The 72089-nt window shown below is 42.9% G+C and overlaps 2 protein-coding genes across 3 annotated transcripts; both read left to right on the top strand.

Moving 5' to 3' along the window:
* The first annotated feature begins 17102 nt into the window (after window positions 1–17102).
* Window positions 17103–43808, top strand: mtrf1l (mitochondrial translational release factor 1-like). The gene is made up of 7 exons (XM_060925380.1): window positions 17103–17631; window positions 17717–17796; window positions 34266–34449; window positions 34537–34700; window positions 35036–35153; window positions 35262–35398; window positions 43120–43808. Exons 1-7 carry the CDS (start codon window positions 17193–17195, stop codon window positions 43315–43317), a joined length of 1320 nt encoding a protein of 439 aa, XP_060781363.1. The 5' UTR covers window positions 17103–17192; the 3' UTR covers window positions 43318–43808.
* Window positions 43809–54673: 10865 nt separating this feature from the next.
* fbxo5 (F-box protein 5) lies at window positions 54674–57464 on the top strand. Of its 2 annotated transcripts, none has more exons than XM_060925381.1 (5): window positions 54674–54827; window positions 55559–56181; window positions 56281–56371; window positions 56470–56649; window positions 56875–57464. In XM_060925381.1, exons 2-5 carry the CDS (start codon window positions 55568–55570, stop codon window positions 57127–57129), a joined length of 1140 nt encoding a protein of 379 aa, XP_060781364.1. In that variant the 5' UTR covers window positions 54674–54827; window positions 55559–55567; the 3' UTR covers window positions 57130–57464. The 2 variants fall into 2 exon arrangements, with proteins under 2 accessions (XP_060781364.1, XP_060781365.1); XM_060925382.1 differs by having other exon boundaries at window positions 54688–54780.
* Window positions 57465–72089: the final 14625 nt, after the last annotated feature.

Below are 72089 nucleotides of genomic sequence, written 5' to 3'. Positions count from 1 at the left end.
ATAGTCCACTAGAACTAATATAAAGCGGTACCCTCGTGTTGACCGATCTAATGGCCCGACGAGATCCATCCCAATACTTTTGAACGGGGTCTCGATTAATGGGAGAGGGCGCAAAGGCACTTTTGGAATGGCCGCTGGATTTACTAACTGGCATTCGTGGCACGCCGTACACCACCTACGGACATCGCCGCGAATCCCTGGCCAATAGAACCGGGCCATTATTTGGACTAAGTGTCCAGCCATGGGATTAAAGTGAACCGCCTGGAATACCAATTCCCGGCGGCTTTTTGGAATCAAGAGCTGCGGGATTTATTCTTTAGTCTGAGTGTCCTGCATCACTCGGTATAATCTATCCTTCATAATAGAAAAATAGGGGAAGGACGGGGTGGTGTTTGTCTGGAGCATTTGACCATCGATTACTCTCACTTGGTCAAACGCATGCCGCAGAGTCTCATCTCGCGACTGCTCTAACGGAAAATCCGCGAGGGATTCCCTGAGAGAGTGAAGAGGAGCTGGCGGCTCCTCAAGCTGGCGGCTCCTCACTCTGACGCGGTGATGACATAGACGGCTCTGTGACAGCTGCTCCCGCCAATGCGACACCAGGACCTCCCCCTGCTGAACTACGGCAGGACCCACTCTTTACTAAATGATTCATTAACTCCCCGAATCCCGGCCAATCAGTCCCCAAAATTATCGAGTGGGTGAGGCGAGGATTAACCACCGCCTTTACTCTAAATTTTTCTCCTCTAAAAAAAATGTGGACCGACACTAAAGGGTAGCTGTGAACATCCCTGTGCACACACAACACCTTCACCCCCTGTGCTCCCCCCAATGCCTCGTCTTGCACAAGGCTTTGGTGAATTGAGGTCTGATTACAGCCAGCGTCCACCAACGCCTGATATGTATCCCCTTGGATACTCACCAGTATGCGATACGCTCCGGCCCGATTGAGGGCGGCTCCTGGCGCATCGGGGATCTGGACCACCGCACCCACCTCCTTTGCCGAGCATTGATGCTGGAGGTGCCCCGGCTCCCCGCAGTGCCAGCAAACTGGCCCGGGCTTTCTCTCTGCACTGGTACGCTGGGGCTCACTCACCTGAGGGGGGGGGGAGAGACAGACACGGAAGCAGGAAACGGGAGGACACCGCGGGTGCGGCGGACCGGCTGTGAGGGAGCCGGCCCCCACCTCCGCGGTGGGGGAACAGGGCGAAGACAAGACACATACCGGTAAGGGGAGGGGAAGAGAGAGAGGAGAGAAACGATCTGTGATCCTGCCGTGGGAACAGCCGCCAAATGACCCTCCGCCAACTCGATGGCCTGATCCAACGACGCTGGGTGATGGCACTGGACCCACTCCGCCGTTTCTTTGGGAAGTTGTGCGATGAACTGCTCCAGTGCCACCAGGTCAACGACTCCCTTGGCGTCACGGTTGTCAGCCCTCAGCCACCGCCTGCAGGCGTCCCGGAGTTGCTGGCCAAACGCGAATGGGCGGCTGACCTCCTCTAGGCGCAGAGCGCGGAAGCGCTGACAATGTTGTTCGGGGGTGCGCCCCACACGCTGGAGGACGGCCTGGCACAGGTCCGCATAGACCAGCCGGCTGTCGGCGGGGAGCTGTAGCGTGGCCAGCTGCGCCTCGCCCGTTAGCAGGGGGAGGAGGTGCGCCGCACGCTGTTCCACCTGCCACCCCGAGGCCTCTGCTGCTTGTTCAAATAGTGTGAGGAAGGCCTCAGGGTCGTCGTGCTGGCCCATCTTCGTTAGGGTGAGGTGGAGTGGGCCCACAGTGGTGGAGATGGTGGACCCCGCCGATGCGAGGAGGTGCCAGAACGTCTGACGAGCTTCCTGTTGTGCCAGCAACAGGGCCTCGAACCGTTGTTCTTGCTCCTTTCGGAGGGCGAGCAGCACCTGGTGCTGGCTCTGTTGGGCCGTGGTAAGGGCATGGATCAGGTCTGCGAAGGGGAAGGACTCCATGGGGCTGTTCTCCTCTGTGCTCGGCTCCTGGGTTTCAGCACCACTGTAGAGGTCAGAGCGGGTGGGTGGAGCACAGAAGTACGGCAGGCCAGAACTGAGTTCCAAAAACTCTTTTTATTTGCACTTTACAGTCGCAAACATACACTCTCCCAGCCACACGCATATACACACACATCAGTCATCTGGTTCGGGAGAGAGCTCACTTCCTCTGCTCTCTCTCTCCTTATATAGGGCGTGGTTGCTGGGAAGACACACAAACACAGGTTAATTCACATCCGGTGTAGTGATTCTGCCACTTACCTTCCCTGACTCCGCCCTCCGGTCACAGACCGACGCTTGACCACGCCCCCACTGCCACAGTCACAATTCACTTTCACAATATTCCTGCAACTTGTGACCAATAAATACTGTTAAGACATGACTGTGAGAATGAAGTGAAAATGGCAAAAAGTATGAGAAAATAATCCTGTTTCAACAACTGTCCTAAACAGAAAGGAAGTATTCTTGGGTTTCGTGTGTCGTCACATCCGCCTCATTTGAAAAGGCGAAAAACTCTGTTGAAATAATTTTATTATTAAAAGAGCTGTTCAAAAAACAGAGACTGGACTAGAAAAGGGAAAAAACAATAACAGTGAAGGGGAGCACTATAAAGATATGTAAAGAATGGGGGTAAAGTTGAGAAAATCAAGGGAGTAACTTTGATTTTGACATTGGTGGGGACACAAAAGTGATCCAAGGCAGAGCTTCCGAAAGGTGTTTTATTTTCCATTAGCAATCATAATTTCATGTCATGCAGATCTCGTAGGTTAATGAGGGCAGCCGTGGCCTAATGGTTAGGGAGTTGGTTTTTGGATCCCAGGGTTGCAGGTTCAAATCCTACCCTTACATCTCCATCCATGGCTGAAGTGCCCTTGAGCAAGGCACCTAACACCTTTACACCCCACAATTCCTAATTTGTGTTTAAGCAGTCGTTCTGTCTCTTCCACAGAAATACATGAAAATAAGAATTAAAAACTTTAAGCATTTTTAGCATTAAATATTGTTTTTTTTAAATTCAATATCTGTATTGTTTGACATGGGGGGGGGGGGTCTCAAAATTCACTGACTGCCTTATTGAGACACTCATAAATAGGTGCTACTGGTGGCATTTTCTATTCTGTAATTAAGCTCAAATTTAGTTAAAATGATATTTGGATATATAATTTAGTGATTGCCTATTATAGCATGATTATGATTACATTAGTATTGCATTTATAGTATACCCCCCATTTTTTGTCTTTTTGTTGCCCCTCCATTTTCCATATTTTGTCTTTTTGTTGCCTGTTTCTGTGTTCGTAACGTGTGTTATGATGTTCACTGCAGATGTACTTGTGACTTCTTTTATGTTCATGCTGCAGTTACCAATATTCGTCTGTAGGTGGCAGTAAAGGACCATGGATTTGTTGTATCTAGCCTAGCCTAGTAGTAGTAGAAAGAGGTCTCTGTAAAACGGTGAACGCAGCAGACTCAACGGCTGTCACGCTGTTGATTCTGAAATGCAAGTCGCACATCTGCATGGCCATGCAGTAGCCTACATCTGACTATAAATTTAACATTCATTCATCGAGGATATTATCTAACACCAAGTTACATTGCTCCAGCATTCCTTTTCTCTGCAGCTATGCAGTAGCCTAGCTCTGATGCGTCCTGTCACGTTGCTAAACCTGCCTAAGAAGCCGCAGCAATACTTTTATGAAGGGTTTCCATACATCAAAAGGATTTTGTTGAGTTTTTAAAGCTCGACGGAAATCCTGCACTTACATTCTTGACTTTGAAGAAGAATGAACGAATGTCTCGTTTCTTGGGAGGGGGGGCCGTCATCCATGATACTCAAGTCAGCATGCGAGTCGTAGGGCAAGCATGCATGGACATCGAAGTCCAGCTCAATTTGTAGGCTGACGGAGAGTGGGGTGTGTGTGGGGTAGGTCAGGTGTGTACGTGTGAGATACGGGGGGTTGATGGGCAGGTAGTCACGGCTGCTGTGGGAAGTGTGCTGCTTTTACAGCAGATGGAGTGACAGCTGGGATAGCCAACCATGTAAGTTAGCAAGAAACAGGTAGCTAATCAGAGAATGTATATCTACGTTAGAGGGGGGATTATTAGCAGTGTCATACATTTAACCCTTTGTGCGCCATATAATCAATGCTCAGGTTAGGACATCGGTTTTATTGATAGTGATTACACAGTAGCGGCTGAATATTGGTAGGGACATGTCCCTAGCGTCCCTACCCAAAATTACGCCCTAGGAGAAAATAAGGAGGTAATGAAAGGGAAAAACAAAGTCAGGAGATACTTTTCTTGGAGCAAATTTGATCAGATACCACGGTTTAAAGGAGAACTGAAGTCATTTTTAAACTTGCTTTATTTTGTAATTAACGTGTTATTCAATTACGTTTTCGGTTTTAGTAACCTTGTATCGTGACTTGTATTGGCAACTAATTGCAATTAAATATTATACTTATCGGCCGATTCGGTTTTTAGCCATGTTGAATTTAGTTCGTTTGGTCCACAGCAGGTGTCGCTTATCCGCGCGATCTTCATGAGACTTGTGCGAGACTTCGAAACGTGAAGTGTCAGCCAGGTGTCAGTGCCGCCATTTTGAAAACTGTTTTCCAAACGAAATATTGCACAAAAACGAGTTTAAATGACGATTACTGCCTACTTTTTTCAAACTTTCCAGATCGCTATCAAAACCAACAAAACTTCCGGCTTGATTACGTCAGCATTCGAAAGAGGGCGCGCGCATCTTTTGACAACGTTGGCAGATGTTGGTCACTTTGATTTCCGCTGTATGTTTTATTTCCATCCTACAATGTCTTGCACAGGTCTCAACGCATCTCATTTACAGCCATTGCTTTGACATATGGACTGATATATTACAGAGCATATTTCAAACACTCATAACTTGCTATCAAAATAAAAGTCCTTCCCACGCCATGTGGTGGCGCCGATCTCCGTTTCCATGGCCCTCGGCCTCTCGCCTATTACATAGAGTGCTGAGCGTAAATGAGTACACCCCCTTTGAAAAGTAACATTTTAAACAATATCTCAATGAACACAAGCAATTTCCAAAATGTTGACAAGACAAAGTTTAATATAACATCTGTGTAACTTATAATGTGAAAGTAAGGTTCATAATATAAACTTAGATTACACATTTTTCAGTTTTACTCAAATTAGGGTGGTGCAAAAATGAGTACACCCCACAACAAAAACTACTATATCTAGTACTTTGTATGGCCTCAATGATTTTTAATGACAGCACCAAGTCTTCTAGGCATGGAATGAACAAGTTGGCAACATTTTGCAACATCAATCTTTTTCCATTCTTCAACAATGACCTCTTTTAGTGACTGGATGCTGGATGGAGAGTGATGCTCAACTTGTCTCTTCAGAACTCCCCATAGATGTTCGATTGGGTTCAGATCAGGAGACGTACTTGGCCACTGAATCACTTTCACCCTGTTCTTCTTCAGAAATCAGTGGCCTTAGATGTGTGTTTAGTCATGTTGGAAAAGTGCACGACGACCAAAGGCACGGAGTGATGGTAGCATCTTCTCTTTCAGTATAGAGCAATACATCTGTGAATTCATGATGCCATCAATGAAATGCAGCTCCCCGACACCAGCAGCACTCATGCAGCCCCACATAAGGACACTGCCACCACCACGTTTCACTGTAGGCACCATGCATTTTTCTTTGTATTCCTCACCTTTGCGACGCCATACAGTTTTGAAGCCATCAGTTCCAAAAACATTTATCTTGATCTCACCACTCCAGAGTATAGAGTCCCAGTAGTCTTCATCTTTGTCAGCATGGGCCCTGGCAAACTCTAGGCGGGCTTTTTTGTGGCATCCATGCATGCCGTTCCTCTGCAGTGTACGCCGTATTGTGTCATGGGAAATAGTCACCCCAGTTTGGCTTTCTACTTCTTTAGATAACTGCAGTGAACTTGCATGCCAATTTTCTTCAACCCTTCTCATCAGAAGACGTTCCTGTCAAGGTGTTAACTTCCGTGGACGACCTGGACGTCTCTGTGAGATGGTTGCAGTTCCATCTTTCTTAAATTTTTGTCCCACTTTTGCTACAGTATTCTGACTGATAAGTAAAGCTTTGCTGATCTTCTTGTAGCCTTCACCTTTGTGGTGGAAAGAAATTATTTTCTTTGGGGAATTCTGAAGAGACAAGTTGAGCCATCCAGTCACTAAAAGAGGTCATTGTTGAAGAATGGAAAAAGATTGATGTTGCAAAATGTCGCCAACTTGTTCATTCCATGCCTAGAAGACTTGGTGCTGTCATTAAAAATCATGGAGGCCATACAAAAGTACTAGATGTAGTAGTTTTTGTTGTGGGGTGTACTCATTTTTGCACCACCCTAATTTGAGTAAAACTGAAAAATGTGTAATCTAAGTTTATATTATTAACCTTACTTTCACGTTGTAAGTTAAACAGATGTTATATTAAACTGTCTTTTTGGAAATTGTTTGTGTTCATTGCGATATTGTTTAAAATGTTACAGGCCAACTCACTGTCATAACTTGCTATAGCAGTGACAAAATAGATATCAAAAATGCATTCATATATTTAATAAAATGAGTTTTGATAATAATTAAAAAATGTTTGCCCTCAGTTCTCTTTTAACACACAAGCCAAATACACGCGATGGGAGTAGTAAGATGGCGGCCAGATGGCGTCACTTTTTTTAGACAATACAACAAGAAAACAGTAAGAACAAGTGAAAGACAAAGTGACAGACATTCCAAGACATGACAAAGGCATAAATAAAAAAAAGTAATATAGAAAAAAATTGGGGGTGATAAGATAAGTGAATAAAATAACAAAATAATAAATAAGTTTAAAGAAAGAAAAGGAGATATAAAACAGGGCAAATTGAAATGACAGACAATTTAACTTAATGTAATTTGAATAAAATTGAATAGCTGATGAACACTTTTTGTTGGATTCGATATGTGACAGAGACTCAAAATACATTTTTAATTCAATTAATAATGGGTATGGGGGGTTGCCTTGGACATTTTGACTTTATGTATATGGAATTTACCTAGTAATATAAGGAGATTAATTATGTTACATTTATTATTGTATGAGAAAGTGCCAAAAATAATGATTTTGTCATCAAAGTGATACTTGACTGTAGTTTTAGCGAAAAAAAATTTCCCAAATCTTTCCAAAAGGTGATACAAATTGGGCATTTATAAAATAAATGGATGATACTTTATCTTTTTTTTACAAAAGGTACAGCTGTCATCGATATCGGAAAATCTGGAGATGTATGCATTAGTAGGATAGATGTTATGTAATAGTTTAAGATGTAATTCTCTGATTTTATTAGAAATTAAAATTTTAAATGGGACAAGCCAAGCTCTACTCCAGTTTATGTCTTTGAAGAGGGAGTTCCAATAAGTCTTTCCATGAGGAGTTATTTTTCTTTTGCTATAAAGGCATCTTCTAATATGTTTATTTGTACATTTATCACTAATAAACTAGATTCCATCTAAATAAAGTAAGTATCTGTTGAAGGTTAATAGCCTTGTGTAGATTACTACAGCCTTTCATTAGCTCTTTCAAACCGCTGGGAATAGAGCTAACTATAAATCTATATTCCTTGGGTTTGATGGGAAATCCTTTTTCGCAGAAACATCTCATGACAATATATGACCTGTTAGGGTTTTGCTGGGATACGAACCTGGTTCGTTGGTGTGATAATCCAGCAAACCCCCACTAGGCCACCAGGGGGATGACTCAAATGCAGAGGCGTGAGGCAGAAGTAGAAAAAAGTATCAAAAGATTTATTTACAATATATACACAAAAAATCCAAAAAGTAACAATCCAAAAACACTCAGAAGATATAAGGGAAAAAATAAAAAATCCAAAAGTACAAAACAAAAGCCAAAAAACCAGAAAAGAAAAGGCAAAAATACCAAAGCTCAGAAGATCCAAAAACACAGTAACTACTAGGTCCAAAAGAAAATCAAAGTGCAAAACAAAGAACACGGTACAGAGGAAACTGGAGATAAGCATAACAGCACAAAGACTCCGTGACAAGAGGACTGAACTCAGGGGGTATAAATACACAAACTAAATTGAACACAGGTGAAGATAATCAGGACTAAACAGGCAATTAACACAAACACAAAACACAGGAACAGTGGCGGCCTCTAGAGGCCAAAATAAACATGACACGAAAAGGAAATAACAGCGGCCTCTAGAGGCCAAAACAGTCCTAGTCCTAACAGGACACCCCCCCCCCCAGGAGCGTCTCCTGACGTTCCCAGGGCGATCCGGATGGGCCGAATGGAAGTCCCGACACAGTTCTTTATCTAGGACATCCCGAGCAGGAACCCAGCAGCGCTCCTCAGGACCATAGCCCTCCCAGTCCACCAGATATTGCAACCCGCCGCGGACCCGGCGGGAGTCAAGCAGGTGATGCACAGTGAACACAGTCTGACCCTGGAAGATGCGGGGGGGGTTTCCTAGGGGCAGGGGCATACGTAGACGTCAGTACGGGCCGCAACAGGGAAACATGGAAAGTGGGGTTGATCCTCAGAGTCCGGGGCAACTGGAGCCGGTAGGAGACAGGGTTCACCCTGCGCACCACCTTGAAGGGGCCAATGTAGTGAGGAGCAAGCTTGCGGTTCTCCACCCGCAGCGGAAGGTCCTTAGTGGACAGCCAAACCCGCTGCCCAGGGCGGAAAGCGTGTGCAGGTCTTCTATGGTGGTTGGCCTGAGTCTGGTTGGTTCTGGAGGTCTGTATGAGGGTCTTCCTGACCTTGCTCCAGGTCTTGCGACACCGTCTCACATATTGGTTGACCGAGGGCACCCCCGCGTCCTCCTCCTGGTCCGGGAACAGAGGTGGCTGGAACCCGAATTGGCACTGGAATGGCGACAGCTTGGTGGCCGATGACTGCAGGGTGTTGTGGGCGTACTCTGCCCATGGCAGCCAGGTGCTCCACGATGTCGGGTTATCCATAGCCAGGCCTCGCAGGGTGGTTTCCAGGTCCTGGTTGAGCCTCTCCGTCTGACCATTGGACTGTGGGTGAAACCCAGAGGAGAGGCTGGCAGTGGCTCCAATGACCTTGCAGAACCCGTGCCACACTCGGGAGGAGAACTGGGGCCCTCGGTCTGAGACGATGTCCTGTGGAAGACCAAAGACTTGGAAGACATGATTAAACATAAGTTTCGCTGTTTCAAGAGCAGAGGGGAGTTTGCACAGTGGTATGAAGCGGCAGGCCTTGGAGAATCTGTCAACTATGACCAAAATGACCGTGTTACCTTGTGACTCAGGGAGACCCGTGATGAAGTCGACTGCCACGTGGGACCAGGGACGCCGGGGAATGGTCAGAGGATGCAGGAGACCCTGGGGACGCTGTCGTGGGTTCTTGGTTCTGGTGCAAACCTCACAGGACAGGACAAATGACCTTACTTCCTTCTCCATGTTAGGCCACCAGAAGCGTCTTTTCAGGAAGTCCATGGTCCTCCGAGCTCCCGGGTGGGCAGTGAGAGGGGAAGAGTGACCCCACTGGAGAACCTTGGCCCGGGCTTGATGTGGGACGTACAAGAGGCCCGGTGGCCCCGTCCCAGGACCGGGGTCCTGGCGTTGGGCTCGTCGGACAGCCTCCTCAATACCCCAGCGGACAGGGGCCACAATCCGGGACACAGGGATAATCGGCCCGACTTCATTCTCCCTGTTAGTGGCAGAGAACAGCCTGGACAGTGCGTCAGGTTTGGTGTTCTTGGAGCCGGGGTGGTACGAGAGGGTGAAGTCAAACCGACTGAAAAACAGGGCCCACCTAGCCTGTCGAGGGTTCAGTCTCTTGGCTTGCTGGAGGTACTCCAGGTTCTTGTGGTCAGTCCAAACCAGGAATGGATGTTGCGCTCCCTCCAGCCAGTGCCTCCACTCCTCAAGGGCCAGTTTGACCGCTAGCAGTTCTCGATCCCCCACATCGTACCGGGACTCCGCAGGACTCAGGCGGTGGGAGAAGTAAGCGCAGGGGTGCAGCTTTCCTTCCGAACGTTGAGAGAGCACCGCGCCGACACCACTGTCCGAGGCGTCCACCTCCACGATGAATGGTTGGGAGGTGTCCGGGAGGACCAGAATGGGTGCCGTGCAGAAGCGGTCCTTGAGGTCTTTGAACGCCTTTTCTGCCTGAGGAGACCAGACATAAGATCCACCTGTCCCTTTGGTGAGGTCCGACATGGGTGCTGCTACAGAACTGAAGTTCCTGATGAACTTGCGGTAGAAGTTAGCGAATCCTAAGAACCGCTGAACCTCCTTAACGGACTTGGGAGTAGGCCAGTCCCGGACGGCCAGGGTCTTGGCAGGGTCCATTTGGAGTTGGCCTGTCCGTACAATATATCCCAGAAAGGAGACCTCGGGAACATGAAATTCGCATTTCTGGGCCTTGGCGAACAGATTGTTCTGTAGCAGCCTCTGGAGAACCTGGCGGACATGGTGGCGGTGCTCCTGCATGGTCTTGGAAAAGATAAGGATGTCGTCGAGGTAGACAAAAATGTACAGGTTAATCATGTCCCTTAAGACGTCGTTGATTAGGGCCTGAAAAACAGCTGGTGCGTTGGTGAGTCCGAAGGGCATCACCTGGTATTCGTAGTGCCCAGACGGGGTGTTAAAGGCAGTCTTCCACTCGTCTCCCTGTCGGATACGGATGAGGTGGTATGCGTTCCGTAGGTCCAACTTGGTGAAGACGGTGGCGCCTTGGAGCAGGTCGAAAGCAGTGGACATCAGCGGAAGGGGATATCGGTTGCGCACAGTGATCTTGTTCAGGCCCCTGTAGTCAATACATGGTCGAAGCCCCCCATCCTTCTTGCCGACAAAGAAGAAGCCGGCACCAGCAGGTGAGGTGGAGGGTCGAATGAACCCAGAGACCAGGGCGTCTTTGAGGGATTCCTCCATGGCCTTGCGTTCTGGCTGAGAGAGGGAAAACAGTCTGCCACAAGGAGGGGTAGTCCCAGGGAGCAAGTCGATGGCACAGTCGTAGGCACAGTGCGGAGGAAGAACGGCGGCCCTGCTCTTGCTGAATACCTCCTTGAGATCCCAGTACTCTGTGGGAACTTGAGATAACTCTGTGAGATCAGGGGGCTTGGCAGGAGACACAGGAGAGCTAGAGAGCAGACAAGAGGCATAGCAAGCAGGACCCCACTCCACAACCTGGCTAGTGACCCAGTCTATACGAGGGTTGTGGCGGGTAAGCCAAGGGAGACCTAGAATAACTGGGAACTCAGGTGAAGGAATCAGGTGCAGGGATATTTCTTCCTTGTGACCATGAGACTGGAGGAAGACTGGAGAAGTTACTTGGGTGACTCTTCCATCACCTAACGCTTGGCCATCGAGGGCAGACACAGACAGTGAGACTTCAAGAGGCGCAGTTGGAATATTGATGCTTTGGGCGAAGTGAATATCCATAAAGTTCCCAGCCGCCCCTGAGTCTAACAAAGCTTGACAAGAGTGGACAGACTCACCCCAGTCTGGAGACCGGGATGTAGATTCCTTGGCCAGGGAGTCCGGGAGAAAGGGTAGGCCCCGTCACAACCCTCCCTCGGCTGGACGGGGCGGTCCTTTTCCCAAGAGTTCGGGACATGATGCTCGGAAGTGACCAGGCTTGCCACAGTAGATGCAGCACTTGTCCCTCCTTCTGCGCTCCCTCTCAGATGCGGAGAGGCGAGTACGACCCACTTGCATGGGTTCTGGACAGTCACTGAAGGAGGTAGACGGTATCCAGGTAGAGGTAGGGAGGCTGGGGGGGCTCAAGGCTTGGTGGCGTTCTCTCATCCTGTTGTCCAGACGAATAGCATGTGAGATGAGGGTTTCGAGGTCACTTGGGCATCCAATAGAGGCCAGACCGTCCTTGATGGGGTCAGACAGACCATGGTGGAAGGCTGACACCAGGGCAGTCTCGTTCCATCCACTTACTGCTGCAAGCGTCCGGAACAAGATGGCGTAATCTGCGACGCTTCCTCCTTGCCGGATGGACATGAGCTTTCGGGCTGCGTCGGTACTGATGTCTGCCTGATCGAAGACCCGAAGCATCTCTTCAGAAAACAGCTAGAAATCAAGGCACTCAGGTCCCTGTCTCTGCCAGATAGCAGTAGCCCAGGCTCGCGCCTTACCAGCTAATAAAGTTATCACAAAGGCAATCTTGTGGCGATCCGTAATGTAGGTGGTAGGCTGAAGCTCAAAGGTGAGTTGACACTGGGTAAGGAACTCTCGGCACTCACTGTGCTTGCCATCATACCTCTGTGGTGCAGGAAGGCTGGGTTCGTGAGGTGAAGAAGGCAGCATGGCAGGAGGCACTGGAGCAGGAGCGGGAGCTGGATCAGGATGAGGAGATGCAGGCAGAGATGTCAGCTGTGCCAGGGTTTTCCCAATTTGCTGAAGCAGTTCCTCGTGGCGAGCAAGGGCCTCACGTTGGCTGGTGAGCGTACGTCCATGAGCGTCCATGGTCACTCTGAAGCGTGTCAAAGCTGCCATAATTCCCTGAAGGTTGGCCGGGTAGACAGTTGAAGCAGCCTCTGCTGAGTCGGTCATGACGGAGTCTTTCTGTTAGGGTTTTGCTGGGATACGAACCTGGTTCGTTGGTGTGATAATCCAGCAAACCCCCACTAGGCTACCAGGGGGATGACTCAAATGCAGAGGCGTGAGGCAGAAGTAGAAAAAAGTATCAAAAGGTTTATTTACAATATATACACAAAAAATCCAAAAAGTAATAATCCAAAAACGCTCAGAAGATATAAGGGAAAAAATAAAAAATCCAAAAGTACAAAACAAAAGCCAAAAAACCAGAAAAGAAAAGGCAAAAATACCAACGCTCAGAAGATCCAAAAACACAGTAACTACTAGGTCCAAAAGCAAAGCAAAGTGCAAAACAAAGAACACGGTACAGAGGAAACTGGAGATAAGCATAACAGCACAAAGACTCCGTGACAAGAGGACTGAACTCAGGGGGTATAAATACACAAACTAAATTGAACACAGGTGAAGATAATCAGGGCTAAACAGGCAATTAACACAAACACAAAACACAGGAACAGTGGCGGCCTCTAGAGGCCAAAATAAACATGACACGAAAAGGAAATAACAGCGGCCTCTAGAGGCCAAAACAGTCCTAGTCCTAACATGACCGTTATTAAAAAGATCCTTTAAAAATATTATGGTTTTTTCGACCCAGTTTTGACAATAGAGGGACTTGCGTCCTTTAGTAATATTCTCATTATTCCAAATTAGAATAGGCGATATAGAGCTCAGTGGTTTTGGGACATTCCATCAAATGGGTGCCATTTGCTTGTTGTACCACTCCCAAATTAAACTTAATTTGTTATATCTTTTCAACACTGATTATAATAACACATATTTAACTATTCAAAATGTGTATTGGTCAACCTCAGGCTACGTTATTTATTTTTTTACAAGGTTTGGAAGTCAAAGATGGCTGCTTTTTTTTCATTTGTTACTCTTTATATGAGTAACAGGACTGAAAGTAACAGGACTGAGTTTTTAGCCTAGGATTAGCTAATACATGGAATTAAGCCACATGGTGTCATTGCTAATAACATGACCACACTTAGCACATTCTAGTGATTTACCAAAAATCTGTATTTTTAAAATAAACAAATATCATGTAAGAAATAATTTAAGTAACAGGACAGTATGTTGACATTGACCTTATCAGTCAAAGTTAAAAAATCATCAAATATACAGAAAAGTAAATGAGAGACACAACTGATGTAACTTCCTGTTGAGCGTGTGATTTATGGAATGTTCCAAATTTGTCAGATGGGGTAATATGTTTGGGTAACAGGACTGAGTGAAAACCCAGGGACACGACTAAAATGTGTATTTTAACTAAGATATTGTGGATTTCTTATGAAAAAATATATTTAAACCATGGATAGAATATGGAGTCACACAACAGTGCAAAAGAAATACTGTTTCTGAAGGATTTTAATCATAATATTTCATAGTTAAGTATAAAGTTAGAGTGCGGGGACAGGTAGCACATGCTATTTTTCAGTGTTTTAGGTAGTTTTTATTAATCCTTACAATTGTATATCTTAAATTTGAAATCAGATCAATGTGCAGGACATTCTGCGTAATAAGGAAATGTAGTTTAAAGTACATTTTTATGTACATTTATACATATAATTTTCTAGGGACGGAAATGACACTGATTCGGTGGAATGGCTCATTTACATTAACCAGTCCCCCCAGGATTTCGCGGGCCTTTTTTGTGATTGTTGCGGGCTAAAATGTCTGATGTTGCGGGGGATTTTCCAAAAAATTGCGATGAAAGTTGCGGTGTTTTTTAGGTTTTTGTTGTGATTACATTGCAGGAGGAAGTGAAAGTTGCGAGAAATTGTTGCGATTTTCTCTTTTTGTGATTAAAATTGAGTGATATGTTAAATATTAAGTTATTACTGAAAAACTATTGATTTAAAAAAAAAACAAAGGACACTGAGAAATGGTCCTATAAACAACTTTACCAATATAAAAGATTACCAGGACTACAAAAATGCAGAAAAATAGGCTTTACTTATCCAAATGCACCTGTTGGTTCAAAAGTTAAAGTGCATAGAACCTCACAGCACAACATGAAGTCACCTTAAAATATAATATAAATGCCTCAGCTTTCATGTAAGAAAAAAAACTATTAATACTAGTACTGTGTGCAGGCAGTCTCTCCTGAAGAGTAAATTAAACAATAATTATAAACTAATAAAATAAATGGCTCAGGCTTCATAGAAGAAAAAAAACAATTTGAACAGAATCTCACAGTATGATGCTGAAGCTGCCTAAACAATGGAAAATAAAATACCATTTTGGCAAAAATGTTGGCATCCATTAATTTTTTGTATTAAGTAAAAAAATAATGTAAAGTGCACACAGTCCTTCACTGTAAACATAACACACTTTCAGTAACAGAATTTAAGCCTATATAAACACTGACTCGCACATGCTGCTTCTCTTGAACGTATATATAAGGTAGTTTGTCAACGTCACCTCAAGACGACACCAACGATTGGTCAAATTTGCGGGAACGTTGCGGTGATTGGATATAATTGCAACACCGCCCTGAATTCGCGGGGATTGGTTGAATTTGCAAATCACAACATCCTGGAGGGGGCGGCACGGTGGTGTAGTGGTTAGCACCATAGACATATAAACATAGACGCTGCCTTCTGCGTAAAATCATACGTCATCCTCGCCGCCATATTGGATGTGGCAAAGTGGAGATTCTTCAACCGTCTCTGGTATAGCGTCTAGACAGTAGCCGAGAATAAAGATGCCTCATTCATGTGCTGCGTTTAACTGTACCAACAGGTTTACCGTCCGAACGAGATCACATGGGATTACCTTTCAAAGGTGAGACTGGAAAAATACTTTTCATTGTATTTGGTCATTATAACGTAGTTTTATGAACAGATTTTTCTGACTTTGTGGCTAATATGAAGTCTCGCGCATAATAGCCGCTCGGTGAAACCTGTCTCCAAACAACGAAGTATTTCCTTCGTAACTACGCTGATTGTTGTTAGTTGCTTAGCTAACATTTCACATACTATGTAGGTTTCCCAAAAATAAAGACATGAAAAAGCAGTGGGAGACAGCTGTGCGACAGGAAGGGTTTTCTGCTACTCCGTCATCCATGCTCTGCAGTGAACACTTCAGAACGGAGGATTTTGACAGAACAGGTCAGACAGTCAGGATCAGAAAGGGAGCTGTTCCTTCAGTCTTCAGTTTCCCAGCTCATCTCCACTGGGTAGGTGTATCGTTATAAGCAGTGAGAATTAGATAATACAGTGCCACACTATGATGAACGTTTTTGAACGTATGATGAATGTTTTTAACCTTTCTGAATGTGAAGGAATCAGTGATGTATTTTGTTTTGGTATGACGCACACTATTTATAACCATCACATTAAGTTATATATGTTGTTTTGATGCCTGTTTGTTTCCCAAATATATACGTGTGTGTCTTAATGGGTGAATAAAAGGCATCGAGTTAAATATTATTGTAGAAAGGGGCTTTATGAAGTGCAGTCCATTTACTTGCATTGGTTTACGGGGAAGATTTGCCACATCCAACATGGCGGACACTCTGACGTATCCCAGCAACGGGGCCACCAGCTCAATGTGGCGTCTATATTTATATGTCTATGGTTAGCACTGTCGCCTCACAGCAAGAAGGTTCTGGGTTCGAGTCCAGCGGCCGGCGAGGGCCTTTCTGTGCGGAGTTTGCATGTTCTCCCCGTGTCTGCGTGGGTGTCCTCCGGTTTCCCCCACAGTCCAAAGACATGCAGGTTAGGTTAACTGGTGACTCTAAATTGACCATAGGTGTGAATGTGAGTGTGAATGGTTGTCTGTGTCTATGTGTCAGCCCTGTGATGACCTGGCGACTTGTCCAGGGTGTACCCCACCTTTCGCCCGTAGTCAGCTGGGATAGGCTCCAGCTTGCCTGCGACCCTGTAGAACAGGATAAAGCGGCTAGAGATAATGAGATGAGATGGGGAAGATTTGCCACATCCAATATGGCAGACACTCTGACGTATCCCAGCAACGGGCCACCAGCTCAATGTGGCATCTATGTTTATATGTCTATGGTTAGCACTGTCGCCTCACAGCAAGAAGGTTCTGGGTTCGAGCCCAGCGGCCGGCGAAGGCCTTTCTGTGCGGAGTTTGCATGTTCTCCCCGTGTCCGCGTGGGTTTCCTCCGGGTGCTCCGGTTTCCCCCACAGTCCAAAGACATGCAGGTTAGGTTAACTGGTGGCTCTAAATTGACCGTAGGTGTGAATGTGAGTGTGAATGGTTGTCTGTGTCTATGTGTCAGCCCTGTGATGACCTGGCGACTTGTCCAGGGTGTACCCCACCTTTCGCTCGTAGTCAGCTGGGATAGGCGCCAGCTTGCCTGCGACCCTGTAGAACAGGATAAAGCGGCTAGAGATAATGAGATGAGAACATCCTGGAGGGTCTGGTTAACGATGAGAAGTAGCTACGACCCAACAGATAAAGAAATATTATCAACCCCGACTTTTATTTTGAAATAGGACTAACAAGGAAGTAAGAACCTGACGGGATTGTTGTTGTTCCGGTAAGGGCTGGGAAATGTCCTGACTTGTGGTTTAAACAGTGAACGCGGTTAAAGACCTCGCCGACATGGCTGCGGCTTATTTCACTCAGCGGTTGCTCACGTGCGCGGTGTTGAATCCAGTAGGAAAGCGCGCGAGACCGGCCGTGAGAACTTTGTTTAATCGCGAGCTCCGGGACCTGAAGCGCAGCCGCGCGCGTGAAACCGCAGTTTACCGACTCGCGAGATGCCGCAGAGATTTCCACACAACAAACTCCGCGACGGTCGCAAAGCTCCTGACGGCGGATGAGCTGTTTAACCGGAAAGCCCTGCAGGAGTACCTGAGGACGGCGGAAACGGAATACACCGAGTGTCTGCGGGCTGTAAATACTGCGCCCCTGCAAACACGCGATGAGGAGGTGAGAGCAAGAAGGGCCAGAGTGACCGCTTTAGGGCCTCTGGTCCAAAAAATCAGCGAGCTGGAATCAAAACAGAGGGATTTTCAGGAAACCGAGTCATTACTGGAAGGTAGGAATGGATGGACTATGCGGTATTTTGTTTGTAAAGTTGTAGCGGAAGTGACGCCACCTGGCGGTTATCTTTATGTTTACAGAAGATGACCCCGACTTACGCGAGCTTGCAGAGGCGGAGAGGGAGAACTGCCTGGCATCCATTCAACAGCTCAAACAAACGGTAGGCCAGCTTTATACCAGCTTTAACAGACATAATGGCAGATACACTACCGTTCAAAAGTTTGGGGTCACCCAGACAATTGTGTGTTTTCCATGAAAAGTCACACTTTTATTTACCACCATCTCATCTCATTATCTCTAGCCGCTTTATCCTGTTCTACAGGGTCGCAGGCAAGCTGGAGCCTATCCCAGCTGACTACGGGCGAAAGGCGGGGTACACCCTGGACAAGTCGCCAGGTCATCACAGGGCTGACACATAGACAAACAACCATTCACATTCACACCTACGGTCAATTTAGAGTCACCAGTTAACCTAACCTGCATGTCTTTGGACTGTGGGGGAAACCGGAGCACCTGGAGGAAACCCACGCGGACACGGGGAGAACATGCAAACTCCGCACAGAAAGGCCCTCGCTGGCCATGGGGCTCGAACCCGGACCTTCTTGCTGTGAGGCGACAGCGCTAACCACTACACCACCGTGCCGCCCATTTACCACCATAAGTTGTAAAATGAATAGAAAATATAGTCAAGACATTTTTCTGGCCATTTTGAGCATTTAATCGACCCCACAAATGTGATGCTCCAGAAACTCAATCTGCTCAAAGGAAGGTCAGTTTTATAGCTTCTCTAAAGAGCTAAACTGTTTTCAGCTGTGCTAACATGATTGTACAAGGGTTTTCTAATCATCCATTAGCCTTCTGAGGCAATGAGCAAACACATTGTACCATTAGAACACTGGAGTGAGAGTTGCTGGAAATGGGCCTCTATGCACCTAGGTAGATATTGCACCAAAAACCAGACATTTGCAGCTAGAATAGTCATTTACCACATTAGCAATGTATAGAGTGTATTTCTGATTAGTTTAAAGTGATCTTCATTGAAAAGAACAGTGCTTTTCTTTCAAAAATAAGGACATTTCAAAGTGACCCCAAACTTTTGAATGGTAGTGTACGTAGTGAGGGATGCTTTTAGGAACTGAAATAAAAGATCAAAAAGCCTAATTTTTGTGGTGCTAGTCCGTAATATATGGTCTTTCCAACTTGCCTGGCTGGGCATGTCGGGGACATATCCCACTTGCCCGAATGCATGCTTCACTTGCCCTGGGCAATCGGGCAGTCCTTAATGTCGAGCCCTGATACAAACGTCAACAAACTAGTTTAATCGAAAATAACTAAACTGTCACATGTGTTATGATGGGTCGTGTTCTTGTAAAATAAAATAGTTTATAAGAAACATTGAATTGAGAAAAAAAGGACATAAATGCTATGAGAAACTAAAAACTTAAAGTTCACATGCTTTTTTTTATACACTTTTTTAATGAAAGGCCGATAACTTTCAGGTATTTTCCTGCTGCAGTCTCTGTTGGTTAGTGCATTGCTATCACTAGCGATCATTCATGCTTCAGCAATTTTTCTCTTTAACCAATGGTCTTGAAATGAGTACACTGGTGTTATCTCACGCTGCATCATGGTCCAGGCTGTTGGTATATAAAATAATAAAATAAAGACACTTTTATTGCTTTATAACTTATAGTTGAAGAAACTCTGATTAGCTAACTGAATCGGATCAAGGGTTTGCATCTACATCCCCTGGCAAAAAAATATGGAATCGCTATGCTTGGAGGATGTTCATTCAGCTGTTTTACTTTGTAGCAAAAAAAAAAACCCCAAAACAAATCACAGATATAACACAATTATTTTATTTAACTGGCTTTGTAAAATATACCTCAAAAAATTAAATGAAATTGTTGTAATTAATGGCACTTTTTTTTTTTTTAAGATCAAGTAGAGGAAAAAAATTATGGAATCATGAACCAAAAAAATCACAATCAGTACTTTGTTGCACCTCCTCTGGCTTTTATGACAGCTTGAATTCTTTGAGGCTTGGACTTCACTAATGGAAAACAATATTTTTCATCAGTCAGGTTCCAACTTTCTTGGATAGCAGTTGACGGATCAGGTTTGCAGGATGGAGCCTTGTCATGGACCATTTTTGTGGCTACTGCCTCACATAGAGGCTTTAGCCACTATGTCATCGTGTTGTAAGAATGAGTGTAACGATTGCGCATACGTGTGTTCCGATTAAAATGACTGGTGAATGTATACAATTGGTTCATCATTCGAAATAAATGGACTAGATTAAAGAAATCACTTTCAGACATGTTTATGCTTATTACCGAGGGAAAGTGCGTTCCTATTTTAAAATATACTCCAGGTTGTCCCCCTTTCCTCGCCTTCTTCGGCCAGTGTGATGTAGACGTGACGCACTTCTGAGTCATTACAGGAAGTTGTCGAAAAGAGTATTGAGACCACTGAGCTCTTAACAGTGGGCCTTTTCCGGGAAACAAGAGTTTCGGTCATGGTGACAGCTTGTGTATGTCAGCCTCGGTTTGGATGTTTCAGTTTCGAAAACTGGAAGATGTCAGAATAGAATTTTAGAAAATAGAAAATTATTTATTTATTTCAATATAAGGTACAAACACTTGGTGTATTTTACTTCTGTGAGTTTGAAGTTGTTCATTTTGGGATTACGCTTCATTTTTGTGGCTACTGCCTCGTGTGTGCGCGTGTGCACTACATTTACTGTATGGACATGGTATCAGAAAACAACTTAGTTTATAAACAGTAGCCACATATTAGACCCCGAAGCCGTTTGTTTTCAGGATAATGGCTGGCTGATGAAATTATTGGCTGGCTAGCTGACTCAGCCAAAACCTTAATGGCTGCTGCAGCCACCAAAATGTTTATGGCTACAAATGGCTGATACTGTTTCTTCACGCCTATGGTCTACGTTCAATTGATTATAAGATGCAGTGTACTGGTTACACAGATACATAGGCTATTTCCACAACACAGTTTGGTTAAAAAACTGATTGTACTACAACAAATGGTGTATTTATGATAGCATTTATTGATTATAAGTTATTTATTTATTACATTTATTTATTATAAGTACTTAGATGTATTATTATTATCTCTCTCTCTCTCACACACACACACACACACACACACACACACATACACACACACGGGTCATTTAACGTGAAATCATATTTACCACAGGTCCCCTGGTCTCTTACTTCATTGTAAATATAAATCTAGCAAGATTGTAGTTCAATGCTAATAATAAGCTAATCTGGATTGTTCGAGGAAGGCATCTAGCTATCTACTCTCACTAGCAATGACCAGTGAAGGACTGGCAGCTATCTTACTATGATGAAAGTAGAGTGGTGGAGTACTTTTTTTTTTTTTTTTTTTTTTTTTATCAATCTCGAAGTATGTGAAACAAACAAAAAAAAATACCTTTACACTTTCCCTCAGCAGCGGCAAAGAATGCAGCCATCTCGTCGATATCGGAGTCGATTGATGCTCTGGGTGGGTTCCCGGGTTCCCCAGTGTATCGTGGTAACGGTGTGAGGGGCGGGAAGCCAGACAGGTAGTCACAACGGCAAGCTTGTGGTGGCTCTCAGTGCTGTGATATCAGTTCTAAATCTCTACAGTGTATGCCTATACGTCTCTATTGTTACTACTAGTGTGTACAGTTGATCATGTTTGTGTCACTTTTCTTGTAGCTCATGATGTGGATAAACCCATTATTTGATGTACACAATTCTTAGTGGCTCAGCCAAATTTTATTAGATAGCGGCTCAAATTGGCTTACAAAATTATTGGCTGGCGGCGGCTCAAATTCTAAATGGCGGTTTTAGCGGCGCCTGGCGGCGGCTTCGGGGTCTACCACATATATCCATAGGATACCCATTTATTTATTTATTTATTTATTTATTTTAAAAAAAGTATTTATTTCCACCATAAATTTTCAATTGGATTGAGATCCGGACTGTTTGCTGGCCATGTCATTGAGTTGATATGCCTTTCCTGAAGAAAAGTCTTAATGCTCTTTGCTCTGTGGCAAGATGCATTATCCTGAAAAATAACTTCTTCACCAAAAGTACTTTAGATTGATGGAATGAGAAAAATGTCCAAAATTGCAATGTACATCTGTGCATTTACTGTAGAGGTAATGACTGCCATCTCCCCAGGTCCTTTACCTGACATGCAACGCCATATCATCAATAAGACCATGGAAATTTGTTTGTTTTCTTCAGATAGTCATCTTTATATGTTTCATTGGAACGGCACCAAACAAAAGTTCCAGCATCATCTCCTTGGACAATGCATGTGATTCATCACTGAATAACACTTTCATCCAAACATCCACAGTCCATGACTGCTTCTCTTTAGCCCACTGTAACCCTGTTTTCTTCTGTTTAGGTGTTAATGATGGTTTACATTTGGCTTTTCTGTATGTAAATCCCATTTCCTTCAGCCGATTTCTTACAGTTCGGTCACAGACATTGACTCCTGTTTCTGCCCATTTGTTTTTCATTTCTTTTGTTGTGCATTTTCTATTTTCAAGGCATACTGCTTTGAGTTTCCTGTCCTGACACTTTGATGTCTTCCTTGGTCTAGCTGTTTGTTTCCCTTTGACAACCTTCCCATTTTGCTTGTACTTGCTCCAAATTTTAGACACAGCTGACTGGGAACAACCAACATCTTTTGTCACACTGTGTTGAATTAGCTTCTTTAAGGAGTTTTATAATCCTTTCCGTTGTTTCAACTGACAGCTCTCTTGTTGGGGCCATGTTTCCTGTTAATCAGCCAGGTGCAACAGTTTATTGAAGCATATATGCAGAACCATGGCCTCACTTTTGTTTATAAATGCCTTGAGACCTCAAGAATGGCACAGGAATAGTTTTAAGCGTTAACAATAAATCTAATATAGTAATTTTTATGATTAAAGTGATTCATATGGTGTAGAAATAGTTAAGGTGGGTGGAGCACAGAACCAGAACTGAGTTTGCAGGCCAGAACTGAGTTTGCAAAAACCCTTTTTATTTTAGCTTTTCATCTTTTTTACTTAGTCTCCCACATACATACACACACACACACACACACAAGTGTTCTCATTTGGGGAGAGCCCCCTTCCTCTGCTCTCCCTCTCCTCTTATAGGGCGCGGTCACTGGGGAAGACACGCAAACGCAGGTTAATTCCCTTCAGGTGCAGTGATTTTGCCACTTACCTTCCCTGACTCCGCCCTCCATTCACAGACCGATGCATGATCACGCCCCTGCTGCCACATACCCCCACCTCCCGACTCAGGCCGGGAAGCCATCTGGCCTGCAGCTGACTCCCCCCGCCCCCCCTTGACGGGAGAGGAAATCCGCCACGACCATCTGTGCCCCTGGCCTGTGGACCACCTCGAACTTAAATGGCTGGAGTGCCACATACCAACGGGTGATCCGCGCGTTGGCATCCTTCATGCGGTGGAGCCACTGCAGGGGTGCGTGGTCTGACCAGAGGGTGAAAGGGCACCCCAGCAGGTAGTAGCGAAGGGCGAGGACTGCCCACTTGATGGCAAGGCATTCCTTCTCTATGGTGCTGTACCTGCCCTCGCGCACCGACAGCTTGCAGCAGATGTACAGCACTGGACGGTCCTCCCCCTCCACCTCCTGGGACAGAACAGCCCCCAGCCCTCTGTCCAATGCGTCCGTCTGCAAAACAAAGGGGAGAGAAAAGTCAGGGGAGTGTAACAGTGGCCCCCCACACAGTGCAGCCTTTACCTTGGAGAAAGCCCGCTGGCATTGCTCCGTCCACTGGACTGGATCTGGTGCCCCCCTTTTTAGTGAGCTCAGTCAGCGGGCTGGTGACGTCCGAATAATTGGGTATAAACCTACGATAGTAGCCAGCCAGCCCCAGGAACTGTCTCACCCCCTTTTTGGTCTTGGGCCTCGGGCAGGCCGCAATCGCTGCTGTCTTTTTGATTTGGGGACGCACGTGCCCATTGCCCAAGTGGAAGCCCAGATACTGTACTTCCACCCGCCCAATTGCACACTTCTTCGGGTTGGCTGTGAGACCCGCTCGCCTCAGTGACCTAAGGACGGCCCTTAGGTGTTCTAGGTGCCGCGGCCAGTCATTACTGTAAATAATAACGTTGTCCAGGTATGCGGCCGCATTGGTGGCGTGGGGGCAGAGGACCCTATCCATGAGCTGCTGGAACGTAGCAGGTGCCCCAAACAGCCCAAAAGGAAGTGTGACGAACTGGTGTAAGCCAAACGGTGTGGAAAAGGCCGTTTTTTTTCTCGGGATAGCGGAGTCAAGGGGATCTGCCAATATCCCTTTGTCAAATCCAGTGTCGAATAAAAACGAGCCGTGCCTAGTCGATCGAGCAACTCGTCAACACAAGGCATTGGATACACATCAAATTTAGACACCGCGTTGACTTTTCTATAGTCCACACAGAACCAGACCGACCCGTCGGCCTTGGGAACCAAGACCTGCTCCAGTCACTGTGGGACTCCTCGATGATGCCCATTTCGAGCATGGCCTTGAGTTCTTCCCGAATCACCTTTTTCTTGTGTTCGGGCAGTCTGTAAGGGCGGCTGCGCACTACTACCCCCGGGGGTGTCTCAATGTGGTGTTCTATGAGGTGGGTGCAGCTGGGCAGGGGTGAGAACACATCAGAAAATTCCGTTTGCAACTGGGCTACCTCCGTGAGCTGGGTCAGGGAGAGGTGGTCTCCACAGGGGACTGGAGCGGTGGGCGATGTCAATTTTCCCTTTTGAACCTCCGGCCCCAGCTCCGCCTTCTCCGGAACCAATGACACGAACGCCCCGGGGACCTCCTCGTTCCAGAGTTTTAACAGATTGAGGTGGTAAATCTGTAACGCCCCACCCCTGTCTGTTCGCCTCACCTCATAGTCGACGTCCCCGACTCGCCGTGTGACCTCAAAGGGTCCTTGCCACCTGGTGATCAATTTGGAGCTCGACGTGGGCAACAACACGAGTACTTTATCTCCCTGTGTGAATTCCCTAAGGCGCGTGCCCGTTGTACAGACGGACTTGACGTTCTTGGGCCTGCCGTAAATTCTCCTGGGTTAGGTGCATGGAGTTTGGCGTACAGGTCGATAATGTATTGAATTTCATTTTTGCTTGTTGAAGGTCCCTCCTCCCAATTTTCACACGGCACATCTAAAATGCCGTGTGGCTTATGCCCGTATAATAATTAGAAGGGGGAGAACCCCGTGGAGGCTTGTGGGACCTCTCGCACTGCGAATAACGGGCTCGAGCCATTTATCCCAGCTTCGTGTGTCCTCGCTTACAAATTTTTGAATTATGTTCTTGAGGGTGCGGTTGAACCGTTCGACTAAGCCATCCGTTTGTGGGTGATAAACGCTGGTGTGGATCGGCTTAATTCCCAGTAACCCATACAGTTCACACAGTGTGCGTGACATATAAACGTAGTGCCTTGATCAGTCAGAATCTCTTTGGGGATTCTGCCTCGGGAGATGACGCAGAAGAGTGCTTCCGCAATACTGCGTGTTGAGATATTGCGAAGAGGCACTGCTTCCGGATATCGCGTTGCATAGTCCACTAGAACTAAAATAAAGCGACATCCTCGTGTTGACCGATCTAATGGCCCAATGAGATCCATCCCAATTCTTTTGAATGGGGTCTCGATTAATGGCAGAGGGCGCAAAGGCGCTTTTGGAATGGCCGCTGGATTTACTAACTGGCATTCGCGGCACGTCGTGCGGCATGCCGTACACCACCTACGGACATCGCCGCACATCCCTGGCCAATAGAACCAGGCCATTATTCGGGCTAGTGTCTTATCCTGCCCTAAGTGTCCGGCCATGGGATTAAAGTGAGCCGCCTGGTCAACGTGGAAATACAAAAATAATTTCCAGTCATACTTATACCATAGCCATTCTATCATCTTTGTCAAATGTGTATTTGCAGAGTAATTTCCAATGGAATCAAGTGCAACCAAGGTCATAAAACAAAAAGACATTTTTTTTCTTTCTCTCTTTGTACAAATCTAACTAGATGTTTGGTAATAGGCTAACGTATTAATTCCTGTAATGGGAAATTCACACAACCACAAACATATTTTCTTCTTTTCACATCCAATATCTGGCACAAAAATTTTTTACTATATTTGGATATATCCAAATATAGTGAATTTTTTTTTTTTTTTTTTGTTAACGGTGTGCGCGCCGGAGCTCGTTAGGCGTGCAGGACTGACACTGTTCTACGCAAGCGCAACACAATCGCACTAGAAAGCATGTTCAAGCTGCCAGTGTAGCTGCAGTCTTTTTAGTTGCGAAATATGAGTATTTCCACTTTCATCTCTATGTGATACACAAGTTTTGATCGGCAGAAAATCAGCATATTTTAATTTTGACCGGCCGGTCATGGCCGATCACGTGAAAATAAGCTGATTCCAATCGGCAGCCGGTCAGTCGGTGCATCTCTGGTTTTGACCTTAGTTTTTTGCCTTTTTGGTGGCAATCTTTCAATCATTCTTTAGTTGACATTCAAGGAATAAATTGCAAAAAACAAGCTGGAGGTTTTTTATTTTAAATATTGAACTCAACACTTACCTCAACCAATACTAAAATGAAAAATAGTATAATGTAACTAAATTAAAATAAAATATCATTAGATGTAAGAAACCACTTAAGGTAACACCAAGGCAACTAACAATAATGAAAAGCATTACCCTAATTGGTGCAAAGCCTGCATGCCCTATCAGAACATTTAATTCTGCGTGGCTTCCTGAAAAAACCTCAAGTGCCCTATCGTAAGGGAAGTCATTGCTGAAGCGGGATAAACGGGATAATGCAATAAGGCTGGTTCCTCGCGTCAAGCTGCTACTGTATGCATCAAAATTGGTTTATAGCCTGACTCAGGGATGTCCGTTTCCTGTAAGCCAAGAAGGCTATGATAAAGCTCATCACGAGCACGACGTAGGCTACCTTTTAAAAGAAGGGGTCGGAAGGCGAATTGGGAAGGCTGCGTTATTTTTAATTAGCCTAACAGGCCTACTGTGTACACGCCTGTTAATTTATCTTTGGAACACCACCAGCGAAGTATAATGCAACATTTAGTACTGTGTTCTGATCATTTCAACCACAGTGACTTTTCAAACTTCAGTGCCTTCAGTAGTGGTTTTGCTTCGAGGTTGTTTTTAATACCTGGATCTGTACCGTCAAGACGATCGACCACCAGCTCACAAGCTGTAAGTAAAACATGAACTTTTTGTTCGAAGGTTTTTGTTACAAAATAGGATGTTCATATTCTCCACGTTAGCATGCATGACATGGTCACAAGCTAGGGAGGGATGAGAGTTTTCCGCTTTTCAGCGGATTTCCGCTTTTTCTGAGTAAAAAACGACCTTTTTATATTATGCCAAATCCGTTGAGAATTTTTTTTTTTAATTAATTTTGGGGGGGTTGGGGTATGTTCCTTCATGCTGTTCAAACTTTATTAACTCCAACGATGTTTACACATTATTTGTAAGTCGCCATCTTTAGTCTCGTTTAAATCTTGTTAAATGTGATGTAAAATTCGTGTTGTCTACATTGTTATTGGTCAAAACATCGATGTCGAGACCATAATAGCCAATCAAAACAGTTTTTACAAAGACACCCACATCCGCTTGTTCTGACCCACTGGAGGTAGCGTCACAGTGCTGTTAGCCAATCAGAGGTAACACGTTTACTGATTGCTGTTAGCCAATCAGAGGTAACACGTTTACATGTCATGAATATTAATGAGTAAGAGCTGAAATCCTGTTGTTCTCCCGCCACCCACTCCTCCACCAAACTAGAACAGCCTGAAACAGGAGAACCACAGCGTTTTTTTTTTTTTTCACCAAAACCGGCTCACAGGGCATTCATTCATACTAGAGACCACCGAACAATTAATGAAAAAACAATGCAAGGAGACCTTTAATGGCGCTAAAATGCCTGGAGAGAACGCCCCTAGGATTGTCCGCTTTGCTTATACAGACTTCTTGTGCAGTGGGGAAAAAATGCACTGCTATGTGTTCCATATGTAGAAAAACTATCAAGGAGACGACGGGGACAACCTCAAACTTCAATTATCATTTGGCAAGACTCCACCCAGAGAAGGAAGTGACACGCTATGATCATTGCTCTGTTGATAGCGGGGCTTGCTGAGTGATGAACTAGCGAGTGTTAACCCTCATGTTATTTGCCCTGTTGATAGTGGGCAGGGCTTGCTGAACGATGAACAAACTTTTTATCTGTAGCCTATTAACTAAAATGGGGCAGGCGAGCAGTAACGTTAGTCCAACACAGTAGCAGAGACGCTTTCACATAAAGGCAGCAACAGCCACCGTCAAACGGTGCGGGTGGAGTCTTTGTTCTTGGACACGACTTGGATCAGTAGTGGACTCAACTTGGACTTGACTCAAAATTTTCTTTAATGACTTGGACTTGACTCTGACTTGGACACTGGGTACTTGAGACTGGACTCGAGGTTTAGTGACTCAACTACAACACTAGTATTAACCTATTTTCCAAGCTGAAACTGTAAGCTCACTGTCCTAAGAGTCACACAGCTCTCCTTTACCAGTATTAAATAGGATCTATACTGTTTCACAAGTCATGATTAGCTGGGGAGCTGGTACTAGCCAACCATCTTGCAAAGCAAACTGCCAATATTTTTCATTTGCAATTAAGTGTACATGATGAATTGTATTTCATTTTCACATGGTAGAAAATGTTATTGATTCTTAACTAACCACTTTACACTGTTAATTCATCTCCTCCTGCACTGATCTGCAACATCAGTTCTGTGTGCGGGTACCTGAGACAATTTCATCTTGAAACTTTTTTTTTTTTTTTGGGGGGGGGGATGCCATAGAGAAAGGGGGTGGGTGTTTGTTTGTTTGTTTGTTTGTTTAATTTTAAGTAGCCTATGGTCTATGACCTAATAAGAGGAATACATTTGACTCATAAAATAATCATAACTACATATTCACTCACTCCTTCCAGCTTGTCCCACTTGTGTATGTGGGGTTGCTGCCATCTGCACACTGTTGATCTACATCATATTAATTGGAGCATAGTTTTACACCAGATGCTCTTCCTGCTGCAACCCTCCCATTTCTGGGCTTGGGAAACAATCATTCACACGCATGTTCACACCTATGGACAATTTAGAGTAGCCAGTTAACCTAACTGCATGTCTTTGGACTGTGGGGGAAACCGGAGCATCCGGAGGAAACCCACACAGACACGGGGAGAACATGCAAACTCCACACAGAAAGGCCTCCGTTGGCCACTGGGCTCAAACCCAGAACCTTCTTGCTGTGAGGCGGTATACGCCACCATGCCGTATATATTATCCTGAGAAATAATAGCACTAATATGAAAAAAAAAATCCAAAGGTCAGTAATCTGGTGGGGCATGGGTCCACCCCAGCTTGAATGCCACTGTTAGCATGGTTGTTGGTGCCAGCCGGGCTGGATTGAATGTTTCAGAAACTGATTGTCTACAGGTGTTTTCACAGTCTTGAGTCTCGAGTTTATGCAGAATTGTGCAAAATTACGCAGGTGGAAACGCTTTGTTTATTGAGAACGGTCAGATACCCTGTCCACACTAGGGATTTTGTACCGATACGAAATTACTTTCGTACCGCAACACCTGTCCACACTAGCAACTATACCGGTACTGTAGCGGTATAACTGTATCGGTACGAAACCCACAAATGTATGGGTTTCATACCGGTACAGTATCGGTACTGTAGCGCTTCACGTAGTGTGGACAGATGAAGCGGCTCTGTATCGATACAAATATAATGTGCATGCGCAAAGTCACACACCTCAATTGATGTCTTCGCTGAATAAAATGGTGAAGAACGGAGATTCGTTTGTTTCTTTCTCAACTGCCTTGCGCGTTTTATACGATTCGACTGAATAAATGACCACCAGAAATACAGACTGTACATTGACAACAAAAAGCACACACACGTTGTTTCATCCGCCATATTCTCGGAAGGAAGTTACTCGGTAACCACGGAAACATTTCGCGCATGCGCATTTCAACTACCGTGAAAGAAAACCGCAAACATTTCTCGCTAGTGTGGACAGATGCACTAAACTGTACCGGTATACTTTGTATCGATACAGTTATACCACTTTTGTACTGGTATAAGTGTGAACACAGCAAGAGAAGAATGGCCAGACTGGTTTGAGGTGATGGGAAGGCTCATTGAAACTGGACAAGCAAAGAGTGGGGAAAACACAATCTTTAAATGTTCCATTTCAGTGAGTCTGTGTTCAGTGTAGACTTTGATACAAACAGATTCCTATTTGTGACTGCTGGGACTGGAACCTGATGTGTGATTATTTCGCAAACCCCCTGCTACTGGAGCCCATCTGCTGTCAGGTTTGTCATGCAAAAAAAAAAAAAAATGTTCCGGAAAGAAATGTACAGAGGGATTTAGATATTTCATTCTCTATGGTGCAGAATATTATTAAACAATTCAAGGAATCTGAAAGAATTTTGATGTGTAAAGGACAAGGGCACAAGCCTAAGCTGAACACCCTTGATCACTAATTTCTCAGATGGCACTGCACCAAGAATCGTCATTCATCTATCTCTGATATAACCACATGGGCTTGGGATTACTTTGGCAAACATTTGTTTGTCAAAGTTTTGACCACTCTTTCATGCAAAATTCCTTCAGTTACAAGATGTTTGAGTGTTCTCTTGCATGTACTGCCCTTTTCAAATCTCCACACAACATTTCAATGGGGTTCAGTTCTGGGCTTTTACTAGGCCATTCCATAACCGTCTATTTCTTCTTTTTGAGCCATTCTTTAGGGGATTTGCTTGTATGCTTAGGATTATTATTGTTTTGAAAGGTCCACCTCCGGTTCAACTTTTGAACAGATGGCCTCACATTACGGTATCTTCATGCACTCTTTGATGTGATTCAGAATTAATAGATGAATCAATGAATGAAAGCTTCCCAGTCCCTGGGGCAGTAAAGCAACCCCAAACCATAACATTTCCATCATGATTCACAGTTGGTATGAGGTTCTTCTCCTGGAAAGTTGTCTTTGGTCTGCACTACACATGTATTCTTCCTGTGGCCAAACAACTTTTTACCTTTGATTCATCTGTCCAGAGCACATTATTCCAAAAGGCCTGGTCTTTGCTTATATGTTCGTTTGCAAATTGTAGTCTTGCTTTAATGTTCCTTTTGGACAGCAAAGGCTTTTTCCTGGCACGCTTCCCATGCAGGTCAAATTTGTCCAATCTCTTTCAGATTGTAGATGTGTGCACTTCCACACCAACAGTTGCAAGAGTTACCTGCAGAGCCAGTGAGGAGATTTTGGGGTTCTTGGAGACTTCTTTTAGCATCAGATGGTCTGCTTTGGGGCTGAATTTGCTCAGGTGGCCAGTCCTGGACAAATTAGCAGTTGTTTGAAATCTACGCCACTTGTAGATGATTTTCCTTACAGTGGAATGATTTATTTTGAATAACTGAGATTTTGAAATCCCGCGTCAGATTCGTAGGCATCCAGAAAAAAGGTTGTGAGGTCCTTCGGCTATGATCATACTACAACTCGCAATGCTTTGTGATGGGTTCTTGATGAAAATGAGGCGTTATGGTGGCACTGCATGGTGATGTGTACTTCATACAGGTGAGGTAAAAGGTGTGGTCATACAGCAGGCGAACACTTGGCCCTTTTCTTTTGAGGGGACCTGGCATTTTTCCTAGTAGGCATGCTTGAGGGTTTTGTACATATCGGTGTCTGGCAGGAGAATGATCACTGATGCTTTGCTCAGTAAAGGTCAACAATGTGTGGCATCAGTACCGCTCACAAATGTCATTAAATATTTGCTGAATATTCCTGAACCCTTTGCTCAACCAATTACGAACCTTGGCAAAGGCTCACCTGCACTTTTCAAGTCTCGGTGAAGGTTAGGCTATGCTTCACCACTGTGTTGCCGAGGCCTCCGCAAGCATCATGGATATGGATTCGAGACAAATACATCTCAAGAGGCTCGGCCCAGGTTCCCTGAGCTTCAGGAAGTATTCCCAAACCCATGTGCAACTATTTGCTGCTTGCTTTGCTGACAAAAACATCGGCACCAAATTTCAATGCATGCATTGAAATTTTTCGTGATGTTTTTGGCCACTCATGAGACAGACGCACCAAAAAGCTCTGAGAGCATTCTCCATGTATGGCACAGTTGGTGGCGATGCCACCAGTTTTTCATTGCTAAGTATTCGCAAACCCATCGTGAGCTGTAGGGTGACTAGGGCTTAAGAGAGCTCTTTAGATCTTGGCATGATGACACCACACACTTCAGTAGCAAAGAGAACACCAGACCCCAGATGTCAGGTTTAAATAAGACACATTCCACCTGCAGGAGGTTCTAATCAATGGCACCTAATCGGGAAAACTGGATTCTAATTTATGGACTTCAACATGTGATAAATGTAAGGGTATACTTGCTTTTTCCAGGGTGTCCTTACATTTTTTGTGATCGTTTTTTTTTTCATTTAAATTACGAAAATGATTACAAAGTGTCAATTTTGTGTGTTTGGTTTATCTGTAGGCTCTGTATGAAAGAGTGATATGTTTGCTTGTTTAAATACGTTGAGAAAAATCTACAATTTCCATGGGATGCACTTATTTTTTCACATGACTGTGTGTTATCGAAAATGTCTGTCTGTTTATAAATGTTTTTGTGTGAAATGTATAATTATTCTGTCCACATTCACTGGATATGAGCAATCGTGCACTCTGATTGGCTACTCTACTACGAGGCTATTAGCTCATACCATAAGTAGGGGAAAAACAAAATGGCGGAGTGTGTTGCTGAACCAACTGAGGGCAAAATAAAAACTACTCGAAAATAAAACCCCAAAAAATACAAAACAAAAAAGCAACAAAATATGGAGTATTGGATGGTAAGTGTGTGTGTGTGTTTTGTGTGTCCCCCCCCCCCCCCCCCCCCCCAGAATTATTTATTCTTATTCAGTGGCAGCAGCAAAATTATGACGGGAGTCCTTTGACTATTTACAAGGAAGAAAAGGAGAGTGTAGTGTGAATAAACACCCCGCTGCACGCCTTTGTTTTCCCTTATTAAATCCCGCTGCGTCCCAGCACCCCAGCAACATCCCTTTGTGCTGTCAGTTGGTAGCACCCATTCGCACCAAAACTGATGCAAATTAGCCTGGCCCTGACATCACCAATTGCCTCCGCTTTCCGGGATTTTCCTTATTTGTTTTGCGCAGAACTGCAAAACCCATCACTTTTAGTAGAGAAGCTGATTTACGAATATTCTGTGGACTAATTAACCTGTTGCTGTGGCAACTGTCTAGACATGCCTGGTCTCCTTGGGTACTCGCGCCAAAGCGGGGACCCTGTGACAGCAAGGCTATGACAGTGTCACTACATTTGTATTTGACTGATAACTCTTGTCCTGTCCGGATGGCTTCACGAGGCATACAAGCAGTTTTGGGCACCCAAAAACTTGATGCGACTCTAGATCTACATGAATTCCCTTGCTGCCCTGACCACTCACTGAAAATCAGTATGAAGAGGAGTTTCAGACAAATATTCATTGCAAGCTTTTTGGGCTCGACAAAGCACCCAAGTTGCTTGATGATAACAAGGGAAGTTTTCAGTATAAATTTTTTTTTTTTTTAACATCTCAAGTCAAATTTCACAAACCAAGAAATGAATGACTGTTTACTCGCACTGAAGACTAAAGGAAAGACAGTTATTCGTGCTCTTGCTTTATACCACGTAGCTGAGCAGCTATATAAATCTGTTAGCTCTTTAATTCAACAAGGTCATTGAGGACAAATTTTCTTGCATTTTTGTTTTTGTATGGGGGAGTGGATCCATAAGAAAACTAAGGGAATGTAATTTTTCCAATTTACCAATACAGCCCCAATAGAGACCTTAAACTTGGCTTTACTCCACCAAAATTTGCCTCTCAAAATGCAGGAAATGGCGTTTTAGAGGGTTAAAAATTCCATAATTTCCTGGGGGAGCATGCCCCTAGACCCCCCTAGAGTTGGCATGCCTTAGGCGTGCAACACGTGGCTTCCTGCTGCCGTCTTTGTTATTATAGCCTTTTTCACAAATTGTTAGTCATTTCGCTGGTTTGTTTACATTTTAAGCGGAAATGATTGTCAGACGTTTTGTATAAAGTTTTTATTCATCAAATTTGTGAAAAATAAAAATGGTCTGTATCTCAAAAGCCAGTGAATGTGGATAGAATGAATAAAAGGGTTATTCCACTCGGTCAAGTTGCACATGAGCTGATAGCCGATGAGGCACGTAGCACCAAGTTGGCTATAGGCCATGTACGATGAGATTGAGTGGAATAACCATTTTATTATGACTCCAAGCTTGGGCAATGAATCACAATCCTCCTACCACTGTGTTACAGCCTCTCAGGTTATGAGAAACTGTCTGTTTCTGATAATCTGAGAGGATGTCGCACAATGGTAGGAGGGCTATGATTCGTTGCCCAAGCTTTAGGCAACATGTCCCCAAATGTATTCTTCAAATGCTAAAAATCATTAATAATTATCCCTTTTTTTTTTTTTTTTAAATTCACATAGATTCTCTCTCTTCTCATCCCTGAGGAAGAATCAGACATGAGTGATCTGGTCTTAGAAGTCACTGCTGGGGTTGGAGGTCAAGAGGCCATGCTTTTTACAGCAGAGATATTTGACATGTATCAGAATTATGCTGCTTTCTATGGCTGGGGCTTTGACACGTTGGAATACATGCCAAGTGATCTAGGTCAGTCTCTGTTAATTCCATTTATCATTATAAGTGCACTGGCTGCGGTGGACCTGGGACTCGATGGCTTTTGCTTCTTTACTTCAGGGGGTGTACGACATGCCACAGCCAGCATCAGTGGTCCACTGAGCTATAAGAAGATGAAGTTTGAAGCAGGTGTCCATCGGGTCCAGAGAGTCCCAAAGACAGAGAAACAAGGCCGCATGCACACCAGCACGATGACGGTGGCGATATTACCACAGCCGACAGAGGTGTGATGAATACAAGATACGCCAGTAATGATGTGTTTCTGTACTTTGTTCAGGCCTGAGATATGAACCTGATACCTGTAACATGGTACTGTTTATTTATTTATTTATTTATTTATTTAAATGGTATTTCTCCTTGATATTTGCTGTTAACTCAACATATGCGATAACTATGAAACCTAAGTAATGCCCCTGAACAGCCAGTAGTTTGAGAAAAGAAACTTGTATAAGGACATTATCTTTGTGGCTTGATATAAGGATGCAGGGTTTTACAATACGTCATCCATGCTGATGTGAACCTTTTCATGTTTATAACATGAAAAGTATTGCATTCACAGATCTCCTTCACTATTAACCCCAAAGACCTGAGGATTGAAACGAAAAGAGCCAGCGGAGCTGGAGGGCAACATGTTAACACGACAGACAGTGCTGTTAGGATCGTCCATTTACCAACAGGTCAATTATTTATTAACCTTCTTCATATGGTCAAATAATTCTGACAGTTGCATATGATATGTTACACTTTCTGGAGTTGAGAGTAGAGTGTAAATGTTGGAATTGCAGGCACAGTGTCCGAGTGTCAACAGGAACGCTCTCAGATCAAAAACAAAGAAAAGGCCATGAAGTTGCTGCGGGCCAAGCTCTACAGTGCAAAGCTGGAGGAGGAGACGAGTAAGAGATACCAGGCTCGCAAACTCCAGGTACACGACTGATTACATTTGTTTTATTCGTCAGTGATCCAGTCTTCAACAAATTGGCATCAGTCCATGAAGCTGAAGTGTGCAAACTAAAGCACTATATTTCCGTATTTATAGTTCCATAATAAGTTATTTTTGCAGTTGTATGCATGTCGAACTTGATCTACATCCATGGAGTGAAAGAATTCATGGAAGAGCTGGAGATTTCTGGTGTAGTTTGTGTTGGGCTGCATGGGAAACTGGATCCTTTGCTTGACTCATACAAGACATACAAGCATTATGAAACAAAACAATTATTATTTTGCTCTGCTCAAATTGTATGTTGTCTGTCTTAGATGGCTGCACACTTTTAGGCAAACCATGCAGCTGAAAAAAAAATTGGTGAACAAATCTGAATGAATCTTTGAACTTGAGTGGACTGAAATGACTCATTTTCTCAAACCCCAACTCAATTATCCATCAGGGGACGCGCTCCTTGTTTTTCCGTACGATGAGCAATGTGGTATGTTTCTGGGGTTTGACTTGTCATGCTTGTCTTTCAGTTCCATAACCGCTTATCCTGTGCAGGGTCATGGGCAAGCTGGAGCCTATCCCAGCTGACTATGGGCGAGAGGCGGGGTACACCCTGGACAAGTTGCCAGATCATCGCAGGGCTGACACAGAGACAAACAACCATTCACGCTCACATTCACACCTACGGTCAATTTAGAGTCACCAGTTAACCTAACCTGCATGTTTTTGGACTGTGGGGGAAACCGGAGCACCCGGAGGAAACCCACGCAGACACGGGGAGAACATGCAAACTCCGCACAGAAAGGCCCTGGTCAGCCTCTGGGCTCGAACCCAGGACCTTCTTGCTGTGAGGCGACAGTGCTAACCACTACACCACTGCCGCCCCCTTGTCTTTCAGTTGCTCCATGTAAATAAAGGTCAGTGCTGGTGGTCACAAGGTCTACTAGCTACTGCAGTAATCTGTGAAAAGGAACTCGTTGATCCGTGCCGTTGTACATTAATTTTGATCGTCCGCCATCGATCAATTTGGATGAAACCCATCATTTGGTCTGTTGATAACTGCTTTCATCCATACTGTAACACTGTTGCATGTTACATTTTAATCTCACAGTATTTGTCTGGCTTCTCCCCTTTGACCTGTTTGGCTTGGGTGACCCTACCAGGAGCTAAAGCTCTCACCAGATCAACAAAACACACAAGAGCAGGAGTACTCCTGAAATGACTCAACTTGGTAAAAATAGTCAGATATTTTCTAATTATAGTGATTTTAGAATATTTTATAGAAATAATTTAAAAATTTAAAGTGATAGATCTGCTGAGAGTGAAAGACATTTATTTATTTATTTATTTATTTATTTTATAGGTTTTTTTTTTTTTTTAAATTCTGTTTCTAAGCCCGAGCAACAATACTCAAAACAGTCCTCCTTACTGTCTAAATCAAAACTCTCAGAAGCCCAGTGAAGCAGTTTGAGGACTGGTTGACAGAAGAGGAGAATGAGAATAGGATTATATGCTGCATTTGATGTACGTTGAAAGGAAGTCAGAACTCGGAGTGACGTCGTTTTCAACCGCCATGCGTTCAAGCTACAGCTCTCTATAGTCATCTTTTGTTAGCAACAAGCTAGCCAGCTCACTATGATTAGTCCTGTATATTATCCTTCTCAGAGCAGTCAACTGTATGGTCAGTGTTACTGATTTAAAGGGCGTGCGTGTACAGCAGAACATATTTAATTGTAAGAAGAGCTGATTTGTTTCCGTCTGATACTGTGTGCAGCCATGTCAGGATGTCACTCTGAAGTAGAGCAGACCGTCCTGAGTTCACTGACGGCAATTTTGAGTTCAGGGGCATTTTCTTTTTTTTTTTTTTTCCTGGTTGCAGGTTGGAAATTGTGAATTACAACCTCTAATCGAATGCAGCAGTATTCTTTGGTCGACCTCCGTAATAAAATGATCATGTATCTCCTCAGTAATAAAGCTCTCATAGCCTGACCGCAGTTAAATTAGTGAGTTTGTTTGGGGTTGTTTTCTTGACTAACCAGGATGTTTGTGTCGTACATGGTCATTTTCTTTTACTGTGAATATAAAACGTCTACACACCCCGTTAAAATGATAGGTTTTTCTGATGTAAAAAAAAAAAAATGAGACCATGTTAAATAATTTCAAAACTTTTCCCACCTTTAATGTGACCTATAACCTGTACAATTCAATTGAAAAACAAACAAATCTGTTAGGAGGAAAAACATAAAATAAAAAATGTACAATAAGCATAAGTGTGCACACCCTTAAACTATTACTTTGTTGAAGCACCTTTTGATTTAATTACAGCATTCAGTCTTTTTGTTTAGGAGTCTATCAGCCTGCCATGTCTAGACTTGGCAAGATTTGCTCACTCTTCCTTGCAAAAGCGCTCCAAATCTGTCAGATTGCGAGGGCATCTCTTGTGCACAGCCCTCTTCAGGTCACCCCACAGATTTTCAATTGGATTTAGGTCTGGGCTCTGGCTGGGCCATGCCAAAACTTTTTTTTGGGGTCATTGTCGTGCTGAAAGATGAAATTCATCTTCAGCTTTCTAGCAGACACCTGAAGGTTTTGGGCCAAAATTGACTGGTATTTCAAACTGTTCATAATTCCCACCACCTTGACTAAAGCCCCTGTTCCAGCTGAAGAAAAATGACCCCAAAACATCATGATGCTGCCACCACCATGCTTCACTGTGGGTATGGTGTTCTGTTGGTGATGCACAGTGTTGCTTTTGCGCCAAACATACCTTTTGGAATTGTGACCAAAAAGTTCAACCTTGGTTTCATCAGACCATAACACATTTTCCCACATGCTTTTGGGAGAGTTGATGTATTTTTTTTTTTTTTTTGCAAAATTTAGCCGGGCCTGGATGTTTATCTTTGACCCTACCTCATAGTCCAGACATTTGGAGAATATGGGAGATCGTCATCACATGTAGTCATCACAACCAGTACTTGCCAGAAATTCCTGCAGCTCCTTCAGTGTTGCTGTAGACCTCTTGGCAGCCTCCCTGACCAGTTTTCGTCTTGTCTTTTCATCAATTTTAGAGGGACGTCCAGTTCTTGGTAATGTCACTGTTGTCCCATATTTTCTCCACTTCTTGATCACTTCTTCACTGTGCTCCATGGTATATCTAATGCCGTGGAAATGTTTTTGTACCCTTCTCCTGACTGATACCTTTCAACAGTGAGATCCCTTTGATGCTTTGTAAGCTCTCTGTGAACATCTGGATGCAAGGTTTCTAGCATCACAGACAGAAATCTAAATCAGGTTCATGCTTGAGGTGAATTTCCCACCACTTCAAGTCTCATCAGGCACGAAAATAAATATTAAAGGGGAACTGAAGTCATTTTAAAACTTGGGCCAAAATCTTTATTTCTTAATTAACATGTTGTTCAATTATGTTTTCGGTTTTAGTAACCTTATATTGTGACTTGTATTGGCAACTAATTGCAATTAAATATTATACTTATTGGCCTATTCAGTTTTTAGCCATATTGAATTTAGTTCGTTTGGTCCACGGCAGGTGTCGCTTATCTGTGCGATCTTCATAAGACTTGTGCGAGACTTTGAAATGTGAAGTGTCAGCCAGGTGTCAGTGCCGCCATTTTGAAAACTGTTTTCCAAACTAAATATTGCACAAAAACGAGTTGAAATGACGATTACTGCCTACTTTTTTTCAAACTTTCCTGATTGCTATCAAAACAAACAAAACTTCCAGCTTGATTACATCAGCATTCGAAAGAAGGCGCATGTCTTTTGACAACGTTGGCAGATGTTGCCGTGTCCGAAATCGCTCCCTACTCACTATATAGGGCACTATATAGTGGGGATGCCATTTTGTAGTGCTGTCCAAAACCTTAGTGAGGATTATTTACACCCTATATAGTGCACTTGAAGTATCCCGCGAAAAGGAGTGTACAACGATGGTCACTAACCAAAGCAATATATCCCATCATGCATTGCAGTCACGCTGAAAGAAATCAAATTAAAAGTCTCAAATTTGATTTAATAAAAGGCAGCAGCAAAGAAAGTATTCAGCCTTGATTTTAAAAAGAACTGAAAGATGCAGGTACTTTGTATTGATTAATGTGGGAAATACGCTCAGTATAATATGGATTTATCACAAAAATGCATGCATGTATTTATTATTTTGAAAACCCAGAAGCCGACTGATCTGGCAAGTTTTAATTGTGCGACAGTAATGACGTAAATACCAGCGCGACGGACTAGTGTCCAAAAGCGTTTCTTCATCTTAGCAATGAGCTTACTATATAGTCCTCTATATAGTAATTCCCTATGTAAGGAGTAGTGAACAAGTGAGCGATTTCGGACACAGGGTTGGTCACTTTGTTTTCCACTGTACGTTTTACTTCCGTCTTATGTCTCGCACAGGTCTCAACGAATTTCGTTACGGCCATTGCTTTGACATATGGACTGATATATTACAGAGCATATTTCAAACACTCATAACTTGCTACAGCAGTGACAATGGCTATCAAAAATGCATTCCTATATTTAATAAAATGAGAAATAGAATTTTGATAATAAAAAATTTGCCTTCAGTTCTCCTTTTAAAAGTCAAAAAAATTTCCCAAAACTAAAGTGGTTGTAAGTCTTGCTGACCCTTAACCATCAGGTTTAACAAGACCAGAAAAGCAATCGTGCATACATCTGTAGAATAAATTGTTTGCATTTTGTAAGTTAAACAAATCCGGTGAGTCCTTGTGCAATTCCTGATGGTGCACACTCATGGTGTTCTCCAGAACAGCTCCAATTGATTGGTGGCCACTGGAAATAGTCCCGGCTGTTAAGCAACAAAAAACATGGAATTGTTCATTTTTTGATAGAAGCATGAAATTTGGCACGCTAGCTCAAGTTGATGTATATACAGTAATAATTCTAGATATAGGGGCATTTCAAATTCGGCTTCTAAACCCTGGAATACGCATGTGCAAAATCGACCCAACATGAAAACGAGGCTAAACAAATTTTTTTTATGCTTCTGTGGCAGGGGTTGTAATCAGTAATGATGAGAGACATTTTTTTTTCAAGATTTTTATATGCCATGATCATATGAATCCATATTACAGGGATGAGAATTTTCTGCCGATCAGCGGATTTCTGACTTTTTCAGACCAAAATGATCGTTTTTGAGCGTGCGCGCGCAACATTAAGGTCTGCATCACGCATCTTAGAATGTGCGCGCGTGAGGGAGACTATGTGCTTGTTCATGTAGCGCATGCCAGACAAAGAGCATCCTGATTGGGTTACTCAGCAAAATAAGCCAATCAGCTTTCAGTGTGGGCGGGCTTTTATCTCTTTTCTCGAGGACCGGAGTTTTCAGCTGAGTCAGCGCAGCCTACAGGATCGGCATGGCAGAGAGAGCACGCGCGCGCCCCAAAAAACCAAAACACAAAACCCACTTCAGCTCAGATTACACAAAAGAATCTCCCTGTCTAATAATAATCTCCCTGTCTAATAATAATCTCCCTGTCTAATAATAAAGAAAATAAATAAATAAATAAATAAATAAATAAAAAAAATAGCCAAAAATCATTAGCCCCTGGGCCATGGGCCCGCCCTGGTTTTTTCAGACTTTTTAAATATTTTTCATTCTCATCCCTGATATTAACAGCTGAAACTTTGGACTGCAAAAATGCTCTTCTGGCAGCCTTTTTATTTACTTAATACTGTATCCCTATGTCATGTGACTTGTCACGTGACTAATCAATATCGTTGAGAACAAGAAATCCTCTATTTGTGAGGTAGACATTCAATCAATGTGTCATATATTATATTTTTGTAAGCAATCTTATACCTTGAAAACAAAAATTTGTTGGGTCAATTTTGCACATGCGTATTCCAGGGTTTAGAAGCCAAATTTGGAATGCCCCATATCTAGAATTATTAGTGTGTATATACCGTACAGTGGCATGCAAAAGTTTTTGGGTGCCCTTGCTGAAAATGTCTGTTACTGTGAATAGTTAAGTGAGCAGAAGGTGAAGATATGTAAAGACAAGACATTTCAGCGTTTTCTGCAAGATTTGTGTATTATTTTTGTTTTGTACAATTGGAGAGTGAAAAAAGAAAAGGAACACCATGCGAAAGTTTGGGCACCCCAATACATTTGAGTTCTTCGGTAACACTTGCCAAGGTTCCAGACCTTAATTAGCTTATTGAGCTGTGGCTTGTTCAAATTCTTCGTTAGGAAAGGTCAGATGATGCAGATTTCAAAGCTGTATAAATTCTCTGACTCCTCAAACTTGTCCCTAAAATCAACAGCCATGGGCTCCTCTAAGCAACTCCCTCACATTCTGAATAATAAAATAATTGATGCTCACAAAGCAGGAGAAGGCTACAAGAACGTAGCAAAGTGTTTTCAGGTAGCTGTTTCTTCAGACTGTAATGTTATTAAGAAATGGTAGTTAACAGAAACAGTGGAGATCAAGGTGAGGTCTGGAAGATGAAGAAAACTTTCTGAAAGAACTGCTTGTTGGATTGCTAAAAAGGCAAATAAAAACCCCTGTTTGACTGCAAAAGACCTTCAGAAAGATTTAGCAGACCCTGGAGTGGTGGTGCACTGTTCTACTATGCAGCAACACCTGAACAAATATGACCTTCTTGAGAGAGTCATCAGAAGAAAACCTTTCCTGCGTCCGAGCCACAAAATTCAGCATCTGAAGTTTGCAAATGAACATCTAAATAAGCCTGTTGCATTTTGGAAACAAGTCCTGTGGACTGATGAAATCAAAATAGAACTTTTTGGCCACAATGTGCAAAGGTATGTTTGGAGAAAAAAGGGTGCCAAATTCCAGGAAAAGAACACCTCTCCAACTCTGAAGCATGGGTGTGGATCAATCATGCTTTGGGCTTGTGTTTCAGCCAGTGGCACAGGGCACATTTCATTGGTCGACGGAAGCATGGATTCGAATAAATACCAGCAAACTCTGGAAGCAAACATCACACCATCTGTAAAAAAGTTGAAGTTAAAAAGAGGATGGGTCCTACAATAAGATGATGATCCAAAACACACCTCAAAATCTACAATGGAATACCTCAAGAGACGCAAGTTTTGCCCTGGCCCTCACAGTCTCCTGACCTAAACATCATTGAAAATCTGTGGATAGCTCTCAAAAGAGCAGTGCATGCAAGACAGCCCAAGAAACTTGTACAACTGGAAGCCTTTTGCAAGGACGAATGTGCTAAAATCCCCCAGGTAAGCACTGAAAGATTATTAGCTGGCTACAAAAAGTGTTTACAAACTGCGATACTTGCCAAAGGGGGTGTTACTAAGTACTGACCATGTCAGGTGCCCAAACTTTTGCTTCAGGTCCTTTTCATTTTTTGGTATTTTATGCCTGTAAATGATGGAAATAAAAATGTAATCTTGCAGAAAATATTAAAGAAATGTTATCATTATGCCTTTTGGTGATCATCTTCTGCTCACTTAACTATTCATAGTAACAGACATTTTCAGCAAGGGTGCCCAAACTTTTGCATGCCACTGTACATCAACTTGAGCTAGTGTGCCAAATGTCATGCTTCTATCACAAAGTGAACAGTTTCTCACCTTAACAGCCCGACTAAAATAAACAAAAATGTGAACTGACTGAAGGTGGTGGTTGTTGAAATGTAGAACTTTTCATGACTTGAGACTTACTATGTTTCTTTACCTCTTGTTGTAACAGATTGGCACCAAAGGCAGATCAGAAAAAATCAGGACCTACAACTTTGCTCAAGATCGGGTCACTGACCATCGGATTGGGAAAACTCTGCATGACGTACATGGGTTTTTATTAGGGGAGGAGCTGCTGGATGAGATGAGCAAGTTTTTACAGCAGTTTTCTGAACAGGAGGCTCTCATGGACATTATCGAAGGTCAATGACTGAGATCAATAATGATATATTTAATTTAAAATAATGAATAAATGCTTTTCTTTGAAGCACTATGTAGTATTGCTTGACTCTCACTGAGAATAACAACGGTTCCCTGTTGTGTTTAAACCATGTAAATCTTAATCGAACGTCAACCTAACATATGCTTCAATGTAATCATGTACTCATATCTATGCATTTATTTCTACAAAAGGTCTCCAGCTTTTGCACAAAGGGCAGCATTGGCACAAATGTGACCTGAACTATAAATCTTCCCAGAGGTGTTATGCGAATAAACACCTGGAATTTAATGTTCAGCTTGTCTGATGCTGGAGATTACAAGATTTCAAACCTCAATCTGGAAGATAAAATCTCAGTGGTTCATAGCATCCAGAGTAATTCTTTCCATCTTGGTGATTTCAGACAAACAGAAATAACTGACCAAAGCATGATTAAAGTCTTGGAATTGGATAAATTCAGTAAAGTCGGTTCAGGAAAATAAGGCCACATCCACACGACAACGGCAACGTGATGTTATTTAAAAAAAATATCGCCTCCAAATGGGCAACGATCAGTAGAAATCAGGTCCATATGGCAACGCAACGCTTGCTGAAAACGATGCAATACACATGCCACACCTCTAGGGGCGCTGTAAGACGGTCCCTTCGGACACACCAGAACAACCCATACGAAAAAGAACAGTAAAGAACTTATGAGTTTACCACTGTCTTAGTAGTAAATCCTTATAAATATAAATAAATATATATGCCATGTATGATTTACTCCTGAAAGTGGCCCATTTTGCATTTTCCTCATGCAAATTTTTTATGAAAATCTAGTATGTATGAAGTGAACATTGTGCATGGTTTTTACAGATAATGTGTATGATGAATTACACTGTCTTTGTATGCTTCATGTAATGTTTGTAGTTTTAAATTATATTTTACAGTTTAAAATGTACATGCCTTTTATATGTAAATCCAACACAAACATGTGGATTTACATATAAAAGGCATATACATTTTAAACTGTAAAATATAATTTAAAACTACAAACATTACATGAAGCATACAAAGACGGTGTAATTCATCATACACATTATCTGTAAAAACCATGCACAATGTTCACTTCATACATACTAGATTTTCATAAAAAATTTGTATGAGGAAAATGCAAAATGGGCCACTTTCAGGAGTAAATCATACATGGCATATATATTTATTTATAAATCATTATAAGGATTTATCCTTATATTTATAAGGATTTACTACTAAGACAGTGGTAAACTCTTATAAGTTCTTTACTGTTCTTTTTCGTATGGGAATAGAAGTAAGGACGCATGCGCATAAACTATTATGCGCGAGACTTCATATTAGCCACAAAGTCAGGAAAATCTGTTCGTAAAATTACATTATAATGACCAAATACAATGAAAAGTATTTTTCCAGTCTCACCTGTGAAAGGTAATCCCATGTGATCTCATTTGGACGGTAAACCTGTTGGTACAGTTAAACGCAGCTAATCTTTATTCTCCGCTTTGACCTTTCCAATATGGCGGCGAGGATGACGTATGATTCTACGCGGAAGGCGGCGTCTTTAATGGTCCGGAATAAATTGAATACTACACGTTGATGGATTAATTTGCTGTTTCTCACCTGTGAAAGGTAATCCCATGTGATCTCCTTTGGACGGTAAACCTGTTGGTACAGTTAAACGCAGCTAATCTTTATTCTCCGCTTTGACCTTTCCAAAATGGCGACGAGGATGACGTACGCGGAAGGCGGCGTCTTTAATTGTCCGGAATAAATTGAATGATACACGTTGATGGATTAATTTGCTTTTCTACGCCCTTTTTTGAGGAATGTATTGTAGGACTTAAACCATCATCTGAAGAGGTGAGATCGCTCCTTTTTTCCCCTTATTTTTGCTGGCGGGATTGACTCTGCCCTAAGGGCTATTCTCTCTCTCTCACTTTGCACCAGGCATTACACAATAAATATTCACAGTGAAAATATTTTGTAAGCGCGTTTCATGAACCAAGTTATAGGATTTCTTGACAACTCGCATCGCATCGCAATGAGATCATTGGCACTACTGGTGTTAAGAATCAGACCATTTTATAAATGAATATTTTGCTGTAGAGCTGCAGTGTTTGTACAATTGCATGTTTTTGCTTCACTATTACTGTCACTATTCTGCTTCTTGCCTTACTACTGTGAACTAACACTGAACATAATAATAATAATAATAATAATAATAATAATAATATCCAAGCTCGTGTTTCACTCTCACTAGTGCTCTGTAAGGCTTTTTCCTGGTGATATTCGTTACACTTCTACCTGGCGTGAAGCACTCACAGTCATGTGGTTGTGACGTCATCGTAAACAAATCCGTTTTACTCATCCAGACGACTTCACAACGGCAACGTTGCCAGATCTTTCCACTCTGGAACCCGTTCTCAAAAAGATTGCGTTTTGGGCACCCAAACCGCCGGTGCCGTGTGGACGCCAGGCCTAAACGATAAGCAATTGTATCGGAGTCACCTGAATCCGCTGCCGTGTGGACAGGGCCTAAGTCTGATTGAGTAAAGCAACAACTCCTCACCAGCTGACCCAGTGTTTTGTATATGTGAACTGCCTTTGTCATGTTAAACATCAGCTGTGAGTGGTGCTGGATAAGCTGTGTGGGAGTGACCATATGACCTGTACCCCTTTTAACCAGTCTGTAGTTTTATTATAGGGTGCTGGAAACATTTAAAACCACCATTCTAAGTGGAGTTAGATTTAGCAAGTACTTTCCGCATTTTGACTTAGTGTCAAATGCCTTCGTAATAGCTCTTAACATTCATGCAAGTGTAACCCCAAGTCAAACAAAATAGCAAAAAGACATTTAAAACATTTGTAAACTCCAGCTTTTTATTATTGTTAATACAATTGTAGCCATAGTGATCTTGCCAGACACTCCAATTTCACACTGACCAGAGATTTTTGAAATAGAGTTTAAACACTTGTTGTTGTGCATAGAATATTTGCAGACAACATCCAAAACTTCACTCCACAGTCAAGAGAACAGTTTTTGTGCAGTGTTTAATGTATAAAATATTGTCCATAATGAATTATAGCCTTGATTAAAAAAAAAAAACTACTACTAAATGATATCAGAAAAGAATTGTAAGGTTGTATTGAACTAAATACTTTTGCTTTATTTTGGGGGAATGGAAAGATTACAGGCCCCCCCCCCCGCCCAATAATATGTATATTTATTAGTGGATAATATGTATATTTATTACACTTCTTGTATTTGAAGTTATTCCAACAGGAATAGAAAGGCAGGTTTTTGAACATAATTTAAGTATATTCTGGAGCACAATATAATAACCTTCAATGAGAAATTTGAAGAACAAATTTGATCAAAATTCGAGAACACTTTCAGATATCTCCCAGTTATTGGTATTAATCTGGCACCTGGTGACAATTTCCTTAATTATTTGACGAGCCCTGTTTACCTGGCAGCCCTCCTAGTTACTTTGCAAGATGGCAAGCCGCTCTAAGATGACTGAAACCCTGCGACAGCAGGTTGTCCAGATGAAGACCAAAGGGATGACCCTCTCAGTCACTGCAAGAGAAGTTGGACGTTCCAAGTCTGTGATTTCTAGAATATTGAAGCTTTACAATGACACTAATTCATTCAAGTCCCTCAAAAAGGCTGGTCATCCACGTAAGACAAATGCACGAGAGGACAGGATCATGCAGAGACTCTCGATGGGGAATCGGTTCACCGCTGCAACTGGAATTGCTCGCTAGTTCAGTGCTGAACAGGGCAAGGATCTGTCTCGGCATATAGTGTCTCACCATTTAAGACAATTCAGACTGAAAGCCCACTCTGCAGTGACCAAACCTCTCATAAGTAGAAAGAATAAAAAGGCTAGACTAGCCTTTGCTGAGGAGCATGTTGTGTGGATGGAGGAGAACTGGCCCAAAGTTCACTTCAGTGATGAGAGCAAGTTCAATTTATTTGAGTCTGATGGGAAACTTTATGCTCAGTGTCGAACTGGGGAAAGACTGAACCCAAAGTGTGTAAAGAAGTCAGTTAAATTTGGAGGAGGAAGTGTCATGGTTTGGGGGATGTTTTGTGCAGCAGGAGTTGAGCCTTTTGTACAGCTACATGGCAGGGTGAATGCAAATGTTTATCAGAACCTCCTTCAGCAATACGCAGTTCCTTCACTGCAAGCGTCTCCCAATCAGCCCGTGATTTTCATGCATGACGATGCCCCCTGTCACACTGCAAAATGGGTAAAGCAGTTCCTTGAAGCTAAGAACATTCAAACAATGAAATGGCCAGCCCAGAGTCCAGATCGAAACCCTATAGAGAATCTCTGGAAAATCCTTGGCGACAAAGTGATGGTTAAGAAACCCATGACAGTTACCGAACTGTGGAAGAGACTGCAAGAAGAATGGACCAAGAGCAAACCAGAGCAGTGTGAGAAACTAGTGATGTCCTGTGGGCACATACGTGCTGAAGTCATTCAAAGCAAGGGCCTCGACACTTCCTATTACGTTTTGAATGCTGTAGCCCTCAAAACATTTTACTTTTAATCTTCTCTTCTGCTACAGTGGTTACTGTTCTCTAATTTTGATCACTGTTTCTCACACAAAATAAAGGTTTTTGTTGAAGTGCCTTGGTTAGTTTACAAAAATAAATGCTAGTACAACAGTGGCATAACCACAGCTGATATTCCTTCAAATTCTGAGCAATGAAGATTAACAATATTTCAGAATAAATCAAGTATTTATAAATTATTCTCTAATTTTGATCTTGTGTGTGTGTGTGTGTGTGTGTGTGTGTGTGTGTGTACACTGTGCAAAAGTCTTAGGCAGGCACCCTGTCTCTCTTCCCACCCCCCCACCCCCATACAAACTTTGTTATAGATTTCTATTTTATGACTTCTGTATTATGGAATCAGTACAAAAACATTTTAGAGTCCAAATGTTCGTTTTCCAGCACAACATTAAATGTTACAGAAAAATTTTTTGTATCTGAGCAGCATATTATACGAGAGCACTTTTCAGATTAAAAAAGAAAACATAATGAAGGCTACTGGGTTTTGGTGCAAAATTTAAGACGCAAGTGTGACAAAGCGTCCAGAGGAACTGTGGCTGCAGAGGCGGTGGTAGGAAGTTTTAGATGGGGGCAACACGTTGCATGTTGAAGGTCTGGCAAATTTAGGGTGGTCCGGGGGCATGCCCTCCCGGGAAATTTTGGAATTTTTAACCCTCTAAAACGCTATTTCCCGCATTTTGAGAGGCAAATTTTGGTGGTGTAAAGCTAAGTTTAACGTCTCTATTAGAGTACATTTCATCCATGTATTGTTTTCTATATGAAACAGAACCAATGATACTATAATGTAATTATGTCTACTTAGTATTGTTGAGAGGATAACACCCTCTTATCATGTACTTCTTACTGTGTTTACATGTGATAGATACACACACAACATTCAAATGTACGAGTACCTTGCTTAATTGAAGGAACCAAAGTAGTGCATTCTCTTGTCATTGAAAGACAAGAAGGCAGCAGCAAGAGATAAAAATAGGTTACTTATTCAAGAATAGAGCTAAACCCCACTGCCAAACGCAGTTTTCTCAATTCGGCTACTCTGTCAATTCAAGGCGGCCCAGAACACGTGAAACGAGCTGTACTACATGTGGATACAGTGAACTGACCGGACAAGTTGTACTCGCACTGAGTGGTTGTTAACACCCATCATGATGAAACTTCACATAGTACTAGTCAAATATTTCAATGATTAGGTCAAATAGACTTGGAAAATTTGAATAAACACGTAATAATACGGACGGCACGGTGGTGTAGTGGTTAGCACTGTCGCCTCACAGCAAGAAGGGCCTTTCTGTGCGGAGTTTGCATGTTCTCCCTGTGTCTGCGTGGGTTTCCTCCGGGTGCTCCGGTTGCTCCCACAGTTCAAAGACATGCAGGTTAGGCTAATTGGTCACTCTAAATTGACCGTAGGTGTGAATGTGTGAATGGTTGTCTGTGTGTCAGCCCTGTGATGACCTGGCGACTTATCCAGGGTGTACCCCACCTCTCGCCCATAGTCAGCTGGGATGGGCTCCAACTTGTCTGCGACCCTGTAGAACAGGATAAGCGGCTACAGATAATGGATGGATGGATGGACGTAATAATACCTAAAAACTGATCGCATCTCTCAGTAATCCTGTTTTAACGGAGGAATAAACCCGTGAAAGTAATGTTCCCGATCCTTCAAGGACCGCTGTCAGCTCCTGGGACCCCAGATCAGCTGCGAATGAATTTTTTTTTTTCTGTTTGTTGCATATTTTTCAAATCAGAACTGTGTGATATTGGTGTATTGAAGCATGTATGAATGACATAGGGGGCTCTATCGGTAAAGTGGAAAAACTACTGTACGTTCCCTTAGTTTTCTCATGGAGCCGCCCCACGCAAAAACAAAACGTGAGAAAATTTGTCCTCAATGACCTTGTTGAATTAAAGAGCTAATAATTTATATACAGTGGGGCAAAAAAGTATTTAGTCAGCCACCAATTGTGCAAGTTCTCCCACTTAAAAAGATGAGAGAGGCCTGTAATTTTCATCATAGGTACACTTCAACTATGAGAGACAGAATGGGGGGAAAGAATCCAGGAAATCACATTGTTGGATTTTTAATTAATTAATTGGTAAATTCCTCGGTAAAATAAGTATTTGGTCACCTACAAACAAGCAAGATTTCTGGCTCTCACAGACCTGTAACAACTTCTTTAAGAGGCTCCTCTGTCCTCCACTCGTTACCTGTATTAAAGGACATGGGACATGAAACATAAATGCACGCTATATCAGTTTCTTTCCATTAAAAATATGAAATAATTGCATCAACAAATACAAAATTATCTATTAAATTCAGCAAAATCGTTATATTCGTGATGATTATATGGCATTTCTGCTCGAGCTCCGATATGCATATTTTACAACCGGAAGAGCCGCTGTCACGTGATCATACGTCACAAAAACTTTCGGGTACAGCACAAGCGGGTAGATGAATATGGAGAAGTGTGAATCGTGATGATGACGAATGCGGCAAAATAGTTTTTGTGTCTTGGATGACAAGAAAATTGTTTCATTTTTAGAGTGTTTAACGTACATTGAACATCATGGTGTATTGCGACCTCCCAGTCAGTCAGACGTGCTGTTACTCCTGTTAGCAATGTAGCTAGGCTCAGCATGGCCAATGGTATTTTTGGGGGCTGTAGTTAGATGCGACCAAACTCTTCCACGTTTTTCCTGTTTACATAGGTTTATATGACCAGTGACATAAAACAAAGTTCAGTTACACAAATTGAAACGTGGCGATTTTCTATGCTATGGAAAGTCCGCACTATAATGACAGGCGTACTAACATCTTCTGCGCGCTTCGACAGCGCATTGATACCTTCACTCGGAGTTGTACCATTATTTTTTAGACAGGGCGGACGGACCAGGGCATTCGCCCGCCTGGCCGTGCCCGATGAGGAGCGCTCTCGGCCGGCTTGGGAGGCAGACGGCAGCCCCTCCTGGAAGTGTGGTTTTACCATGGGCCTCATGCGGTAAAGATTAGGATTATAATTTTGGGTGTATCAATTATTGATTATCATAATTCTGACTCGTTTCGCCATTTTGAATGTTTTCATCTCGGACTCTGGAAGCATTGTATCTCAATCAATCTCGAAAAATATCAGCAAAAAAAAAAAAACTAGCTTGCAACGGACTTTAGCTAGATCTATGATGAACTTTCAGTGTATGATACAAAAATAATACTTCTTTCAACAGATCATTAGCCTTTGAGCAGAATTGTTTTTAACTTACCAGGAAGTGTTATCGAGCCGACCGCTTTCAGTTTCATGGGGATTGAATGAACTCTCAGAATCATCTGACCCATCAGAGTAAAGACAAGATCTATGTTCATGTGAATTTCCAGCTATCGGTTCAAATTGATAGGGTCTAACTTCACATCTCTGTGAAACATCGGGAATGTCGATGGTGTCCATTTCGGTAACCTGTTTACATTAGATACCCAAGTGCTGGCTCCTTGAAAAGTTTTTGTGACATCATGGGTCACGTGACCGCTTAGCTAATTAACAAATCATTGTTTTATGCTGATGTATAAAAAAGTTGAATAATGTGATGATTTTCACATTTTTGACGCCCTGCAGTGATTTAGATGGCATTTCTTATGTCCTTTATACATAATTATACCCAGAAAAAAATCCATGTCCCATGTCCTTTAATGGCACCTGTTTGAACTCGTTATCAGTATAAAAGACACTTGTCCACAACCTCAAACAGTCACACTCCAAACTCCACTATGGCCAAGACCAAAGAGCTGTCAAAGGACACCAGAAACAAAACTGTAGACCTGCACCAGGCTGGGAAGACTGAATCTGCAATAGGTAAGCAGCTTGGTGTGAAGAAATCAACTGTGGGAGCAATTATTAGAAAATGGAAGACGTACAAGACCACTGATAATCTCCCTCGATCTGGGGCTCCACGCAAGATCTCACCCCGTGGGGTCAAAATGATCACAAGAACGGTGAGCAAAAATCCCAGAACCACATGGGGGGACCTAGGGAATGACCTGCAGAGAGCTGGAACCAAAGTAACAAAGGCTACCATCAGTAACACACTACGCCGCCAGGGACTCAAATCCTGCAGTGCCAGACGTGTCCCTCTGCTTAAGCCAGTACATATCCAGGCCCGTCTGAAGTTTGCTGGAGAGCATTTGGATGATCCAGAAGAGGATTGGGAGAATGTCATATGGTCAGATGAAACCAAAATAGAACTTTTTGGTAAAAACTCAACTTGTGTTTGGAGGAGAAAGAATCCTGAGTTGCATCGAAAGAACACCATACCTACTGTGAAGCATGGCGGTGGAAACATCATGCTTTGGGGCTGATTTTCTACAAAGGGACGAGGACGACTGATCCGTGTAAAGGAAAGAATGAATGGGGCCATGTATCGTGAGATTTTGAGTGAAAACCTCCTTCCATCAGCAAGGGCATTGAAGATGAAACGTGGCTGGGTCTTTCAGCATGACAATGATCCCAAACACACCACATGGGCAACGAAGGAGTGGCTTCGTAAGAAGCATTTCAAGGTCCTGGAGTGGCCTAGCCAGTCTCCAGATCTCAACCCCATAGAAAATCTTTGGAGGGAGTTGAAAGTCCGTGTTGCCCAGCGACAGCCCCAAAACATCACTGCTCTAGAGGAGATCTGCATGGAGGAATGGGCCAAAATACCAGCAACAGTGTGTGAAAACCTTGTGAAGACTTACAGAAACCGTTTGACCTCTGTCATTGCCAACAAAGGGTATATAACAAAGTATTGAGATGAACTTTTGTTATTGACCAAATACTTATTTTCCACCATAATTTGCAAATAAATTCTTTAAAAATCAGACAATGTGATTTTCTGGATTTTTTTTTTCTCATTTTGTCTCTCATAGTTGAAGTGTACCTATGACGAAAATTACAGGCCTCTCTCATCTTTTTAAGTGGGAGAACTTGCACAATTGGTGACTGACTAAATACTTTTTTGCCCCACTGTACCTGCTCAGCTATGTGGTATAAAGCAAGAGCACGAATAACTGTCTTTCCTTTAGTCTTCAGTGCGAGTAAACAGTCATTCATTTCTTGGTTTGTGAAATTTGACTTGGGATGTTAAAAAAAAAAAATTTATACTGAAAACTTCCCTCGTTATCATCAAGCAACTTGGATGCTTTTTGTCGAGCCCAAAAAGTTTGCAATGGATATTTGTCTGAAACTCCTCTTCATGCTGATTTTCAGTGAGTGGTCAGGGCAGCAAGCAAATTCACTGTAGATCTAGAGTCGCAAGTTTTTGGGCACCCAAAACTGCTTGTACGCCTCGTGAACGCTGTCTAGTCATCCGGACAGGACACAAGTTATCAGTCAGATACAAATGTAGTGACACTGTCATAGCCTTGCTGTCACAAGGTCCCCGCTTTGGCGTGAGTACCCAAGGAGACCAGACATGTCTAGACAGTTGCCATAGCAACGGGTTAATTAGTCCACAGAATATTCATAAATCAGCTTGTCTACTAAAAGTGATGGGTTTTGCAGTTCTGCGTAAGCCAAATAAGGAAAATCCCAGAAAGCGGAAGCAATCGGTGATGTCAGGGCCATGCTAATTTGCATCGGTTTGGGTGCGAATGGGTACTACCAACCAACAGTACAAAGGGATGCTGCCGGGGCGACGGGATAAAGAGGTGCAGCGGGATTTAATAAGGGAAAACAAAGGCGGGGTGTTTATTCACACTGCACTCTTCTTTTCTTCCTTGTAAATAGTCAAAGGACTCCCATCGTAACTTGGTGGTGCACAGCCCCCCAACATAATTTTAACATCAACATTAAGCACAACTTTATTCATCACACACTTGTGAAATTTCCTCTCTGCAGTGAACACGCACATGAGCAATGAGCACACATACCCAGAGCAGTGGGGAACCATGCTAACAGTGCCCGGGGAGCAGTTGGGAGTTGGGTGCCTCGCTCAAGGGCACCTCAGCCCAAGGCCGTCCCATATTAACCTAACTGCATGTCTTTGACCTGTGGGAGCACCCAGAGGAAACCCATGCAGACACGAGGAGAACATGCAAACTCCACACAGAAAAGCCCTCGCCGGCCGCCAGGTTCGAACCCAGAACCTTCTTGCTGTAGTGCTAACCACTACACCACTGTGCTGCCCAAAATTATGTTGGGGGGGCTGTAAGATGCTCAGTAAAACCTACAGCTCATTTACTTATAAAACTGCACTCACTGTACCTGAGACTACTATTTTTTTTAAACAAAGGGTCGTCTCACATCAAATATTGATTTTTACTGTATTATGGCTTACTGCTGTTTAATGTTGAAACATTTCATTTCATTATTTTTAAGCCATTTTGGTCTACAGCATTTCTTTACATGTGTATATAATTTCCTTTAAAGGCGCCTTTCCTCGTCACTTACGTCATATGTACGCGGCAGTTCTTTCCTCTCACTAGGCGCATTGTTTCTTATTTTTACCACCAGTATTCAGACAAATCCCACCTCCTGCGCTGGCAGTGGTTAACCAGATCCCCAAATCTGGAGACTGAAAACTCCGATTGGTGAATTCTTTGTGAGGACGAGTTTATAGCCAGTGGTAGCGCAGCAGGCGGAACTTGTCATAATATAGGTAGTGCAACTTGGACCGGAACCCGTGCACGTCTCACAGAAAGCGCCTATTGGTTCTCTGACGGTTAAAGGTACTATGCAGGGCTCTGAGTGGCCAGCGCGTTTTTTTGACGCGAAATTCAAACTCGGGAGTAACTGGCGCTTTTCTCCTTCTAGTCAGTGGCGTCTGGATTTAACCGCGTAAAGTGACTATGCTGAGTAACTCGCGCCAGAACTGTGGTTTTATTTTGTAAGGTTCGTATTAAAAAAAAATAAAATAAAACTGGAGCTTTGTTTTCGAGGTAAGGTGTTTTATTTGTGGTATATCAGTGCATTATATCCTGAGGTTAAGACAACACCGGTTAGTTTATCCACGAAATAGTTAACGTGGCCATAGCAACAAGAGGTTTTATTTCTAGATATATACTTTATTATTATTATTATTATTATTATTATTATTATTATTATTAACAACTCCACCACTGATGCTCTGTATTATGAGAGTCTAATTACCAGCTGTGGTGTAACTAATGTGTTAAGACTTTTTTAGCCTTTTAATTTGTCCAGCAGGGCAGCTAGCTCAGTCAGCTACACTGTTAGCTTTCTTAGGCGCGCAAAGTTCTAGCTAGACATGCAAAATTAATACTAATATAAAGTTGAAACTGCTAAAATAACACGGTTATTGTAGTAATATGAGAGAAATTGTGTGTATCTGGGCTGAGTCGAGGTTTAAATAACGTTAGTCTTTGCTACAGACCTGCATTTTATATCTACAGGCTGGTTAGTAAACTTCCAGCAGGCTGTAAGGACTTTATTTAACTGGGTCACATTTTAATATCATGGTATTCTTTGATTTACAAGCAAAAATAAACTGAATTCTGGAGGGAAAAGTGTTAGTCAATGAATTACTTTTGTTTGTCTCACATGAGGTTTTTTTAAAGTAAAAAAACCAAGCAGATCTGACTACTTGATACTGAAATAACTAAGTGATGCTAATGCAAACATTCTAATTCTGTGGTGACCAAACTATAAGGACCCCGCTATGAAGTGTCTGACCCGCAGCAGAGCTTCAGCACAGGAAGCGGAAACGAGCAGCGAGTTAAAGGACCTGAAGGAAAGCGCGCCATCTTTTTGCGTGCCTTGCTCCATCTCTCCCCTCCTGGACAGCGACCCCAGAGGAGCTCACAACAAGGAGAACTGCAAGGAGAAGCCCTGTTCTGTCCATGTGTCCTCTGATGATGATGAGGGTCTCCTGAGCAGCTCCAGTCTTGCAGAAGACAGCGGCTATCTCTCACTTCACAGCAGTCAGCTTGAGCACTATGATTGTGATACACGTTGTACAGAGTCTCTGGAGAGATGTATAGAGGGAAATTCTTACAGCTTGTCTCCTACTCATTCAAACTCTAAATCAAGTTTCCTTCCTGTGCTCAAGTTCCAGGAGGAGGTATGCAAACAGTTGGCCAAAGGCTATAGGAAAAGCCAAAGCTATGACTGGACTGTTGTTAATAAGGTGGCTGAGCGCTATCGCCTCCGTAACATCATTGGCACAAAGATGGGCCTGGAGTATGTAGACATTCTTTGTGGCCTGTTGAAGAAAGACATGAAGCACATCCTGACCAGGATCTTGGACCTACTCGGGGAATGTGACTTGATCAAGTAGGTTCTTTCGGACTTATTCACTTAACCATACTATTCCTATTGTTTGTGTGTTTTTAAAAAAATCCAGATTATGTACTGACTCAAACTATTCTACAGCTGTAAAAAAGTGAGCAAGACATGGCAGAAAATCATTCACCAAGACAAGAGAGCTGTTCAGAGATGCAGAAAAGCAGAGCAAATGCTAAGGGTAAGCAGGACCCGTTTTTCATGGATAAGTTGAACGTAATAATTTTTTTTTTTTTTAAATTGGTTCGTCTCACTTTGAATTCTCATTTTGGCTTGCAGGACCCAGGAAGGTCGACAGGGTCTTTATCCAGAGACTTTGGCCTTAGCAGGGTGGTATTTTCTTGCCTGCAGTCTGTAACTTCCTCAACACCAGGGCACAAAGTCACAAAAAAGACCCACAGCCAAACAAACAGCACGCAAAACGCAGCCCAGCCAAGCCGCTTTGCAGAGTTTCAGGAGGTAAGCAGGTGTTTGTGGGAGTGGAAATGGCATCGATAGTTCAGTATGGTCACGATCCAGAGACAAAGTTTTTGGTGTATGTGTGGGTGTGGTAGTTTTTATACAACGTTTTGTACAAGTTGGTCTTGAAATCAGATTGGTTCAAGGAAGTGTGTATTTCCAGAGGTTATTGCTTAGGGAATTGTTGGTGATTTTGAGTTAACAAGCCTTTTGGTTTTCTTTCAGGCTACAAAATCCCTGAAAGGGCACGAGGCACTGAGGAGCTGCCGTCGCTGTGGTTCTCCTGCACGATTCGACTCGGCCATGAAAAGGGCGGTGTGTATGCGGGCTAGCTGTGCTTTTGACTTCTGCTCACTGTGTCAGTCAGCATACCACGGGTCCACCCAGTGCCAGAGGGGCATGATAAATTCATCACCACAGTGCCAGACTGTACTTTTAGCAGGCTCTGCTCGCAGCAAACGCAGCATCCGGCGCCTCTGAATTCCGTTAACTCAAACACAATTTGCACCTTTTTAAAATGAGAATTTATTGCTAAATTTTATAATACTTTTTTTTTTATAATGCTGTTTTTTTTATGGATGTATGTTTTTCATTGTCCTTAATGTGAAGTGATATTGGTCACTTTGTGGTCCTAGCATGTTTGTAAAGAACTGAATCCCCCCCCAAAAAAAAAAGAATGGGAAAGAAAAGCCTTCTCATTTGGTACAGTAGAAATTTTATGAACACTCCTATTAATGAAATGACTGTGTGCCTTGTCGAAGCAAATTGTAAATATTTATATGGCTGAATAAAGAGTCCTATATTTTTTTTTTAAACTTTGGCTTTTGTTTGTTGCCTGCTTTTGGTGGAGAAACCTGTGAATCCAATATAACAACTGTAATTTTGGTCTTAAGAGTAATTTGCATGTTCATTGGCTAGATGGTGCTAAATGTTTTAGTGAAAGCTTGGTTTTGTCTGTGGGAATATCAAAATGTTTGTATAATTCAGAACTAAAAACAGATTGAGTTCAGGCTGCACCAAACACAAAGAAAAGGCAAACGTGTCATACGGATGTTGTACACAGCCAACCCTAATCCTTTCGTGGTTGTGGGTTTTTCCCCCTCTTATCTTTCCGGCTATAAAAGTCAGCAAGTTCGGTACTCGGTCATCTATTTAATTACTTGTTTTTCTGAGTGAATGTAAAAATCTATCGGCTGTGGCTTTCTTTGCATGACTCCTTTAAAAGGTCATAATTGCAAACTGCAGAAAGACATGTATGGCTATAATGTACAACATGCAGCTAATGATTGTCTCTCATTTTTATCTTACTTTACGTTAAGACCTGTAGAGGTAGAGCTTTCCTTTGTTAAGCATTACATGGCTGATTTGAAAACAGTTAAACCATATTTACTTGTATAAAACTCTAAGCATGTAGCAAAACCTGCTATACTGTGTATGATTGTGAACAGAATATTTTTTTAAAATAACTGACACATTTCTACTGTAGAAACATGGATCTGGAAAAAATGGAAGGTTAAGGGCATGCCAGTCCATTCACAGTATCACAAATATTTGTTTATATATATTTATTTTTAAAAACATACTTGACTCATTAAATTAAGAGTTCATGCTGTTGGGTAAAGTAACCACATTAAATGTGTGTTTTGTCTTAGCATTTAGGGACGTTATATTGAATATTATCCAAAATACAAAGTCTTGAATCCAACACTTTACTAATGATGATTTGGACAGAGAGTAAACACACTGCTTTGCTCTCCTGCTCCAGTCAGCACTCGTGTTCAAACATTTTGAGCAGCAGATGCAGGATTAGACATTGTCACACCAGTCATAGGAAATTCACCATGAAGACACCAGAGGGCCTCCACTCTCGTCCATGTTGGTTATGCCCATTTCCTGTCACAAATGTCTATAAAGCACATGGACTGTATGCCAAGTGTGAAGTCTTGCTGTTTACAAATCCATTCGCATATATTCTCAGCTGTTGTTATATCTGATTGCTGTTTATGACCTTGCCTTAAACCATCTTGGATTATCAGTTTGTTCTTGTTATCCCTATCTTGCGTACCTACTCTTGCCTGTGCTTACTGACCAGGGGCCTCATGTACAAAGCTTGCGTACGCACAAAAAAGCTACGTACGTCACTTTCTGCGCAAACATTCGTATGTACAAAGATTGACTTGGCGTGGAAAAGTGCGGTACTCTACGCAAACCTCATGGCTGGCGTACGCACATTTCTGGTGCATCTTGGCACTTGGCGACACTTAGAGGCAGAGCAATGCAACTACATTTAGGCCTACTCGGTCAAGAGTCATGACATGGCGATAAGAGGCATCCAAAAATGCATCGGAACATCAGGATGCGTGAATTGAAATGTATGTCAGTCATACGACATTGTCGAGACACATAATGCGAGACTGTTGGGTAAATGCCAACAGATCCATCAACCATCCCTTCCATATTGTAATTACGGGAAATGAGAAACCCCAGCAATATCATTTCGATATTATTCCCATTGACTATTGGTTAATTAATTAAATTAAAGAATGCATTGTCGCCTCACAGCAAGAAGGTTCTGGGTTCGAGCCCCGTGGCCGGCGAGGGCCTTTCTGTGCGGAGTTTGCATGTTCTCCCCGTGTCCGTGTGGGTTTCCTCCGGGTGCTCCGGTTTCCCCCACAGTCCAAAGACATGCACGTTAGGTTAACTGGTGACTCTAAATTGACCGTAGGTGTGAATGTGAGTGTGAATGGTTGTCTGTGTCTATGTGTCAGCCCTGTGATGACCTGGCGACTTGTCCAGGGTGTACCCCGCCTTTCGCCCGTAGTCAGCTGGGATAGGCTCCAGCTTGCCTGCGACCCTGTAGAACAGGATAAAGCGGCTAGAGATAATGAAATGAGATGAGATGAGACATGCAGGACCATGCATTGCAGCTAGCTTAATATCAATCAATCAGTCAAGTTTATTTGTACAGCGCTTTTAACAATAAACATTGTCGCAAAGCAGCTTTACAGAATTTGAACGACTTAAAACATGAGCTAATTTTATCCCTAATCTATCCCCAATGAGCAAGCCTGTGGCGACGGTGGCAAGGAAAAACTCCCTCAGACGACATGAGGAAGAAACCTCGAGAGGAACCAGACTCAAAAGGGAACCCATCCTCATTTGGGCAACAACAGACAGCCTGACTATAATATTAACAGTTTTAACAGGTATAACCCTCAACTGTCCTCATGGGGCCATCCTTCACAGGAGTGGGGCGATAAAACTCCGACCAGACACAGGGCACCAGGATGGATCAAGCAGGTCTGAAGGGCAGAAGAGGCCAGCATCTCAATCCCAGGATCTTCCTTGCGCATTTGCCGCAAGGTGTCAGACTGAAATATTATTAGTTGATGTTGCGTGGGGTAGCCTTATCACATAATTACCAAGATCAATATATGAAACGATTTCCAAGTGCGTACAAATCAGACACAACCGCGGTGTGTGGCGTGTTACACGATGTGGCACAGCGGCACGGCGTGCCAATAATGGAGCGAGACCTGCCGGAGGACCCAGACCCTGGGCCTCACAACGAGGTGCCACAGCGACATGGCATACAAACCCGGCAGCGCTTAATAGCCACAAAAGTGTGAAAAGGTAAGGACAGATGGGACACCATTCATTTTTTAAGATATTCTTTTAATGTGTTACTCAGTTCCTTCAATTCCTCGCGGATTCCCTCGAGGTTGTCGTTAATCGCCTCTATCCCCTTTAAAATTTCCCCCTGCGACTCAAGGACCGCGCGCGTCAGCACCCGGCCTGTGGACCCGGCGACAGGGGCAGGCGGTGGAGAAGGGGGGCAGGCGACAGTGATGCTGGATCCGCTCGGCTGGGGGTCCTCTTCCTGCTCGGGTGGGATGGACTGGGGGCCTCCTGTTGTTCCCTGGCACCCTGCTAGAATACATTTGTCATTAAAATCCTATTGTGGAAAATATGTGCACGTTTTATTTCTGGTTACATGTGGCTAGGAATATTGGGCCTACTAAGAGAGGAAGACATTTCCTCAAATACAGGGTGTCCCCGAAAAAATGTACACATTAGAGCACAAAAGGTGTTTTTTTGTTTTCAAAATCCATGTAACTCAAATAGACACTCATTGTGGTGCAGGCACTGCGGACGATGCGAATCATACCGTTATCTTGGCATAGGCTACATTCACATTCAGTGGCATACAATCAGTGACCGTTGCATGTCTCATAGCATACACTTTGAACATCACTTTAATTGGAGGTGATAGAACAATTAAGTGATGTATGTGAATTCTATTACACTGTGCTAAAGGCAGGGATTAACGCGAATAAATGTTAATGTTAAATTTTAATAATAAAAGTTAAATGTTAATTTGATTAACGCGAGATTTCTAACATTTAATTAACATTAACGCGTTAGTAAAAGTTGCCATGTCTTTTACCTAACGCGGGCCTTACTGCAGGTCTATTTATACTAATTAACATATTCAGTGTGGAATAATTGAGGGAGGAGACGGGGCGGGGAACGGGGCTTGTGCATGTGCGCCGAATTCCACGTTGATTGGGATGTACAACAGGAGAGTGCGTGGAAACCTTCGTACGCACTGATTGATACATCCGGATTTTTTTGGTCGTACGCAAATTTCCCGATTTTGACGTGCGCACATATTTAGTGGGAAATCCACGCAGGTCTTTGTACATGAGGCCCCAGGACTTTGGATCTGTACCGAGTTTCCCAAAAGCATCGTAGCGCAAAGAGCATCATTAAATGGTTGAGCGAGCAGCACAATGAACACTCTCTTTCCTAGTTAACATGCTTTTAGTGTTAAGAGGCTTTTGGGAAACCCACCCCTGTTTTTTGGATTGTGTTACTCTGAGCCTTTTGTCTCTTGTGTATGAGCTGGATCTACCTGCTGTTCATGATGGTATTTGGATTGTGGACAATGGGCTTCATGTATCAATCATCTCATCTCATCTCTAGCCGCTTTATCCTGTTCTACAGGGTCGCAGGCAAGCTGGAGCCTATCCCAGCTGACTACGGGCGAATGGCGGGGTACACCCTGGACAAGTCGCCAGGTCATCACAGGGCTGACACATAGACACAGACAACCATTCACACTCACATTCACACCTACGGTCAATTTAGAGTCACCAGTTAACCTAACCTGCATGTCTTTGGACTGTGGGGGAAACCGGAGCACCCGGAGGAAACCCACGCAGACACGGGGAGAACATGCAAACTCTGCACAGAAAGGCCCTCGCCGGCCACGGGGCTCGAACCCAGACCTTCTTGCTGTGAGGCAACAGTGCTAACCACTACACCACCGTGCCGCCTGTATCAGTCATATGAAAAGATTTCCTTTGGATTTACAAAAGTTTTGGAAATGCTGATTTTATCTTACTCGTATGCATATGTAGATGAATACCAATCACCTGTAAAAATTACCCAGCTTATGCACAGCATGGCTGATTTGAATTTTGTGATGCCCACAAAACTCCATCAAAGGCAAAGCTCACATAGCTGAAATAATGAGCAAATGTAAAAATAAATAATTAAAAAAGAATACTTTCTTAGGGGAGAAGTGAGGTATTTTGACACGTGTATATCAAAGTGAGTATCAGCAATGCTTTTTCTGAGGTCCTCACAAATCTCCTTTGTTCGTGCCATGATACACTTCCACAAACGTGTTGTGAAGATCAGACTTTGATAGATCCCTGCTCTTTAAATAAAAGATTGTCATCCCATTGATTGAAAACACCTGACTCTAATTTCACCTTCAAATAAACTGCTAATCCTAGAGGTTCACATACTTTTGCCACTCACAGATATGTAATATTGGATCATTTTCCTCAATAAATAAATGACCAAGTATAATATTTTTGTCTTATTTGTTTAACTGGGTTCTCTTCATCTACTTTTAGGACTTGGGTGAAAATCTGATAATGTTTTAGGTCAGATTTATGCAGAAATATAGAAAATTCTAAAGGGTTCACAAACTTTCAAGCACCACTGTAGGCTTCCTGAGAGGCTTGGCATCCGCTGTTCAGTGCTTGTGCACCACTTGGATCTCTCAAGAACAATTGCTTCCCTACTATCCGGGTTGATATCAAAGGCTTTAAGGTTCCTTTTGAGGACATCCCTGAAACGAAGACAGAGACATCCTTATTGGTGCATTAGTCAGTTTGCCATATAGCAATTAGATACAGCTATTTAGGGAGACAAGTATAATCCATTCGATGAACATGACCAGCCCAGCAGAAATGACGTTGACGCAGGATGGTGTAAAAACTACTGGAACCTGTTCTCTCGAGCACAGCAGAGTTCAGGACACAGTTCTGCCAGCATACGCCAAGTATGGATCGAAAGAACCAATGCCAGTCAACCATGTTTCACTCAGAGCAGCAACAGAGACATGGAGGTGGGATAGAGCTGCATCAATCATAGCAGATTTTCGTGGTAATGGGTGGTCAGTATCACAGCTGACTCCAAGGGAATGCACATTCCAGGATGCAATGAAGGTATAGTTGTGGTCAGAAGTTTACATACAGTGACATGATGTCATCTTGGATATGAATGTCTTTGCAATATTTGGGCTTTCAGTAATTTCTTTGAACTGTTCTTTTTCTGTGGCAGAATGTACAGCATGCATCTTTAATAAAAAAAAAACACTAGAATTTGGTGCACAAGTTTTAATTTTCTTTGGGTTTTCTGAAATCAACACAGGGTCAAAATTATACATACAGCACACCTAATATTTGGGTAAAATGTCTCTTTGCAAGATTCACCTTGACCAAACATTTTTGTTTACCATGAACAAGCTTCTGGCAGAATTCTGGTTGGATATTTCATGACTCTTCATGGTAGAATTGGTAGAGTTCAATTAATTTTTTTTTCTTGGCATGGACTCGACTTATAAACACGGCCCATGTATTTTCAATAGGGTTGAAGTCAGGACTTGTTTTAACCTTCCTCTGGTGTTAGCTTTCTGTTACTATCTCTTATGTTAACGGGTCGGTTTTGACCCATGTCTTAAATCAGCCATAAAATACCCTAAAAACAATTATTTATCATCCAATTTGTTTCTTACCTCTTGGTTACCTTGTTAGGCTCCCTTATCCATGAAAAGATTGGTTTTAATATTTTTGTTGTGGCCCCCTGGGCCTTTCTTTTAACAGCATACCCCCCGTTTTCAATATAAAAAAGTGGTCAAATGAACCTCAAGAGAATAATGTAAACAAATAAAAGGTTGTTCTGTTACCTGACTATTACTGAGGGGTATTAGATCACATCTCTTAAATGTTCAAAAAAAAATATTTTAATTTTAATATTATCAACTATAGTAACATCTATGGTGTTTCGGGTCAATTTCGACCCATATCTATTTACTTCAAGAAAAGGGCAAAAAACAAGTCTTTTTTTTTCTGTTGACTATCAGTGGCCTCATTGCTGGATCTGTACACTCCAGCAAGGAGAAGAACACCAATGTAGGCATCCAGGCATGCCCAGATTTTTATGCCATATTTGCCTGGCTTACTGGGCATGTATTGCCGGAACGGGCATTTTCCACGGAAAGGGAGAAAACGTTCATCTATTGTCACCTCTGGCCCTGGGTTGAACATCAGTGGAAGGAGTTGCACCCATCTCTCCCAGACATCCCTGATGGGACCAAGCTTGTTAGATTTTGCTCTGGTGTCTCTGTTGTCAAATCTGAGGACTCTTGATATCATTCGAAAGGTCTGAAGTGACATTGTTGCCCGGAAAATATTCCTGCCTGTTGATGTATCCCAGAGACTATCAGTGGCCTCATTGCTGGATCTGTACACTCCAGCAAGGAGAAGAGCATTTTATAATTTAGTAAAATTATTTTTTGGGATTTTAATTTGTTTAAATAGAAGTTCCTGACAAAGTCAAAAAGTCTTGATGCAATAAACAAATTTATGTAGTACTTTTATGCATGCTAAACCTAAAAACGGGTCGGTGCCAACCCTAACACTAGAGGAAGGTTTTAAGCTTAATGTTAGCCTGCTTTATCCTCCACAATTAGCTCTGATGCATGTTTGGGTTCATTGAACTGTTGTAACTCCCAAGTCGTGTTCAAGTTTCTGATGGTTTATGTTGAAGGGTTCTGAGGTGGTCCTCCTTCTTCATTATTCCATCAACTTTGTGCAATGAACCAGTTCCACTGGCAGTAAAACAGCCCCAGAGCATGATGCTGCTACCACCACCATCAGCTGGTACAGTGTCCCTCTGTACATGGTGGTCATTACGGGCAAACAACTCAATCTTTGTCTCATCTAACCATACAGCTATCCTCCAGAAGGCTTTTTCTTTGTCTGTGTGGTCAGCTTCAAACTTTAGTTAACCTTGAAGGTGTCAATTTTGGAGCAGGGGATTATTTCTTGGATAGCAGCCGCTTAGTCCATGGTGATCTGAACTGTAGACAGTGATCCATCAGCTTCCATTTCCATGTGCTATGGTGGTTCCCAGGTTGTTCCTGATCATCCAAACCAATTTCCTTTCAGGTGAGGATGACAGTTTGGGTTTTCTTGAAGCAAAGTGGCTTGGCAAAGTGACTACACCTCACAATAACTTGGATACAATTGTTTGAACTGATCTTGGAATTTGCAGTTGTTTAGAAATGGCTCCAAGAGACATTCCGTAGTTGTGTATATCTGTGATCCTCTTTCTCAGATCTGCACTGAGCTCCTTGGACTTTCCCAGTTTACTGTGTGTTGGTCAATCCAGTGAGTGCTGTAAACAAACCCTTTTTATGAAGGCAAAGAGAAGCTACCAGCTGTAGTCACTAACAGGAAGTTAAGACACCTCGGCCTTGGCAAGATAAGAGACATTTTGGAAGTTTCAGCATCTCTGAATTAATAATCTAAGTGAGTGTATGTAAATTTTTGACTATGTATGTATAATTTTGACCCTGTGCTGATTTCAGAAAACCCAACGAAAATTAAAACTTGTGCACCAAATTCTAGTGTTTTTTTTATTAAAGATGTATACAATCATTCTGCCACAGAAAAAGAACAGTTCAAAGAAATGACTGAAAACCCAAATATTGCCATGACATTGATATCCAAGATGACATTCATGCCACTGTATGTAAACTTCTGACCACAACTGTATATGCGGCAGTCTCAGGATGATGACCCAGACGCGCCTGCCATACATACAAACCTCGCAGAGCAACGACAGCACTCTGAGGAGCAGAGTGTTTCCAAATTGCCATTTGTGGAAGCTGAGTATTTGTCATCATAAGAGAGAGATGCTCATAATGAAGAGTGCCAGGGCAGAAATTAGTGAAAGCATACATGTCCAGGAAAAACTTCCACCTCTGGACTTGGTACTACAGGATCCAACAGAACACAATAATGGCTGGTGTAGTCCTGAGTTGCCCTGCATTGACCAGCTAACTAGGTCTGTTGCCCCGTGACCATAAGTGTAGTGCCCCTCTGCTCACCGGGTACCTGAAACAGGCTGACACCAACTCTGAAACAGCAAACCCAGTGCCCTGATGCACAGTGTACCAACCCCTGCTGCCAGGCTGACATGGTGGACTGGATTTCATCTGATCCCTCACCTTTGACCTGTCTGGCTTGTTTGAAGCTACCAGGGGTGCAAGACCCCTGCCAGCATAGCTCTTAGGGCTCTCATTACATTACCTTAACAGCATTTAGCAGACACTCTTATCCAGAGCAACATATAACATTCCCAGAGCAGCCTGGAGAGCAGTTGGGGTTTAGGTGCCTTGCTCAAGGGCAAATCACTTGGATATGGATCCTCTAAGCACACTTTGTTACAGCATTATTCTTTTTCAGGGTTATCAGTTCTGTGTTTCATATGACTTTATATAATTTCATTCCATTCAGAGTAGGCAATAAAAGCCCTGGGGGAATGGGCTTTGGGGCCCTGTTTTTTGTTTTTGTTTTTTTATACATACAGTTCAGGCCAAAGGTTTACATACACCTAAGCTATATACTGCATACAAGCTCAATTTTTCACAACTCCACACATTTCATGTTATCATACATTTACTGTGTTAAGTTAATTAGGGTATCAACTTCCTTTCTAGCAGAGGCCATTTCAAATAGTGGTGTAAGTCAGTCAGGTTTGTGGGCCTCAAGTGTGGGTACTTTCACGTTGTTGTTTTTCTCCATTTTGTTACAACTTTGGAGGAATACTTAGGCTCACTGTCCTGCTGGAAGACCCAGCTGTGACCAAGTTTTAGCTTTTTGGCTGATGTCTAAAGGGGTTGTTTTAATACGTGTAGATCTCTTTCACGATAACCCCCCCCCCAAAAAAAAAAAAAAAAACAGTGCTAAAGAAAATGACAATTCTGCACTAACTGAAATTTTTATTCAGACATTTTGAGTAACACATCTCATCTCATCTCATTATCTCTAGCCGCTTTATCCTTCTACAGGGTCGCAGGCAAGCTGGAGCCTATCCCAGCTGACTACGGGCGAAAGGCGGGGTACACCCTGGACAAGTCGCCAGGTCATCACAGGGCTGACACATAGACACAGACAACCATTCACACTCACATTCACACCTACGGTCAATTTAGAGTCACCAGTTAACCTAACCTGCATGTCTTTGGACTGTGGGGGAAACCGGAGCACCCGGAGGAAACCCACGCGGACACGGGGAGAACATGCAAACTCCACACAGAAAGGCCCTCACCGGCCCCGGGGCTCGAACCCAGGACCTTCTTGCTGTGAGGCGACAGCGCTAACCACTACACCACCGTGCCGCCCTGAGTAACACATATGAACTTTAAAAATATAAATATTAAAAATATATGCAAAATAAGACATAAGTAACAAAGGCAAACAGAACCACATTTTAGCATATAAATACAAATAAAAAAAGAATTGGTTATTTGAATAAATGTGCTAGTAAGGTTTTTACTTCAGGGTACAGATCATGATGAAACTGTGTGAAATTATATCCAATGTGAAATTATATCCAGCCAGTTGGAAAGAAAATGGAATATTCTTATAGCATAGCAAGCAATATAGCATCATAGTGGCTAAATGTTATACTAGCCTACTTCATGACATGCATAATATTATATACGGGCAGCTGTCCATGTTGTCCATTCCTAAATCCGCCACTGGGTGTACTAACCAGACATGGAACAGGTTAGTCAAGGAAAACAACAGCAGCTGATAACAGAAACATTGTGAGAGCTATGAAGAAAAACCCATAAATAAGTCTGTGACATCACCAACAATCCCCACAGGGCAGGGGTGAAGGTATCACAATCCACCATTTGAAAAAGACTTCCAGAACAGAAATGTAGAGGACATACCACAAAAACCAATATTAACCCTTACCAAAATGATGGAAAGACCAAAGTATTGAGAAAGAAAGGATCTGCTCATGATCCAAATTATACAAGCTCATTGGTCAAGCATGGTGGAGTAAGTGTCATGACTTGGGCATGCTTCTGGAACAGGCTCACTTATATTTATTGATGATGCAACTCATGATTGTAGCAGCAGAATGAATACAGATGTCTACAGAAACATTTTGTCTGCCAATTTACAGAGAAATGCATCCAATTTAATTTGGAGGAACTTCATCATGCAGTAAACCAATGACCCAAAACACACTGCCAACACAAAGGACTTCATCAGTGGAGAAAAGTAAAATGTTTTAGACCGGCCAAGTCAATCACCGTACTTTTCAGAGCGTACATTTCACCTCCTGAAAAGGACACTGAATGGAGAAACCCTCCAAAACAAACAACAACTTAAAGTGTCTGCAGTATACGTAAGCCTGGAAAAGCATCAGAAAGAAGAATGCAACAGTCTGGTGATGTCAGTGGGTCACCGGCTTCATGCAGTTATTGCAAGCAAGATATAGGCAACCAAATATTAAGTGTTGTTTTCAGACTATCTGTTCTAATACTTTTGCTCACCCAAACAATGGGTGGTCTGCTACCAAAGGTGGCATGTTCTGAGTTGTTAAACATACATAGATGTAAATATCAGGACACGGAAGCTGAAATTCTGATCTATTGTCTCATATTTCTTTTGATCTTTTAATCTCAAACCCAAATCTCTTCATTGTATAGTGAAAAAAAGGACTGACCTTGCTGTTCAAATACTTTTGGAGGGAACTGTCCATCCATTATCTGTTCAACAGGGTCACAGGAGCTTACCCCAGCTGACTATACGGTAGGCAAGAGGCAGGGTACACCCTGGACAAGTCACCAGGTCATCACAGGGCTGATACAGAGACAAACAACCATTCACACTCAATTTTAGAGCCACAAATTAACCTAACCTGCATGTCTTTGGGGGAAACCAGAGCAAACCCACACAGACACAGGGAGAACATGCAAACTCCACACAGAAAGGCCTTTGCTGGCTGCTGGGCTCAAACCCAGGACCTTCTTGCTGTGAGGCAACAGTGCTAACCACTACACCACCATGCCGCTGGAGGGAACTGTATTTTTTTTCCTGCTTACTCAAATAGCCTTCAGGGACACATTCTGCCTCTGAAGTCTGCAGTCATCCTGACTCAAGCTCTTGATCTCTTGGGACTTTCACCTGATAAAGTACAAACTTCACCTGTGCCGCTAAATTAGTGGAACAGTCTACAAAACAGATTTGGACCACAGATTTCACCATTACTGTTTGTACTCCATCAGTACCAGAACAGAACAATCATTAAGGACAGGGAATCCTCCAAGAGGGAATGTCGAAGTCTAATTAATAGGAGCACATTAAAGATAAAAATGTATTGCCAAGCTAGTCATTAGAGCATGTGCTCCACCAGCATCAGCTGGAGATGCGTCAGAGCAGACTGAGCCTGCCGCTCTCGGCTCCTCAGGTGCTCTGAGATCTGTATGAAATGTCAGTGCATAACTGTCAGTTTGGTTGCCATTCCTTCACCCTGCCATCCTTTTTGTGATGACTTTCTATAGCCCTTATGGCCATGCTATGATGATGAGGAGACTAAATGTGGTTCTTATATACTTTAGTGATGCTTCTGTGTTTGTTCCCTATTTTTATCTGCTGATGTACTGTAGATGCAATTTTCAAGGTGAGTTTTAATACATGAAATGGTGTGACCTAAAAAACAGTAGTCTCATCTCATTATCTCTAGCCGCTTTATCCTTCTACAGGGTCGCAGGCAAGCTGGAGCCTATCCCAGCTGACTACGGGCGAAAGGCAGGGTACACCCTGGACAAGTCACCAGGTCATCACAGGGCTGACACATAGACACAGACAACCATTCACACTCACATTCACACCTACGGTCAATTTAGAGTCACCAGTTAACCTAACCTGCATGTCTTTGGACTGTGGGGGAAACCGGAGCACCCGGAGGAAACCCACGCGGACACGGGGAGAACATGCAAACTCCACACAGAAAGGCCCTCGCCGGCCCCGGGGCTCGAACCCAGGACCTTCTTGCTGTGAGGCGACAGCGCTAACCACTACACCACCATGCCGCCAAAAACAGTAATAATAATAATAATAATAATAAAAACCAGATTGGCAGTCAGAAAGTTTGAGACCAAAAGATATTTAATCATTTGGTTCTTCCTTGCAGTATAATTAATTTCAGTGCTGACCTTTTACATGGAAAAGAGCTCAGAGGCTCCCTGTTAGTCTATTCCATTTGATGTATTAAAATGCATCAGCTCCAATGGAACTATGCAACAGAGCATGCCATTACGGCATACTACGACCTAAAGATGCTCTGCATAACACATGGACACAAACACATATATTCACATGCACAACAATGTAGGACAAAGACAGATTCCCACCTTCTTGCAAGTCATGCTGTTTGGACAAAGAAATCTAATACTGTGGTTGATAGATATACAATATAATTAACCTTTTAAAACAGGAGACAGTCTTGAGTAATTGAATTATATTTCCTTGTGAAATTTGCCCGGTTTTTGTTATCTGCTTGAATGCATGTCTGCCTTAAACAAGTAATGGATGAACACGAGGGATTCATTAGTTTATATATTGTCACAGCCGGCAGATTTTTCTATTCACAGTTGAACAATGTCACTTTTTCTTCCATAAGTGACACCATTTACTGTACCTGGGACTGCATATCTTCAGATTTCATTGCTGTTGGTTAGAAGAACAATCTGAGAGATAAAATACAGGAGACAGCTGGATCCAATCTTATAATGTATATGGAATAACACTAATCTGCATTTGGCTGTGTGCATACTGTAAGATTCTATGTGTCAGTAATTGATTTGTACATGCTTAGACTGGGTGGTGTAGTGGTTAGCACTGTCGCCTCACAGTAAGAAGGCTCTGGGTTCGAGCCCAGTGGCTGACGAGGGCCTTTCTGTGTGGAGTTTGTGTGTTCTCCCTGTGTGTGCATGGGTTTCCTCTGGGTGCTCTGGTTTCCCCCAAAGACATGCAGGTTAGGCTAATTGGTGGCTCTAAATTGACTGTAGGTGTGAATGGTTGTTTGTCTCTATGTGTCAGCCCTGCAATGATCTGGTGACTTGTCCAGGGTGTACCCCGCCTCTTGCCCATAGTCAGCTGGGAAAGGCTCCAGCTTGCCTGTGACCCTGTACAGGATAAGCAGTTCCGGATAATGGATGGATGTTTAGACTGCTGTAAACTGCCATCCCATTCAAAGTGTATTCCTGACTTGCTCACTCCAACATGTTTACTAATTAATGAAGATAAATAAATGAATGACTATTTGGATTCTTAGCTTTCTGAAGAGGTTCCACTTGAACATTTTGCCTGAAAACGTCATTCAAAATCTCTAAGTGCGCGTGTCATGTGCATGACCGATGCTGTGTAGTTTGATAATGAATTAATCAGATCACATAAACAACCATTATTAACCATTAACTATCACCATCAGTACCTAGCCAGTTTATGTTAGCAACTGGAATCAATGCTAGACTAACCTGGCATTAGCAAAGAAAACAGGAACTTAGTTACATATGTGTTTTCAAATGAAATGGAGTTTATGTCTTCTAGGAAGGCAAAGGAGACACATCATTTTATACGAGTCTTTGTTTACTGCAGTATACTCAAACATTTTATAGAGGCAGGGCCAGGGTTGCTCACCCACATAGTAGATACTGCAATCCAATGGCTCATCCATATTCAAATGCACACAGGTGGTGTAGTTGTTAACATTGTCACCTCACAGCAAGAAGGTTCTGGGTTCGAGCCCAGTGGCTGACAGGGGCCTTTCTGTGTGGAGTTCGCATGTTCTCCACGTGTCCATGTGGGTTTCCTCTGGGTGCTCTGGTTTCCCCCACAGTTCAAAGACATGCAGTTAGGTTAACATGGGGCAGCCTTGGGCTGAGGTTGGGCTGAAGTGCCCCCAACTGCTCTCCGGGCACTGTAGCATAGCTGTGCATGTGTATGTTTGCTGCTTCAGATGGGTTAAATGCAGAGGAGGAATTTCACTGT

The sequence above is a fragment of the Neoarius graeffei genome, chromosome 7 (assembly GCF_027579695.1).
Source record: "Neoarius graeffei isolate fNeoGra1 chromosome 7, fNeoGra1.pri, whole genome shotgun sequence".
NCBI lineage: Eukaryota > Metazoa > Chordata > Actinopteri > Siluriformes > Ariidae > Neoarius > Neoarius graeffei.
Note: the sequence above shows the minus strand (reverse complement) of the source record. Positions and strands in the feature narration are given on the sequence as shown.

Excerpts from the sequence above, each read along its gene's own strand:
- mtrf1l (XM_060925380.1), top strand. The coding sequence starts at position 17,193 with ATGGCTGCGGCTTATTTCACTCAGCGGTTGCTCACGTGCGCGGTGTTG. Across the intron at positions 17,797-34,265 it reads TTCAACAGCTCAAACAAACG|ATTCTCTCTCTTCTCATCCC; the intron begins GTAGGCCAGCTT and ends AAATTCACATAG. Across the intron at positions 35,154-35,261 it reads GATCGTCCATTTACCAACAG|GCACAGTGTCCGAGTGTCAA; the intron begins GTCAATTATTTA and ends TTGGAATTGCAG.
- fbxo5 (XM_060925381.1), top strand. The coding sequence starts at position 55,568 with ATGAAGTGTCTGACCCGCAGCAGAGCTTCAGCACAGGAAGCGGAAACG. Across the intron at positions 56,182-56,280 it reads GGGGAATGTGACTTGATCAA|CTGTAAAAAAGTGAGCAAGA; the intron begins GTAGGTTCTTTC and ends ACTATTCTACAG. Across the intron at positions 56,650-56,874 it reads GCTTTGCAGAGTTTCAGGAG|GCTACAAAATCCCTGAAAGG; the intron begins GTAAGCAGGTGT and ends GTTTTCTTTCAG.